Here is a 60,357-nt window from a genome sequence, read left to right as displayed (position 1 = left end):
AAAGATACCCCACATCCAAAGACAAAGGAGAAGCCGTAATGAGATGGTAGGAGGGGCACAATCACGATAAAATCAAATCCCATAACTGCTGAGTGGGTGACTCTCAAACTGGAGAACACTTATACCACAGAAGCCCACCCACTGGAGTAAAGGTTCTGAGCCCCACGTCAGGCTTCCCAACCTGGGGGTCCGGCAATGGGAGGAGGAATTCCTAGAGAATCAGACTTTGAAGGCTAGCGGGATTTGATTGCAGGACTTCGAGCGGACTGGGGGAAACAGAGACTCCACTCTTGGAGGGCACACACAAAGCAGTGTGTGCATCGGGACCCAGGGAAAGGAGCAGTGACCCCACAGGAGACTGAACCAGACCTACCTGCTAGTGTTGGAGGGTCTGCTGCAGAGGCGGGGGGTGGCTGTGTCTCACAGTGAGGACAAGGACACTGGCAGCAGAAGTTCTGGGAAGTACTCCTTGGCGTGAGCCCTCCCAGAGTCTGCCATTAGCCCCACCAAAGAGCCTGGGTAGGCTCCAGGGTTGGGTCGCCTCAGGCCAAACAACCAACAGGGAGGGAACCCAGCCCCACCCATTAGCAGACAAGTGGATTAAAGTTTTACTGAGCTCTGCCCAAAAGAGCAACAGCCGGCTCTACACACCACCAGTCCCTCCCATCAGGAAACTTGCTCAAGCCTCTTAGATAGCCTCATCCACCAGAGGGCAGACAGCAGAAGCAAGAAGAACTACAGGGGCTTCCCTGGTGGTGCAGTGGGTGAGAGTCCACCTGCCGATGCAGGGAACACGGGTTCGTGCCTCGGTCCGGGAAGATCCCACATGCTGCAGAGCGGCTGGGCCCGTGAGCCATGGCCGCTGAGCATGCGCGTCCAGAGCCTGTGCTCCGCAACGGGAGAGGCCACAGCAGTGAGAGGCTCGCGTACTACCAAAAAAAAAAAAAAAAAGAACTACAATCCTGCAGCCTGTGGAGAAAAACCCACATTTACAGAAAGATAGACAAGATGAAAAGGCAGAGGGCTATGTACCAGATGAAGGAACAAGATAAAACCCCAGAAAAACAACCAAATGAATGGAGACAGGCAACCTTCCAGAAAAAGAATTCAGAATAATGATAGTGAAGATGATCCAGGACCTCAGAAAAAGAATGCAGGCAAAGATCGAGAAGATGCAAGAAATGTTTAACAAAGACCTAGAAGAATTAAAGAACAAACAAACAGATGAGCAATACAATGACTGAAATGAAAGCTTCACTAGAAGGAATCAATAGCAGAAAAACTGAGGCAGAAGAACGGATAAGTGACCTGGAAGACAGAATGGTGGAATTCACTGCTGTGGAACAGAATAAAGAAAAAAGAATGAAAAGAAATGAAAACAGCCTAAGAGACCTCTGGGACAACATTAAACACAACAACATTCACATTATAGGGGTCACAGAAGGAGAAGAGAGAGAAAAAGGACCGGAGAAAATATTTGAAGAGATTATAGTCAAAAACTTCCCTAACATGGAAAAGGAAATAGCCGTCCAAGTCCAGGAAGTGCAGAGAGTCTCATACAGGATAAACCCAAGGAGAAACACGCTGAGACACATGGTAATCAAATTGGCAAAAATTAAAGACAAAGAAAAATTATTGAAAGCATCAAGGGAAAAATGACAACATACAAGGGAACTCCCATAAGGTTAACAGCTGATTTCTCAGCAGAAACTCTACAAGCCAGAAGGGAGTGGCATGACATACTTAAAGTGATAAAAGGGAAGAAACTACAACCAAGATTACTCTACCTGGCAAGGATCTCATTCAGATTCGATGGAGAAATCAAAAGCTTTACAGACAAGCAAAAGCTAAGAGAATTCAGCACCACCAAACCAGCTCTACAACAAATGCTAAAGGAACTTCTCTAACTGGGAAACACAAGAGAAGAAAAGGATCTACAACAACAAACCCAAAACAATTAAGAAAATGGTAATAGGAACATACCTGTTGATAATTATCTTAAACGTGAATGGATTAAATGCTCCAGCCAAAAGACACAGGCTTGCTGAATGAATACAAAAACAAGACCCATATATATGCTGTCTACAAGAGACCCACTTCAGAACTAGGGACACATACAGACTGAAAGTGAGGGGATGGAAAAAGATATTCCATGCAAAGGGAGATCAAAAGAAAGCTGGAGTAGCAATACTCATATCAGATAAAATAGACGTTAAAATAAAGAATGTTACAAGAGACAAGGAAAGACACTACATAATGATCAAGGGTTCCATCCAAGAAGAAGATATAACAATTATAAATACATATGCACTCAACATAGGAGCACCTCAATACATAAGGCAACTGCTAACAGCTATAAAAGAGGAAATCGACAGTAACACAATAACAGTGGGGGACTTTAACACCTCACTTACACCAGTGGACAGATCTTTCAAACAGAAAATTAATAAGGAAACACAAGCTTTAAATGACACAATAGACCAGATAGATTTCATTAATATTTATAGGACATTCCATCCAAAAACAGCAGATTACACTTTCTTCTCAAGTGCGCACGGAACATTCTCCAGGATAGATAATATCTTGTGTCACAAATCAAGCCTCAGTAAATTTAAGAAAATTGAAATCATATCAAGCATCTTTTCTGACCACAATGCTATGAGATTAGAAATGAATTACAGGGAAAACAACGTAAAAATCACAAACACATGGAGGCTAAACAATATGTTACTAAATAACCAAGAGATCACTGAAGAAATCAAAGAGGAAATCAAAAACTACCTAGAAACAAATGACAATGAAAACATGATGATCCAAAACCTATGGGATGCAGCAAAAGCAGTTCTAAGAGGGAAGTTTATAGCTATACAAGCCTACCTCAAGAAACAAGAAAAATCTCAAATAAACAATCTAACCTTACGAACAAACAAAACCCAAAGTTAGCAGAAGGAAAGAAATCATAAAGATCAGAGCAGAAATAAATGAAATAGAAACAAAAAAACAATAGCAAAGCTCAATAAAACTAAAAGCTGGTTCTTTGAGAAGATAAACAAAATTGATAAACCATTAGCCAGACTCATCAAGGAAAAGAGAGAGAGGACTCAAATCAATAAAATTAGAAATGAAAAAGGAGAAGTTACAACAAACACTGCAGAAATACAAAGCATCCTAAGAGACTACTACAAGCAACTCTATGCCAATAAAATGGACAACCTGAAAGAAATGGACAAGTTCTTAGAAAGGTATAACCTTCCAAGACTGAATCAGGAAGAGATAGAAAATATGAACAAACCAATCACAAGTAATGAAATTGAAACTGTGATTAAAAATCTTCCAACAGGGCTTCCCTGGTGGTACAGTGGTTGGGAGTCCACCTGCCGATGCAGGGGACATGGGCTCGTCCCCCGGTCCGGGAAGATCCCACATGCCAGTGGAGTGGCTGGGCCCGTGAGCCATGGCCACTGAGCCTGTGCGTCCGGAGCCTGTGCTCTGCAACGGTAGAGGCCACAGTGGTGAGAGGCCCGCATACCACAAAAAAAAAAAAAAAAAAAATTCCAACAAACAAAAGTTCAGGACCAGATGGCTTCACAGGTGAATTCTATTAAACATTTAGAGAAGAGTTAACACCCATCCTTCTCAAACTCTTCCAAAAAATTGCAGAGGAAGGAACATTCCCAAACTCATTCTATGAGGCCACCAACACGCTGATACCAAAACCAGACAAAGACACTACAAAAAAAGAAAATTACAGACCAATATCACTGATGAATATAGATGCAAAAATCCTCAACAAAATACTAGCAAACAGAATCCAACAACACATTAAAATGATCATACACCATAATCAAGTGGGATTTATCCCATGACCATTCTCACCACTATTATTCAACATAGTTTTGGAAGTCCTAGCCACAGCAATCAGAGAAGAAAAAGAAATAAAAGGAATACAAATTGGAAAAGAAGAAGTAAAGCTGTCACTCCTTGCAGACGACATGATACTATACGTAGAGAATCCTAAAGATGCCACCAGAAAACTACTAGAGCTAATCAATTGAATTTGGTAAGGTTGCAGGATACAGAATTAATGCACAGAAATCTCTCTCATTCCTATATACTAATGATGAAAAATTTGAAAGAAATTAAGGAAACACTCCCATTTACCATTGCAACAAAAAGAATAAAATACCTAGGAATAAACTTACCTAGGGAGACAAAAGACCTGTATGCAGAAAACTATAAGACACTGATGAAAGAAATTAAAGATGATACAAACAGAGAGATATACCATGTTCTTGGAGTGGAAGAATCAATATTGTGAAAATGACTATAGTACCCAAAGCAATCTACAGATTCAATGCAATCCTTATCTAATTACCAATGGCATTTTTTACAGAACTAGAACAAAAAAATCTTAAAATTTTTATGGAGACACAAAAGACCCTGAATAGCCAAAGCAGTCTTGAGGAAAAAAAACGGAGCTGGAGGAATCAGGCTCCCTGACTTCAGACTATACTACAAAGCTGCAGTCATCAAGACAATATGGTACTGGCACAAAAACAGAAATATAGATCAATGGAACAGGATAGAAAGCCCAGAGATAAACCCACACACCTATGGTCAACTAATCTATCACAAAGGAGGCAAGGATATACAATGGAGAAAAGACAGTCTCTTCAATAAGTGGTTCTGGGAAAACTGGACAGCTACATATAAAAGAATGAAATTAGAACACTCCCTAACACCATACACAAAAATAAACTCAAAATGGATTAGAGACCTAAATGTAAGACCGGACACTATAAAACTCTTAGAGGAAAACATAGGAAGAACACTCTTTGACATAAATCACAGCAAGATGTTTTATGATCCATCTCCTAGAGTAATGGAAATAAAAATAAACAAATGGGACCTAATGAAACTTAAAAGCTTTTGCACAGCAAAGGAAACTACAAACAAGACGAAAAGACACCCCTTAGAATGGGAGAAAAAATTTGCAAATGAATCAACAGACAGAAGATTAATCTCCAAAATACATAAACAGCTTATGCAGCTCAGTATTAAAAAAACAAACAACCCAATCCAAAAATGGGCAGAAGACCTAAACAGACATTTCTCCAAAGAAGACATACAGATGGCCAAGAAGCACATGAAAAGCTGCTCAACATCACTAATTATTAGAGAAATGCAAATCAAAACTACAATGAGGTATCACCTCTCACCAGTTAGAATGGGCATCATCAGAAAATCTACAAACAACAAACGCTGGAGAGGGTGTGGAGAAAAGGGAACCCTCTTGCACTGTTGGTGGGAATGTAAATTGATACAGCCACTATGGAGAACAGTATGGAGGTTCCTTAAAAAACTAAAAATAGAATTACCATATGACTCAGCAATCCCAATACTGGGCATATACCCAGAGAAAACCATAATTCAAAAAGACACATGCAGGGCTTCCCTGCTGGCGCAGTGGTTGAGAGTCCACCTGCCGTTGCAGGGAACACAAGTTCGTGCCCTGGTCCGGGAAGATCCCACATGCCGTGGAGTGGCTGGGCCCGTGAGCCATGGCTGCTGAGCCTGCGCGTCCGGAGCCTGTGCTCCACAACATGAGAGGCCACAACAGTGAGAGGCCCGCGTACCGCAAAAAAAAAAAAAAAAGACACATGCACCCCAATGTTCATTGCAGCACTATTTAAAATAGCCAGGACATGGAAGCAACCTAAATGCCCATTGACAGATGAATGGATAAAGAAGATGTGGTACATATATACAATGGAATATTACTTAGCCATAAAAAGGAACGAAATTGGATCATTTATAGAGACGTGGATGGATCTAGAGACTGTCATACAGAGTGAAGTAAGTCAGAAAGAGAAAAACAAATATCGTATATTAACACATGTATGTGGAACCTAGAAAAATGGTACAGATGAACTGGTTTGCAGGGCAGAAACTGAGACACAGATGTAGAGAACAAACGTATGGACACCAAGTGGGGGAAGTGGTGGGGGGGGTGGTGTGATGAATTGAGAGATTGGGATTGACATGTATATACTAATATGTATAAAATGGATAACTAATAAGAACCTGCTGTATAAAAAAATAAATAATATAAAATTTTAAAAAAGATGTAGTGTGTATGTGTGTGTATAAAAAATATTATATATACAATGAATAAACAAGATCCTACTGTATAGCACAGGAAACTATGTTCAGTATCCTGTGATTAAACCATAATGGAAAAGAATATGAAAAAGAATATATACATGTTTGTATAACTGAATCACTTTGCCATACAGCAGAAACTAACACAACATTATAAATCAACTGTACATTGAGGGGACTTCCCTCATGGTGCAGTGGTTAAGAATCCACCTTCCAATGCAGGGGACACAGGTTCGATCCCTGGTCAGGGAACTAAGATCTCACATGCCGCGGAGCAACTAAGCCTGCGTGCCCAACTACTGAGCCCACGCGCCCTGGAGTCCACGCACCACAACTAGAGAGAAGTGTGCGCACTACAACAAAAGATCCCACGTGCTGCAACTAAGACCCAATGCAGACAAAAAAAAAAAAAAAACCAAAAAACTATACTCCAATAAAAATTTTTTTAAAAATCAATTATATGTTGAGGAAAAGATTTTTTAAAACAAATTCTTTCCCAATATAGGAAGCTGGTTTAAAGGAATAATATTAATGTGGATATAAATACTTCTGTCAATGATGATTATATATTTTCTTGTATGGCTACTTGCCTCCATTTTTTAAAAAAAGTAAAAAGTGATCAACTAGGCAAGAAATTTAATGAAAATAGAGTTCCTTTTTTTGATGAAGACAGATCTTTAAAAATTATCTGAGCCCAAAGGAGGAGTTGTTCAAAAGAAAAATTGTCCCAAATCTGGTCGAGGACAGAATTTTTTTATTTTTGAATGATTTATTTCATAACCTTCTGGAAAGAAATTATGATTCCTGATTAAAATGCTCAGAAATTTTTCTGATACATTTAAGAGGATTAAGACTTATTCTGAAAAACTTAGTCACCCACTCACCCAACTGACATCAGTCAAGAGTCTTAGTGACTTTTTAATTGGACATGGTTTTTGTTTTAAATCTAGTCTCACAATGATTAATCACCCACCAAAAGTGAACTTCTAAACTGGGACTACCAGAAGCCCTTCCCCTTACAGCAAGATTGTAAAAAAACTTTAACTGCAGTCCTAACTAAATTGTCTGAAGTGTTCTTGTTAACAGTGAGGTCAATTGTATGCCACTTAGTTCCTCTGAAAAAATGCTAACTTGCTTGTAAAGGTGAGAACAACAAAATTCAGACAAAGTAACACACAATGCTTATTGACCAAGTTATTAGACATTCCTCAGACACATTACTGAGCAACTCTCTTCAAGACAAAGCTATTCAAAGAGTGATGTGTAGGGGAATGATTAAACTTCAAGTACCTCATATAATTAAAATGAAAGGCTGGACTTTGATTTTATTCTACTCTTGGACTTTGATTTAGTCAGGGACTGAAGAAGATATTTGGTTATCCTATAACCAGGAACAAGGGGTCAAAGATACAGAATTAAGGATTGTAAATAAGGGTCAATGACATAGAACGTTTCTAATGTTATAACTAAGATAAAAGTGATGGGGGCTTCCCTGGTGGCACAGTGGGTGGGAGTCCGCCTGCCGATGCAGGGGACACGGGTTCGTGCCCCGGTCTGGGAGGATCCCACATGCCGCGGAGCGGCTGGGCCTGTGAGCCGTGGCCGCTGGGCCTGCACGTCCGGAGCCTGTGCCCCTCAACGGGAGAGGCCACAACAGTGAGAGGCCCACATACTGCAAAAAAAAAAAAAAAAAGAAAGAAAAAAAGTGATGGCTACAGAATGTCCTTTCTTGGAGAAAGCACATACTTTGTACCATTGTTTCACACCAGTTTCTGCCCAAACTTCCAATACCTTGCAAATGTTTCTGAAATGCTTCCAGCAAAATCTATGTCTGTTGAAAATGCATCTGATCACTGAGATGATTTTATTTCAGTATAACGATGTCTTCCCTTTGGATACCCATCTTTTTTCTCAACCACCCTACCACAGATGGAGGCATCAAGTCAAGTGCTTAAGCACCAATAATTTTGGACTAAATTGCCACACCTTTTCAGAAAATCTCCTCACTAATTCTACTATATGTTTCCCTCCTCTGGGTTTAATATAAAAATTGGCCCTTAAAGGGCTTCCCTGGTGGCACAGTGGTTGAGAATCTGCCTGCCAATGCAGGGGACGCGGGTTCGAGCCCTGGTCTGGGAGGATCCCACATGCCGCGGAGCAACTGGGCCTGTGAGACACAACTACTGGGCCTGCATGTCTGGAGCCTGTGCTCCGCAACAAGAGAGGCCGCGACAGTGAGAGGCCCGCGCACCGCTATGAAGAGTGGCCCCCGCTTGCCACAACTGGAGAAAGGCCTCGCGCAGAAATGAAGACCCAACACAGCCATAAATAAATAAATTGATTAATTTAAAAAAATTGGGCCCTAGAGGAAACATTGGTTCCAAATGTACTATAATTTAACCCCTCCCCTGTTCTTGGATATTTAGATTTTTTTAACCTCCTTAAACAATGTTCCAGTGAACATCCTTGTACATGTATCTCTGCTGGGTTATCCTGTGTGTTATCATTTTCTTACATCACCACTTTTGGATTTCATTTCATTTTCTATGAAGTTTACTGAGAAGAGAATGTGCTGCTTTGGGGAACTTGGCAGAATTATCGTTCAAACTGAATGATTAAATTGGCTTCTGAGTGTAAGTGATGTTTGTGAAAACGAAGGAAAGAACAAACAGTAAGCCAAGGGCTTGTCTACCCACTTGGCATCAGCTGACAGTGAATGACCCACCCCAAGGAACAGAACAGCCTGACCTGGAAATATAGAGCAGTCTCCAGCACCTCGAAGCCTTTGCTGGCTGTCAGCTTTAGCAAACATCACATCTTTGAAGTGGGGAGGCAGGAGGTTGAGGAGCAGGACGATGCTTACCCTTAGGTCCCTGGAGCTTAGGGTAGGATCCTACCTGGCACTTGAACCCTGGGATCAGATTAAAGTGCCCTGAACTGAGAGGTCAAGACCTTGGACAGCTCAATGGGTGTTTCCCTACCTTGTCTTAGGAAAAGGTTTCCTCCCTTCATATTGGGTTTTACCTATTATTCATTTAGCAGAAAAGCTAACTGGTTAACCCCAGGTGAAAAACCCCCTGAGTTTAAAGGGCCTGGATTTTGTCATTACACAATTGACCCCTCGTGGTAATAATTTCTTAGATACGTTTCCTTTTTACTCCTCTTTGAAGCTTATATGGTTTGATAAGAAAAAGAGGTTCAAGGTCCAAGGCCCTATGGCTGGTCATAGCAAAAGTGAACTAGACTAGAATTTAGTTCTTCTGATACCATGGCATTCACTAATTCAGCAGTCACTGAGCATAAATAATGTATGTATTAGTTACAGTACAGACTAAGTTTCTGTAACAAAGAGATCTCAAACACAGTGCCTCAAATCATACCAAAGTTTACCTCTCTCACACATAACACTCCAGAGGTGGACAGCTCCAGGGCAGGTAGGCTGCTGTGCTCCATGAGGTCATCCAGGGAACCAGGCCCTTCTAACTTGTTGTCTGGGTCCACAGAATTTTCCTGTAAAGGGCCACATAGTAAGTATTTTAGGCTTTGCAGACAATACAGTCATTGCTACAACTGCCCATTTCTTCTAATGTAATGCAAAAGCAGCCATAAACATTACATAAGCAAATGAGCACCGCCATGTTCCAATAAAACTGTATTTACAAAAACAGGCTGCAGGTTAGATTTGGCCCATATGTTGTAATTTAATGACTCTTGCCTTTAGATGTTCTTTCTACCATTATACTCATGTTCCAGACAGAGGAAAGAAGGGATGGGTTGAAATTTCTCTTAGAAAAATAGGATCCATAGATAAAAATAGTGTGGCATAATCACACGATGGAATATTCTGAAAACAAGAATGAATGAGCCACAACTACACACAACATGGGTGAATACCACAATATAATGTTGAGCAAAGAAGGCAGACACAAAAGATTACATATTGATTGATTCCATTTACATAAAATATAAAAACAGGCAAACTAACCTATGGTATTAAAAGTCCGGATAGTGGTTGTCTTTGTGGGGGGTAGTAACCAGAAGTGGACACAAGAAGACTTCTGTGTTCTCGCAATGTTCTATTTCTTGATCTAGAGGGTGTATGTTCCCACACATGGGTGTGTTCACATGTAAAAATCCACTAAGCCAGATCTTAATATTTGTTTACTTTTCTGCATGTAGGTTACACTTCAATTTAAAAGTTTACATAATTGCAAAAAAAAAAAAAAAGGAGAGAGAGAGTAATTCAGAAGTAGTATACTACTCTCATCTCTTGTCCAAAACTTAGTCAAAGGACCACCCAAAACTGCAAGCGATCTGGGAAATACAGTCTCTAGCTGGGTGGCCATATGACGCTCAAATTCAGAGGGTTCTTTTATGAAAAGGAGGGAGGGAAGAATGTATTCTAGGGGACAATTAGCAGGCTCTGTTACAGTCTGCGTAGCCATCAATGGTCCATGACGGTTATCAAATCCTGCTGGGCATGACCTGTGGCAATCCCCTGACAATAAAGTTTCCTGGTTAGCCCACTGGCTGCCCCGCTACTGTTCTATGGGAATGTCGTCCTTCTCTGTAGTTCTCCGTGTTGTCTGAATTTACTCTCTTGCAGGTTATTTGTCCATTATACTTAATAGCCACATCTTTTTGTCCTTCTTCCCTTTTTCCTTTTTGTCTGCTTGGAACTTGGACATCATGGCAGGGGCTGCATTAGCCTTCTTGGGACCATGAGGGAATTCTCAGAAATCAGCACTGATTTCTTTGAGCTTTTGACATCAGTAACTGTCTACTTCTGAACTTCTTTAAAAAAAAAAAAAAATTATTTATTTATTTATTTAGCCTGCACCAGGTCTTAGTTGTGGCATGCGGGATCTTCGCTGAGGCCTGTGGGATCTTTTTTTTTTTTTAGTTGCAGCATGCAGGCTTCTTAGTTGTGGCATGTGAACTCTTAGTTTCGCCATGCATGTGGGATCTAGTTCCCTGACAAGGGATCGTACCTGGGCCCCCTGCACTGGGAGTGTGGAGTCTTACCCACTGGGCCAGCAGGGAAGTCCCTACCTCTGAAATTCTTATATGAAAAAATACACCCTATGTATTTTAACCATTGAAATTGGGTCTTTGTTACCCAGAACCAATCACAAGTCTTAACTGATATGGAAGGTTTCCCTGACAGGATGATATTTAAACTGAGATTAGAAGGATTATGAGGTGGTAGATTTAGAATAGCAGGGGAAAGTCCAAAGCTCTTTCTACTCCATTCCACTACTAATTGCCCAGGGAGGGAGGCAAGGAACTTGAGAGGTCAAGAAAGGAGAGTCCAAGGTAGGATTGATTTGTCCAGAAGTGATATTTGAAGCTATGAGGAAGGGAGGGGTTGGTAATGTTCTCTCATCTCTGTTTCCTTCATGGCCCTTATCACACAGCAATCAATTACGTGATCCCTGGTGTGACCACCTGTGTGACTCCCATGAGACTGCAGTCTCCATGAAGTCAGGGACAATGACTGTGATTGTTCATCAGTAGCAGAATCCTGGCACAGAGCAGACACGGAGTAATAGTTATTGGATGAGCTATAGCAGAGAGAACTAAAGTAAGAGGAGGAAGAAAAGAGAAACAGGTAGAAGAGTGGAAAACCTGGGATGGGGCAGGCGCCTCTTGAAGGGGACACAATCCCCCTTAAGAGCCCAGTGACACTCCCCCAGGGCAGACTGGGAGGATTGTAGTCAAGGGGTCACTTTAGGGACCCACACTGGCATGGCTATCCAGCTCACAGCCTTTCTCTCTTGGCTACTCGATGGGTATGAGATTTGAGCTAGCATCCATAGTACTTCACCCTTGGCCATAACAACTGATCCAAAACGTGGGTATGTGACCCAGGCCAGCACAATTAGGGTCCTGTCCCAGGAACTGCCAAACTGGAGTTGAGAAGAGGGACTCCTTCCTCCTCTAGCTGTAAGGGTGTGAGCCTGGATTTCCTGCAGTCTGGTCCAGCTACCAGGAGATGGCCAGCCTGTGGGAATGAGCCTGATACCCAGAGAGAAGCAGGAAGAGACCTAGAGAGAAAGAGCAAAGGATCTTCAGACTCCTGGTTCCAGCTATCCGTAAGGACAGGTCCACTCTGCGCTTCCCAGTTATATGAGCCAATGAATTCCTTTCGAATTCCTTTTGTGCTTAAGAGAGTTAGAGTTCCTTTCTTCCGAAATCTATCAGCTGCCTTTCTCTCCAAAATGTACCCTGAATCTGACCACTTCTCCCCATCTTTGCTGTCATTATCCTGGTCCAAACCACCACTGTCAATTGCCTGGATGAATGCAATAGCCTCCCAATGTCTCCCATCTCCTCTCTCGCTCCCTTACAAACCATTCCCCACCCAGCAGGCCAAGTGATCTTGGATAAATATCAGTCAGAGATCATGTCACCTCCAGTGGCTTCTCTCTACATCCATACTCCTTATTCTGTTTTACTGCACGTTCTGTTTCTGTCTAGCCTCCAACTTTATCCCATGCCACCTCCCCATATCACTGTGCTTCAGCTACGTTGCCCTTTTTTTTTTGTTTCTCAAACTAATTAAGCTCATTATTTCTTCAGTGCCTTTTCACTTGCCGCCCCAGGTCTTTGCATAGTTAATTCTTTGTCATTCAGTTTTAGTAAAGTAATATAGTAATCACAGCCCCCCATCTATTTCTGCATCATTTCGTTGTTTAAATTATTCACAGAAATTGTCAGTAGCTGAAATTATCTTATGTTTTACTTACTTTTTTGTTGCCTGTCTGTCCCCTAGAGTATGAGCTTCAGGAGACCAGGGTCCTTGCCTGTCTTGTTTACCTTGTGTCCACACAGCTAGGGTTCAAGTAATATTTATTGAATGAATGAGTTGCGAAACGATGAGAAGCTGGAGTCCATTCTGGCCCTAGGTTCCCTGTTGCATCTCCTTTTCTCTGTCGTTCACACCGTTGACGAATATTAACTCGTAGAGGAGCTTGCACCTGTCATGTGACTTCATTCAACCTGCTTCCTCATTTGGGAAATGGGAACCCTACTCCTTACTGAGCCAACTCCAAGGGATGCTGGAGATGCAAGGAGCCTGGGGGGCGGGGGTAGAAAAGCCCACTGATGATCAGAATTGAATACATGTGGCCTGGTTGGGGGAGCACCTCACTCCTGCTTCCCCACCAAACCCTTCCCACTCAACGCTGTTCAACCTGGCCCGCTTCCTTCTCTCTGGGTCACTCACACAGCCTCATGTGCCTTGCCTTCCCCACCCCTGACTCTCCAAAGGTCTTATTTTATAGCATCTTGTGAGGAATTCAGAGAAGGCCATGACCCTCACTGGGAGAAAGCAGAGGCTGTAAAAGGCCAGGCTTGGCTCCCTGCTCCGTGGTTAAACATTGATAATACCAGGAAATAGAGGCCTGGAGTGGGCACACCACACAGCCCCCTGCAATGACGGGACCTTCAGATGGAGGGTCCTCCCCAGCCCATTCCCCTGGGCTGGCAAGAGGGTCTGGATGTTTTCTTTTTACTTGAGGCCGATAGACAAGAAGGCAAGCACTGGGCTCCTGGTTCTTGCTGATTGTGAAAGTCAGGTGGAGCCTGTTTGCCATCTGAGACCTCTCATTCAAGAGGTCAGTCACCCCCAAGTGACAGAGAAGTCTCCAGGCGTGTGCTAAATGCAGAGCTACCAGATGGGCCTGGCTGCCCCAGGCTCTGCAGCGCTCCCACTAGGTGAGAGCTGTGCGAAAGCTCAGGTGCAAAGACCATCGGTATTGCCCAGAAAGGAGGAAGAGGAACAGAGAAATCGGTGCTGCTCGCAACAGCAGATCAGACAAGTCCTCGGAACCCAGGACCCAGGGTGAGTGTCTTCAACCTTCCATGGGGATGGGTGGCCCAGGTTCTTTGTCAGGAATCACTGTCCAATGACAGATGGTTAAGCCCTGTTTAAAATGCAGGAATCTCCTGGAGGGGCCTAAGGAGACATGACAACTAAATGCAATATGATATCCTGGATGGGAACCTGGAGCAGCAAAAAGACATTCATGGAAAAATGAAATGCAAATAAATCATGAAGTTTAGTTAATAATTTTTAAAAAAAGCAGAGATATTAATACCATGCTCACTCTAGAAGAAAACTGGATAAGTGCTCTGAGAGAACTGTGTCCTTTGTTTCTGTGGCATCTAACACAGTCAGGGAGGGCTGACTTGTATCCATCTTACCATTTTGTTTGTTTCATTTGTTAGTATATTTTTATTATAACAATATTATACATGTTTAAAACACACATTCCACTGTGGACATCAGCCCACATGCAAATGTGTACACTTATCTGATTGGTTCCAGTATCGCACTATCTTGATTACTGTAGTTTTAAAGTGAGTTTTGAAGTTGGGAAGCATCAGTCCTCTGACTTTGTTCTTCTCCTTCAAGATTGTGTTGACTATTCTGGGTCTTTTACCTCTCCATATAAACTTTAAATCCAGTTTGTCAATATCCATAAAATAACTTGCTGGGATTTTGACTGGGGTTGCACTCTATCTATAGATCAAATTGGTAAGAACTGACATCTTGATTAGTTCCACTAATTAAACATCCAAAATTGGAATTGTCTCAAAAGGTATAAATACAATATATACATACTTTTTTAATTGAGGTATAGTTTATTTACAATATTATATGTTTCAGGTGTATAACATAGTGATTCATAATTTTTTAATGTTATACTCCATTTATAGTTATTATAAACTATTCCCTGTACTGTGCAGTATATCCTTGTAGCTTATTTATTTTATACATAGTAGTTTGTACCTCTTAATCCCCTACCCCGATATATTGCCTCTCCCCCTTCCCTCTTCCCACTGGTAACCACTAGTTTGTTCTCTATATCTTTGAGTCCGTTTCTTTTTTGTTATATTCACTATTTCTTTTCTGTTTTATTTTTTAGATTCCACATATAAGTGATATCATACAGTATTTGTCTTTCTTATGACTTATTTCACTTATTTGTCTTTCTTGTGACTTATTTCACTTAGCATAATACCCTTCAAGTCCATCCATGTTGATGCAAATGGCAAAATTTCATTTTTTTATGGCTGAGTAGTATTCCATTATATATATATATATATATATATATATATATATATATATATATATATATACCATATCTTCTTTATCCATTCATCAGTTGAGGGACACTTAGGTTGCCTCCATATCTTGGCTATTGTAAATAATGCTGCTGTGAATATTGGGTTGCATCTATCTTTTCTTTTTGAAAAATAAATAAATAAATTTATTTATTTATTAAATTATGGCTGCGTTGGGTCTTCGTTGCTGCGCTCGGGCTTTCTCTAGTTGCGGCGAGTGGGGGCTGCTCTTCGTTGCGGTGCATGGGCTTCTCATTGCGGTGGCTTCTCTTGTTGCGGAGCATGGGCTTTAGGTGCGCGGGTTTCAGTAGTTGTGGCACGTGGGCTCAGTAGTTGTGGCTTGCGGGCTCTAGAGTGCAGTAGTTGTGGCACGTGGGCTTAGTTGCTCCGTGGCATGTGGGATCTTCCCCGACCAGGGCTCGTACCCGTGTCCTCTGCATTGGCAGGCGGATTCTTTACCACTGCGTCACCAGGGAAGTCCCTGCATCTATCTTTTCGAATTTGTGTTTTCGTTTTCTTTGGATAGTATATACATACGTTTAAAATACATACAAATACACAAAATATATATTTAGAATACACATACAAAGTACATACATTTAAAAAATGTAATTACATGTATTGCTTTCACGAAGGCAGTATGTGCTCACAAGAAATGTATACAATACAGAAGTGTTCAAAGTGGATGTCCCATGGGTCTAGGCCCCATCCCACTTCCCCAAAGGGAGTTGGTGTTTGGTGTCTTGACCTCCATGCTCTTTTCTCTGTGGGTATTCAGGGGGGCTCTGCATATGCAACAGGGGCCTGTGGCCAATGTTACTCATTGATCCAGGTACTCCTGCATCGGAGACTGGACAGAAGCTCACAGCCCTTCTTAGCAAGTGCTCTGGACAGTTGGGGCTGGAACACAAGATCACATCGATTCGCCACTCCTGTAACTTTGTCTTTCCATTATTCAGTATATATATTATATCCTTCAAATGAGTAAGTAGGTAGTAGGCATCTGAGTCCCTGAAAGTCTAAAAAAAAGTCTTTCTTTCCCCCTGACTTCCATCTCTATCTTGATACATGAATGATCATTCATATAGGAAAAACTCAGCTCAATATTATATTTGTGTCAAAATATTTTCCCTCAAAACCTGTAGATGTTTCAGTTTTCTCAGAGCTGGAGAGGTGGAGAAAACTCTTTTTATTAGTACCTTGTTCTTCTGTTTGGCTGTTTTCCATCCATTTGTTTTCGGATGTTCCTGGCTGAGCCTCCAAAGGCTGTTTTGGAGTGGAAGGCAGTGTCAGAGCGGGGGGACTTGAGATGGCCTCTGGCCTCTCTTGTTCTCTCTTTGCCTCATTGTCTTTTTAGCCCTATGACATGATTTCATGATTGGTCTGTTCAAAACCCTTCTCCTGTTTTATTTCTTTACTTGGATCTCCATTTCTGTTACCTTTTTCTTCTCCCCACCCCCAGTGATAATTACCCTAATGTGTTGAATGTGTCTTTTTAAAAACGTGTTTTTGTAAAATGTGTGTTGTTGTTTTGTGTGCATATGTGAATTTTCATAAACGGTGTGGCATGCCCCCTTATGATCCTCAGGCATACTTTCTTTGAGATATAAATGCACTCAGGAGTAGAACTGCTGGGTCATGTGTACACTTACTTTGACTAATTTGTTCCCTAGACGGCTGCCCCAGTCTACACGCCCTGGCAGTGCCTAAGGCTATAGCCCCAGAGCCCCGCCAACACACGGCATTATCTACCTTCCAAACTATGCCAATCTAACAGATGTCAAGTGGTGTTTCATTTTGTTTTAATTTTCATTCTTGTTATTACCAAAGAGTTTATTTTCATATTCTTGCTAGCCTTTTGGGTTTCCTATTTTGTAAACTGCCTGTTTATATCCTTTACACATTTATTAGGATTCTAGTCTTTTTCTTCTTAATTTGCGAGAATTCTTTGTATATTCTAGATATCAGTTTCTTCTTGGAGAATGGGAGTCCCCTGCAAGAGTCCCACAGCCCATCAGTGGCTCAGTCCTCCTCACTCCCAGGTCTTCCCCACACATGATGAGTTTTCACAAAGATTTGAGTGACTCCCACTTCTATGGTCTCTGCTTCTCCAGGCCCCACGTGTTGCGGGAGTTCCAGCTGTTTTGGTCCTGAGGAGAGCTGGGTTTGGGCAGGGAGGGGAGAGTAAACTGGGGTGGAATAACCAGTTATGCTCTCTGCTTTGTCTCCAGCAGGCTTTGGGGCTTTGCAAAGAGCCAGAACCTAGGAGGCCAGGAGAGCACCTGGGGGCGAAGGGGCCTAAGGAATTTGTTGTCAGAAACATATCCCAACCAGGAGCAGTGGCATGGGCTACAATGAGGAGCTTACTGGAGCCCCACCTGGCACCGAGGTGCCTCAGGAGCTGCTGGAAGAAATGCTCTGGTATTTTCGTGTAGAAGATGGTAAGTGGTGGGTGGACCCAACACAAAGAGAGGAATCTGGTTGAAGCCCCCTTCATGGTCCCCTCCTCTGCAGCAGACTGCACGTTTCCTCTAAGCCAGGGACTGAGGCTGAGGGGGTCTCACTACCCAGAGGGGTCTGGCTAAACTGCACCCTCCTCTTCTCAGGGCTGGCCACTCATTTACTCATCCATCCCGTCATTCACAAATATTTATTAAGTTCCTTCTGTGCACCAGGCACTGTTCTCAGCACTGGGGTTACAGAAGGGAAAAGACAAAAATCTCTGCCCTCATGGAGCATACCTTCTAGTGAAAGAGACAGAAAATCAACAAATGACTAAAATGCATGGTGTGCTGGTGATGCATAATACGGAGAAAAATTAAGTGGAGAAAGGGAATAGCAGGTGTGCTGCAGGGAACATAATGTGGTCAAGGAAGGCCTCCCTAAGAAGGTGGTGTTTGAGTAAAGCTTGCAGGAGGTGAAGGAATTAGCCATGCAGATTATGGGGGGGAAGAACATTCCTGGTAGAGGGAACAGCAAACGCAAAAGCTCTGAAGCTAGATCCTGCCTCACTTGGGTACAGTGTGGACCAATCTTGATTCTCCAAATTCAGATTAGCCACTTCACATATTGTCTGTGGGCAATGTGTTGAATCCAATTTAACTGCCACCCCTTCTTTCTTTCCTCCCTCCCTCCTTCCCTCCCTCCCTCCCTTCCTTCCTTTTCCCCTTGTACTGCACTTGGCTAGCTCCTAGCAGAACTCTGAAGACTGTGAAGTTTATCTTCACCCACACTCCTCCTTTGCCCACTATTATTACCCAGCTGCAGTGCTGTCTCCCCCAGGTAGATGAGAGCTTCTTCAGAGCAGAGATCTTATCTCCCTCTCCCCGCCCAACACTGGACTGGGAGTTCCCGCAGGGCAGGGGGCTCATTTTCAGCTTAGAGTCTCTCTACGATACCTGGCCCACAGCACAGGAAGGTTGATGCTGTGAGCTGGTCTGTTAGGGGCCTGAAGGGCACCCAGCCTCTCCTCAAGGTTCTGTCCTGTGTGTCCCTCCCCAGCAACTCCTTGGAATAGTTCCATGTTTGTCCTGGTGGCCGTGGTGGTCGTGATAAGCATTGTCTTCTTGAGAAGGAACACCCAGGCAAAAAGGTGAGGAGCTGGTCTGGGGGTGGTCTCTGGAGGGGGTGGGCCCTGCCCTCCCAAAGGAAACCTAGAGAGGGGTCATCTAGGGGCCTTGGCTGTCCACCCTTTGGGACAGCAAAATGCATCCTTTAGGGTCCTTTGAGAACCCAAAGCTGCTGAAAAACTGGCAACTGTCCCTGATGACCACTCCTTGGCCCTGGCCAGCAAACAGGGCGCAGGCTGGTGGTGTATCTCAGAAGTCAGGATCTCTGGCTCTGGAGTCACACAAGCTGGGTTCAAATTCCAGTTCTGCCACTCAGTAGCTGAGCAAGACACTCAATATCTCCAAGCCAGCTGCTGCTTCTATAAATGGCAGTAATAACGGATTCCCTCCTCCTAGGATTGTGGCGAGTGCACAGTGGGGGCTTTTGCAGTTAGGGCTGTTCTTAAAGGGGAAAGCCTTATGCTGCTCCAAGGCCAAATGCAGGGCACGGAAAGGGACCTAAGATCCGTCGGTGCTCCTGGGGTAATTTTGACATCTTTATAACAACAGTACTCCTTAACCCTGGATACACAACCAAATCACCTGAGGAGGAACATTAAAAACACAGAAATCTGTACCTCGCCTTGGAGATTCTGACACAAAGGGTGGGACCTGGGCATCGGCATTTTGTTAAACTCTCTGGATGATTCCAGGGCTAACTTCTGAGAGCTCCTTGAAGGCAGGGACCACATTTGACTCAATTTTGTTTCCCCAAGCAACTGGCACAAAGTCTGGCTCTAGAAGTTATTCAATAAATGCTTGGTTCACTCATTCCCATTCATTCAACAGTTACTATAGCCCTAGTAACTAGCAGTAACTTTGAAACAATAATAATGAGAATCTCTCCCTCAGATCTGTATCATGTTTTACAATTTTAAAGGCACCTTCACATTCTCTCACTTGATCAAGACAGCCCTGTAAGGTGGGGTTGGCACAAATTACCTATTCCCACTGTACAGAATAAGGTCACTGAGGATCCATGGAAGGGTTGGCCTAACCTCCATGCTCTTCCTTCTGTGCTATATTTTATGTCATCTATGAATCCTCCTCACAGTTCTGCTGTAAAGCCAGAAAGAAATAACCCAGTGCCCCTTACTCACATTGCTAACTAGTCGTTATGAACTGCTATGGCCCAGTCATCATTCATTCCACAGAATAAGCTGAGCACCTGCCCTGCGCTAAGCTCCGCACTGAGAGGGGGGGCTGCAGGGCTGGGCAAGATAGATTCAGCCCTGGTCTTATGGAGTTTACAGTTTGGTGGGGAGATAATTGTAGTTTAGAGTGACAGGTGGCGACTGTGGGACATACAGAGTATTGTGGGAGCACAGAGATGGGATCTGGGGCCTGCGGGGCAAAAAGAGAGCGAGGGTGGGCTATGGAAGCCTTCCAGACCAAGGGACAGCATACACCAAGCTCGAGGCGGGAGGAGGAGGGCCCGTGAGGCTGCAGTGTGGAGTGTGGGGAGGGCAGGGGGAGGAGGAGGCCAAGAGGCAGCAGAGCCCAGAGTGAACAGGCCCTGGGGGCCATCCTAAGGAGTTCAGGTTCTAGCCCATGGGCATTGGGGAGCCAAAGAAGAGCTCTGCACAGGGACATGAACGGCTTATGTTTTAGCAAGATCAGTCTGGATGCAGGATATAAAAAGACCCAGAGGGTATAGCCTCTAAGAAGGTGACCTTTCCTCTCTCACCCTGTCAGGAAGCATCCCCCTCGACAAGGTCACTTCAGAGACAAGGCAGGTGTCCTCAGAAGCAGCAGACACTGAGATACTCCCCTATGGCCCAAGCAGATTGGGCGGTCGGCTCTAACCACAGCCGGGTCCCTCTACTATGGCCAGGAAACCTAGAGGTGGATACTTTGAGTAGAACCACCTCAGAGGGGAGACATTTGGGAAGGTTATTGGAAGGAAGACTGGATCTTGAATGCCAGGTTAAGGAAGTGGGAGTGGGGAGCCACTGAAGGCGCTTGAGCTGGGGAGTGGTGTGTACGCACAGGGACTTTAGAATCGTGATTTGGCGTGTGTAGGCCAGTTTGGAGAAGTGAGCACCTAGCTGCAGGAAGATTAGTTAGGAATTTCCTGATTAGCTTGTCTAGAGATGGGGTGGAGTGAGGGTGGGGATGGGGTGTGGGGTGACAAGGACCTGCACTAAGTAGGACGACAGCCCTGCAATGAGAAAATGCGGTTTGGTGAAAAGAACACGGGACTCAGGGTCAGGAAACTTAAACGCACGTCCCAGGCATGTGCTCCTTTGGCCCTCTGAGCCCCCTTACATCGCCTGTAAGGGGAGCAATAGTAGTTGAGCTCACAGGTGGCGCTGAGGGTTTGGTAAGGTGACACACAGACAAGTGTAAGATGTTTCTCTGCCAAACACCACGGCACCTTCTCGGCTTCTCCCGCAACTGTTCCCAGAACTGGGCACTGGATTTCTACCACAAACTCACTAACCCACCTGGGAGACCCAGTCCTGCCCCAAACACTCGGTATCCCAACTCAGGGAACTCACATTCCATAGTGTTTTCTCTCCTCCCAGAAATCAAAAGAGGCTGTCACCAGAAAAACAAACTCCAGAAGTCCTGCACTTGGCCGAGGCCAGAAACAAAGATGACAACAACCTGACCATCCTAAGAGAGACTTTGCTCTCAGAAAAGCCAAAGTTGGCCCAGGTGGAAGTGGACGTAAAAGACAGTGATGTGCCGCCAGTCATTCTTCCGGACCCCCAAGAATCTGAGAGCTAGTTAGGGTGCAGGGCAGTGCCCCCGTGGTGTTAGCAGACAGTGAGTGAACTGCAATCAAACTAAAACCCTGTTAGGAAAAAAACGAACAAAACCTTTTTATTAAAATGCTTCTGGATGTGGGCAGTTGGAATTGCATAGTCTGTTCAAATGGCAGTGGTCCACACACAAGCGGCTTGAAACAAAAGTGCAAAATCCAGAGCCAGCCTGTGGGTCAGGAAGCCTGGCCAGGACTCCTCACGTGGCCTTGAGGAGTTCACAGCCTCCCTCTGACCTCGGCTTCTCCGTCTGCAGAAGGTGGCTGAAGCCTGGGCAAGAGCTATTGTTTTCAATCCAAGCTCCTGGAAGGGCTGAGTGAGGAAGGGGCAGGATTCTGGACTCAGAATCCCCTCCCCCTCCCTTCCCCCACCACAGGCCACTCCTCTGCCTGCTGGTCTGCTGAGGGTCCGTGAAAGACTTCCTTTGGGCCAGAGGCCCTGTGGTAAAGAGAGCTAGAAAACTAAGAAACTCCTTGCCTCTGAGACCCTTCTCTTGCTAACCGTGGGATCCCAAAGGAGTGTCGCGATCCCGTGTCTGAGCCACCGTGTTGCAGTATAAGCTGTGGTGGCAAAGCCAAATAATTTATGCAAAAATTTGCTTTATGAACCAAAAATTCCTTAGGTGGTATCTTACAAAAGTGGACTTTGAACACGCAGACCCATTGCCAAGGGTACTAGGTCCTGCCGCACCAGGCTACAAACAGAAAACTGTGCTTCTCCCTACCGGATGTCTGATACAGCCAGTTGTGGGCTCCCTGGAGTCCTGGGTGATTGTCACTGGAGAGAATGACTTTGTTCTGCAGTTTTGATCAGTAAACTTGACAAGGCAGGTCCTGAGGGCCTGCGGACAGAGTCCTTGATTTAAGGTTGTAAAATACGGGGGCCCTGCCTCCTGGTGGAAACACACAGGAGGCTCCCTACACTGGCCTACCCGCGGCCCTCTCCCTCTGCCCTCATTGAGAGGCAAAGGACTGGAAATAGGCCTTCCCGGGACACCTTTGCTTCTCACAGGCTGTCCCGTAGGATTATTGCAACTAGATTTTACTTGGATAAACTGTGAGGTTTGTTGCCTGGGGGTTCTGTGAAGTCAGAAGGCAAGGGGAGGGCCAGGCTCTGGCCCTGCAAAACCTGCAGCTGCCCTGCCCTTCCCGTCCACCAGGAGGTGCTGAGACCTCAGGGCAGGATGCTCTCAGGCCCACACTTATGCAGTGCCTCCTGAAGCTGTCCACCCAGAGCTGTCCACCAGGGGCCACATCAGGCCTGGCTGTAGATGGAGCAGGAGGGGGTGATGGCGCCACGATGGATGCTGCAATTTCCTTCCACTTCGGGCTGACCCCAGGTCTCTGCGTTGTCACAGTGGCTGTTTCCTTCAGGGTGAGGGATGCAGTGGTTCCCATGGAAACCAAGGTCTGGAGGGAATGGGAGCAGAATTTCTGCCTGTCCCTGTTGCTCCTACAGTGAACTGGGTGTCAGGGACACTGCCTGGTGCTGGAGGAGGGGTCAGCTGTCCACCAGAGGGTGAGGGCTGCTGTTCCACCAGAAGGAAAGCCGGTGGTGAGAAGCCAGCTCCTGCCCTGCAGACTGCCCAGCGCTGAGCCTGGAATCCTGAGCAGGGGCCCTCAGAAGATCTTGAAGCCCTTCAACAGTGTCAGGGTGGGTGCCTTGCGCTTGCTCTGAGCCCGGGATGACTTTACAGTGACCAGCTTGGCCTGGGCCACGGCAGGAATCTCCTTCAGGCTAGCAGTAGAAAGTGTGTTGAAGGCGCAGCTGGCCAGCCCGTGCCGGGCCGTGAGTGGGGACTGGTAATGCAGGGCCCTCTCCTCGGAGATGAAGAGGGGCCTGGCCAGGGAGTTCTTCTCCATCTCCCGCCGTGCCTCCCGTACTGCCTCGTGGAAGACGTGCTGCACGTGCTCGAAGTCCAGGCAGGCAGAGACCTCGAAAAACAGGCACCCGAACCTGCCCGCCAAGGCCACGCCCTCTGCCTGAGTGACCTGCCTGGCGGGGAAGCAGGGTGAGGCGGGGTCAGGAGCACGCATCCAAGTCAGGCAGGCCCAGGCCTACACCTGGATCCTCACTTACTAGCTCGGTGACCATCTTCATCTCTCTGAGGCTCAGTTTTCTCATCAGTAAAATGGGATAATGAGAGCTGCCTCTCAGGGTTGTTAAGATTAAGAAGACGATTTGTGTCAAGTGCCTAGCACAGTCCCTGCTTAATAAGTGGCGGCTGATGTCACCGAAGCCAGAATTTCAGAACGAGGCCGAGGGGAAGGGAGAAGCTGGCCCAAAGTCCCTGGCTAGACCCTGCCTGTGGCCAGAGGAAGATGGGTATTCCCAGCCCCACATCTCCTTGACTCCCTTGGTCAGGAAATGAGCCACCCTCAGCCCTGGCATGTGGGATCAGCTCTGGGGAAAGGCAGTGGTCTGGTTGGAAGGATGTGAGACCACAGTGTCCACAGAGGCCTGGTGGGCCGAGGTCCTGACTCAGGACGCCTGTGGTCGGCAGAGGTCTCAGGGCTCGTGGCAGGGAGTTTTGTCTGCTTGCCCAGGAGAGAGGCAGGAGAGAGCAAGGGTGACAGCACGAGAGAGGGAGCAGCACCTATTTCCAGCTTCATCCTGTACCACCTCCCATGATGATGGGATCGAGTATTTGTAACTAGGAAGGTCCTGAAAGCCATGGGAATCAGGGTGAGGAAAAATACTGGCCCTTGGATAGGTCAGATGTCCAGAAGAGGCAGGGGACAGGCGGGGGGGAGGGGTCCCTGAGGACTGGAGGCCAAGGTTTCAATGGCTAAATCTCACTGCTGAGCTGCCTCACCTGCCATTCCTGAGGACAGTGGCACAGCCTGGGAGCTGAGAGGGGACACCAGGGTGGGTATGGTGGGAAAAGGTTTCTGAGCCAAGGTTAATTTGGCAGGAGCAAAGGCTGGAAGTGGGCTAGCTCAACAGACAGAGGGAATGACTGGGACAAAAGCGTCAGGGACAGAGCACCTGATCCATTCCCCAACCAGGGTTGGTGTCCTGACTGTCAGCTCACAGATTCCTGAGGAACTCCTTTTGAAAGAATACTTGGTATTATGTGCCTTTGTGATGAACTTGAATCTGAAACTTTGTCATTGTGGGGCTTGAATAATGAGCTTTCGGAAACAAGAACCCCACACGTGCGTGTGTGTGCGTGAATGGGTGAGCCGGGCATATAACATTATTACCCTTTTTCTTATTTTGGCGTAGCCTAGCGAAAATGTTATCAGTGGTTATCACCGCTCTAACCCACATTTTACCCTTTAGCTGCAAGACACTCATGGGAGACATTGACCAATGCTCAGCTAAAAATTACATTGTCTGTGCCCATCAAATCCTGACCTACCAACCTCGGGACTTGACCAAAGAAGGAAGTGGGGACAAATCTCATGACTCCTTAGGGAAACGATGCTGCTTTGCTCTTTGCCCCCAAACCACTTTTGGACAATCCCATTGGTAAATATTGGGACCAAAACAGTGGCCTAGTTTTTTTCCTCATATTTAAAACTGGTTTATTCACAATCCAGTCTTCTGATCCCTATTCTAGGCTCTGCGGGATCTGTGATTCCTCAAAGACTACCTTTTGGCTTTAAGATCACACAACTTTGCTCATTCCCTGAGATGGAATTTGTCTGGGTCTGAGGGTCTGCCCACCTTTGAAGGCTCCTACCGTGAGCACCCTTCATGAGACCACACCCCATTTCCCCACTGCCCATCAGCCCCGATCTATATTAAGTGTTCCCTCCTTCCTAACATCAGTCAGTGGGCCTTTGGGGCCTGGGGAAGCAGGAGTGACCAGCCCTGAGAAGGAAGGGACGGGAGGAAGGCTGGTGGGGGGTGCCCTACCTCGCAGGTGGACTGGCCACACAGGACGGATGTGCTGGAGAGGGCCAGTGGGGTCACCCATCAGGTGGAGGCATCACAGTCTCAAACGCCTCAGGGGCCAGGCGGGCAACTTGGGTGTGTGGGGAGGGTGGAGGTAAGCCACGGGGAGTGTGAGGCCTGTGTTCAGCTGGAGGGGGCACGCCCCACCTCAAAGCATTCCAATTCCGGCTCTTTTAAAACACTGTGCCAGCCAAGCAAAATACGGCTGCAGCACTCAGCGGTCATCTGTCCTCTGGCCCAGTCTGTGGTCTCCGATTCAACTCCAACTCTTTCTAAGAGAACCTGCCCTCAGCACAGCCAACTGCGGGAATGAGCCTGGGGACCACGCTTGGGCGAGGCGAAAGCTGGTTGGACCAGGGAAGACACCTGACCCAGGTGGCCAATTAGAGCCTCTCTCCCCAGAATTGGAATTGGGCACTGGATGACCAGCCAGCTGTGGGGAGTGGAAACAGAAGGTCATATAGTCTCAGGAAAGCAAGGGTGAGGCTGAGAGAGACCTCAGAGCCTCAGGAGGATGGGAGGAGTGGCCTCTCTTCCGACTTTCAGGGTCCAGCTCCTGTGCAGCCCAGATGCTCTTCCCTTCCTGCCCTTGGCTGCCTGGAAGCCCTGCCCACCGTATCCTTACAACACACCCCCTTCTATCTACATCCAAGGGGATTACTCTTCTTAGCAGCCAAATAATCTCTGAAGATGACACCGCTTTTACGAGAAAGGAGAAGGCGAGCTCTAGGGTGTGGGACAAAATGCCGCACTCACCTGTACTGGGCCATGTCCAGCTTGTTGCCCAGCAGCAGAGCAGGGTAGCTGCGCTGTGTCTCCTTCTCATGCAGAGCGAGCAGCTCCAGGTAGCTGCTGCTGCCCTCGAAGCTCTGGCGGCTGTCGACGCTGTACACCACCAGGAAGGCGTGGGCCCAGTTCAGGTAGCGCTCACAGTTCCTGGGGGTGTCCTGGGGCAAAGGAGGGCAGCCTCTGTCAGGGGCAGAGGAGGCCAGGGTACAGGCCTTCACCTGAGCTGTCTCATCCCACTTCCCCGCTCCCTGCATCTCTGTATATTGTTCCCAGCAGGGCCCTTTTCAAAGGGGCACTTGAGTGTGGATTTGGCTTGTTGTGAAAGGAGACATTGTTTCTGAGCCTCACTCCCACCACCCAGCCACAGACTTGGAGACCTTGGCCTCTGGGGCACAGAGCCAAGACTCTGGCATGGCCCCTACAGAGACCTGGCTGTGCCTGGGCACTGCTGGTTTGGGGTCAGGTTCACGGTGCCCCTTTGGCTTCTGAGAAGAACTGGCATCCAGCCTTGGCGGGGGTGGTGAGGACACAGGGAGATGTATGTACTGGGCGGCGGGGCAAGGTTGGGCCAGGGGAGCCTCTGTGTAAACACGTGTGTGCACCTGTCTCCATGCGTACACAGACGTCAAGCCCCAGAGCACAGAATCTCAGAGCTGACACCAACAATCATCAGGTCTCCCCAGGCCCCTTCCTATCCCTTCTCATTTGGCACATCAATAGATTCAGGCCCAGAGAGGTCAGCACCTCAATCAGGGACGCATGGCAAATTGGAGCTTAAAAGGTTTACAGAGTCCCATCTGAGGTCCACACTCTGGAAGCAGGACTTCCCAAGAGGCTGCACTGACTCTCAGCTCTTCATGGGTCATGGGGGTAATGTTACCAGGTCTGCAGTGTCCATGACCCTCAGGTGGACAGGCTGGTGGTCCACGGTCTCCTCAGAGCTGTAGGTATCCTCTGCAACACAGACGGTCAGCCCAGTCAGAGGCAGGGCAGGCCACTTGATGGTAGGCTGGGTCTGAGTCCCAGCTTCCCTTTGCTGGATCCCTGTGCACCCCCGGGGGACTTGCTCTGGGGCTGGCTGAGCCAGGACCACTGGAAAGACCCTGGTTCTCACCCACATGGAGGACACGGGCAGACCCTCCCACCAAGGAGATGCTGCTCCACCTGTCAGGCCCAGAGCACCCGAGGGCACTCATAGAACATGCCACAGGGTACGGGATTGTGTTCTGGGTCCACCCACCACACCGGTAGGATGGAGTGTGTGTGGCTCACGGGCCCGGTGAGCAGCAGAGGCCTCAGGAGCTGCACTGCCAGCCCCTCCCACCTGAACCCCAAGCTTCTCCACCCCCTTCTCTCCAACCACAGTACCTGGCCCACAGGAAGACCCCAAGAACAATCAGGACAACCCTCTGGCCCCCGGTGGGGAAGGGACAAGAAAGGAGAAGCACACAACATGATTAAGGCAGGGGCCGGGGGCAGGGGGCGGGGAGGTGGGTCAGACCCTGTTTAGAAGACCCGAGAAGGAGGGGCAGGGGATGGGAGAGGGAAGGATTGGGAGTTTGGGATTAGCAGAGGTGAACGATTATATACAGGATGGATAAACAACAAGGTCCTACTGTATAGCACAGAGAACTATATTCAATATCCTGTAATAAATCATAATGGAAAAGAATATTTTTAAAAATGTCTCTGTGGGCTTCCCCGGTGGTGCAGTGGTTGAGAGTCTGCCTGCCGATGCAGGGGACACAGGTTCGTGCCCATGTCCAGGAAGATCCCACATGCCGCGGAGCGGCTGGGCCCGTGAGCCATGGCCGCTGAGCCTGTGCGTCTGGAGCCTGTGCGCCGCAACGGGAGAGGCCACAACAGTGAGAGGCCCGCGTACCGCAAAAAAAAAAAAAAAAAAGTCTCTGTGTATAACTGAGTCACTTTGCTGTACAGCAGAAACTGGCACAACGTTGTAAATCAACTATATTTCAATAAAGAAAAAGAGGTCCCAAGAAGGTTTTACAAGTAATCCTTGTCAAAATAATAGCAGAGGAATCTAGGATGGTTGAAAGTTTTAGGTTGGAGATGGGAATCAAACCCAACTTCAGCTACTTTTTAGCTGTGTGCCTTGGTCAAGTCATTTCAGCATTCTGAGACTCTGTTTCCTCATTTTAAAATAGGGATGATGTGATAACACTGGCTAACAGTTTTCAGGTTTTTACTCTGTGCCAGGCGCTGTGCTAAATGCTTGTCCCTGCACCATTCACAGGGCTGCATGAGGACTGGATGGGCCGCTAGGCATGGGGCCTGGCCCTCCACAAATGCCCGGTAAAGGACAGTGGGGACATAGTGCTCCAAAGTTTCCAGGGCAGGTTCACATTCCTAGGTGATTTTTTTTTTTTTTTACTTTTTATTTTGAAATAATTTTAGACTCATGTAGAAGTTGCAAAATAGTACAGAGAGTTCCTGTGTACTCTTCCCCCCCCCCCAATGTTAGCACCTTACATAACCATAGTACCATGGTCAAAACCAGGAAATTGACATTGGTACCATACTATGAACTACACCACTGACCTTATTTGGATTTCATAAGTTTTTACAAATTGTTTTCTCTAAGTTCTCATGACCTCAAACCTGAGAAAGTATCAAGTGGCCAGGCCTGCAAAGAGGACCTCACTGTCACAATCATTCTCCCTACCCCCAACTTTCCCCTGTGCCACTGGCCCACACATGTGAGTGTACTTGGCCCTCACCTTTCCCTGGGGGTGGTGGTGCCCCTGTGCCCCAAGTGACCCCAAAGAAGAACCCTCTGGGCAGAACTGGAGCCCTCTCTGCCTGTTGGTAGCAGCCACTGTGAGAAGCGTACCCCCCAGCTGTGGCGGAATTCTCTCTGAGGGCCATTGGCAGCTAAGCCAGGCCTGGACACACGCCAGGTCCACTAGCAGCCGGCAGGAGTCATAGACAGCTCCCATCCCCAGCCTGCTGTGGGGACTTGGATAAATAGCCGTTCTTGTTCAAAGACAAAAAAAAAAAAAAATCTCATGGAAAATATGCCCCAAATGTTTAACTATATTTGGTACAAGAAGAGCTGCCCCTGGATACCTATATCTCCTTCAGATTTTTCTTTATTTTCCTGCCAGAGTTGTCTGATGCATGCCTTTTAGGTGCTTCCCAGCTTCTGTGCCCAAACAGGCACCATGCTGTGCCCAGCCCAAGGAAATATATTAGCCCAACCTTGGTCTCCTACAGTCCCTTAAATGCAACAGCCTTTTGAGGTCGCTGTTAGCTCTTCCATAGAGAGATGACAGGAAGGTGAGGCCCAGAAAAGAAGAGAACTCTCCCACAGCCACACAGCACCCTATCAGAAGGAACTTGAACTTGGGGCTCTACAGTGGGACCCCCTCACTCCCTCTGCTCAGTGGACAAGCCAATTCTCCAGCTCTATCTGTGCAGAATACAGGGAAAGAGCAGAAGCGCCCCACCCAGCTGAGGCCGTGGAACATGCATGGGCAAAGTGGAGAAGGCTCAGAGGTCATGAAATCATCTTATCCAGCTCCCTCCCCCTTTGCAAGTGAGGTGACTCCAGGGGCTGGGGGTGTAGTGGGGGCTCCTTTCCAAGTCACAGTAATGTCCTGCCTCCCCATCACAAAGTCCCTGCCCTCTGGTCATTCTAGAGTCCTTTACTAAATACGGGTTTCATAACTGCTAGTTCTAAATAACATTCTTAGGACTTAAATGCTGAGAAAAGATCCCTTTCCCGAAGTATTTTTCTCTCATTTACAGCAATAATTTTTAAAATGTCACTAAAGGAGCTCTGGTCAGAGTGTGTATGGGATGATGCTTCAGAAATGGTGCCTGTACCCTTGTTGGAGCAGGATGAGGAGAAGAGCAGTGAGAAGCTTGTCATTCTGCCCTGGGAAAACCAGGTGAGATGCCCCCAATCCCTCTGTGAGAGGAGGGCGTCCTCCTGGATACCCCTGCTCGCTTCCTGGAGTGCTCAGCACAGGTGAAGCCCTTTCACAGGCACTGACTCTCTTGGCTCCTACCAACTCTAACAGTCACAACCTATAACAAGGCACAGCTCACACACAGAGCACAGTCTATTAGTCCTATCTTCCAGATGGGGAAACCAAGGCTCAGAGAGCCCAGTGCCACACAGACTTCTTACTTCAGGTCCTCGATAGCATAAGGCCACCCTTAGTGGAGGGCAACTGGAGTGGTGTCTCATCTTCCTTTGTACCTGAGGTTCTCCATGATCTTAGGCAAACCACTGAGCCCTCTCTGCCTCAGTTTCTTTACCTGTAAAATGGGGATAATAATAGGAGCTCTTCTTTAAAGGGTAATCCTAAAACCAAAATTCAAATCCCATGTTTAACAGCATCTGTGTTGTGCCTAGCAGTGCACTCCAAGTTGGAGATAGGAATGAACATCACAGGTGTCCACCTTCAAGAGGCCCCTTTGAGCTCAAGCTCTTGGAAGGTGTTTGAAAAGGGGGGAAAGGGTGGGGCTTCCCTGGTGGCGCAGTGGTTGAGAGTCCGCCTGCCGATGCAGGGGACACGGCTTCGTGCCCCGGTCCGGGAAGATCCCACATGCCGCGGAGCGGCTGGGCCCGTGAGCCATGGCCGCTGAGCCTGCGCATCCGGAGCCTGTGCTCCGCAACGGGAGAGGCCACAACAGCGAGAGGCCCGCGTACAGAAAAAAAGAAAAGGGGAAAGGGTGGTTTTACATCTCCACATGGCTAACTCTTCCTTGGATGCTCAGACCTTTCTCCACAGAAGGAAAGGCTCTGGTCCGAGAGTCCCCCCTGTTGCTGGAACCAGCCATGGGATAGTGGTGGGAATGTTCAGACAGTGGACAGGACCCCCAAGGAGCAGCACTGGCCTCCCAGAATGGCCGACAGGAGAGCGTCTGGCCATCTCTCCAGCTCAGAAGCTCTCAGGGTGTGGTACGAGACAAAAGGCTGAGGTGACTAACCACTGTGGAGCTGCCACACCCCCACCTCAGACCGTCTGACCACGCATTCCCCTACCAGTTCAGAACTCCAAAATTGCTCAACCAGGAAGCTCAAACCACCACTGTAATAGGCACCTCTGGTGGGACCCTGCCTGAAGGGTATGGATGGGGGACAGGAAGAAGAGAGACTGGAGATAGGTTGCCAAATAAAATACAAGATAACCAGTTAAATTTGAATTTCAGATAAACAGCTAATACTTTTTAGTATAAGTATGTTCCATGCAATATTTGAGGTAGGCAGAATCTGTCTTTTGAGCCACTGTCCTTGAGAATCTCCGTTTTCCCTTCCCAGACATCCCTGCTGTGTGCCTTCCCTTCCCACCCACTCCCCCACCCCGCCCATCTGACTTCGTGCTCCTGTGTCTCACTCCCCTGGGCACTGACCTCTGCTAATCGATGGGCTCCCCTCAGACCTGCTGGTGACCCTGGCCCACAAAGCTCCTTGGGCCTGCTTCCTCCGCTGTAGCCGAGGGGCTGTGTCAAAGCACAGGCGGTCACACCAAACTTTGAGGAACAAACCCCTTAAGGACTGTCCGCAAGTTGCCTACCCTGCATTCCTGACTTAGCCAGGGGACCCCCTCTGCTTCCTGTGCTTGACCCCTGGGGTTCTGTGTAAGATCTCCGTGGAAGAGGGGATTCTGCTACGTAAGGAATAAATTCTAAAAACACTGGACCAAGTAGCCTTGACATCCCTTCCTGCTCTGACACTGGGATTCAACATCCCAGCCTGGACTGAGGGGCTGAGGGGCACCAGTGGGCTGAGGAGCCCTTTCCTTCAGGCGTGAAGGGCGCAATCCATCAGAGGTCTGCTGCCGGTGGTGCTGCACTGTGGAGGTTTCATTTGTGGGACCCCAGGGTCCTCCCGGAGCCCTGGGTTTCCTCAGAGGGCCTTCAGGGGTTCCACAAACGCCTTATTCAATTCTTATGAAGGGGGAAGATAATCTAAGACTGCAACCTCCGTTTCCAAAGAGCAAAGAGTATCCAGACACCCCATTTTTCTAGTGGAAAGTTTACCATAAAGAAATGCTATAAATGTGAGCTTTAAGTTACAGTTATATTAATAAAATTCTGCTTTTATGTATTTAGATATTGGGCTTCCATGTAAGAGGTTATTTGAGGAAAAGGTCCTGCTGCTAAAATTAATTTTCAGAAACAGTGATCTAATTAACTTGGGCGAATCTCAGCCACCACAGATGGGAAGCCATTTGAGGAGAAAGAAGGAAGGAGAAGTGACGACGCATTCAATGTCTCTGTGGGTCAAGTATTACGCTACGTCTTTTACATGTGTTACTTCATTAATCCTCACAGTAATTCTCTGAGATAGGTATTTTTATGCGCATTTCACAGATGAGGAAACAGAAGCTCAGAGAGCTTAGGTGACTGCTTCAAAAGTGCACAGCCGATAAGTGACAAAGCCAGGATTCAAACTCAGCTCTGACACCAGGGCATCCCTTTTTCCAATACACCATCATGATACAGCTACCAAACAAGACTAGTTTTCTTGTGTGGTTAAAAAACTGGTTTAGAAGCCAGTATTACTAGGGAATTTCCCAAATGTCTTGTCCAGCTTTTGTGGAAAAGTACACGGAATAACCATCTGGAAGAAAAACACTTAATGGATGTGCATATTCTGCAATGCTCGATTTTTTTTTTTTTAAGTTTCATCATACTTCATATTTTAGGGCAAAGCAACTTCTCTCAGTTCTCTTAATTGGGCTAACCCCCAAGTTGTCTGGGGTGAGCTGAGGAAGGGTACATTTTTGGAACTTAAAACATTTTGTCACATGGGCTGAGTCACATGGGCTGAGTCATCAGCTGGCTCCTCCCCTCGGCCCCCAGATGTGTCGTCCTGGTCAGGCCTGGGCCCACCACGGCATATGTGTGTTTGCAGGGGAGATCCAAGTGGGCACGGCAGGAGGGACGGGGGGAGTGGGCCCTTACCCAAGTTGGGGTCATATTCGCTGATGAACCTCCTGGTCAGAAACTTCACCGTCAGGGCTGCAAGAAGGAGAAAGAAGTTGGCTCAGTCTCCCCATCGTGTCTGGCTGCTGGGCCCTGGAGCCTGCCCCTCTCATTTTAGGGAGGACTTATCTAGCCTCTGTGACCCCTCTGCTCTCTAGAGAGCGGGGGAACTGGTTTGAGAGGCTCAGAGGAAAGCAGAAATATGGGGAACCATGTCCTTTCCGGTTGCATTCTGGGATGTTTTATTTTGGAGGGGGATGGCGGCGAGAAAACAAATGAGAGGCAAGCCTAAGGGGCGTTTGTGAAGACCCTAACTAAGGGGTCTGGACCCAGGCAAGCAGTTACCTTAGGGCCAACTTGCTGAGACTCTAAGTGAAGAGAGACCTCCCCCACCCTTGACAAGGCACAAAGACTCTGAAGTGTGGAGGCATTTATCCCAGCTTTGGCTACAAGCCAAAGAGAGAGTAAGAGCTGAGTTATCAGTGGGTGATCTCTGGGAGGGATATGAACCCCCGAATCCCAAGTAAACACACTCTAGTCCTCAGTCCTCGAGTCTTGGCTCTAAGGCCTCCACACTCATCATGGGAGGGTCACAGAACATAAAACCTGGGGAAGTTCTCCCCAGGTGGAATGCATTAACAAGATTGATTTTGTTCAGAATTTAACCACATAAAGCTGAGGGCCAGCCCACTACTATACTGAACTCTTAAAAAGTAATGCAGTATTTTAAAGAAAATCCTTAAAATTCTTTCCCAGGATTCCTAACAGTGTCAGTTTGCAAACTAATACCCAGGGAATACGTATTTTAAAATTTAAATTCTTTCATTCATGTAGTCACTGGCTAAACTGTACCAGTGACAGAGCCACAGATAACAATTTGATTTTCAAAGGGAAGAGGGCAAATCTTTTCTCTAGGAAAGCATGATCCAGAGTCCCATCTCTGAGCCAGGGCGCTGGCTTCAAAAGTGGAGAGTAGGCGCCCGGTGAGTCTCACAGCTGAGTCCATGATGGCCATTCACTAATGGCTGCAGCTGGAAAACAGCCAGTGGAGAAGCCCCCTCTGCCTTCCCCCTTCAGCTGCCTGGGACTGGGAATGGTGGAGAGAGCGGTGAACCCTTTTTCTGGATCTTTGCCTATGGTGACACCCCCCACCCCCACCCCCTGGGCTCCAGCTGGGCTCCAGCTGCCAAAGGTGGTGAAGGCAGAGTTCAGTGTTGATAGAAATGGCCTGAGTGTAAATCCAAGCGCTTTGTTCATTAAGGACAGGTCGGAGGCACCTGAGACCATAGTCCAATGTGTTTCCGTAAAGTCAAGAGAGGGGTTTGACTTGAAACAAATACATTTGATAAGAATTCACACTTTGTTGCAGAATCCCAGAGAATTGGGGTGGGGAGTGGGTAGCGGCCTCTCCCTGGGAAATCCCAAAAGCCAGCGACTCTTACCACCTCCCTTCAGGGGCCTGGGGCCCCTTCTCCCCTGGCCTAAATCAAGGAGCAGCAAGGCTGCGACTGAGCTCCGTAGGGGCCCTGGGCTGGGGATCAGCGCCTAACAGGTCCCTTTGGTGCCAGTCACCAGGGCTGACTGCTGGCCAGGAAGAGGAGATGGAGGGCGGTGAACGGCAAGGGGGAGACCAGCAGAGGACTGGGAGACACAGAGACAGAGGGGAGACAGCTGGGGTCACAGACAAGGAGGACACAGACACAGTAGGGAGACACAGAGGGAAAGACAGGCCAGGAAGAGAAGACAGCTAGCTGAGCGCTGGAGGAGCTGAAAACAAGCTGAGGGAGAACCAAGCAAGAAAAGCTGAGGCAAAGAAGGTATATACCATCACGGCGTCTCATCCAACCCACCTGGGCGCAAGAAGCCCCGAAAGCCAGTGGAAGAGCCTGCCCGCAAGCCCACAGCGCCCCGTTCCCTCCACCGCTCCCTGTCTCTCGCGTCCCCGCCTGACCCCTTCCCTCCCTCCCGCACCCCACTCACCGGACTTGCCCACCCCGCGGCGCCCCAGGATGGCCAAGTTGACCTCGAGGGGTGCGCTCTGCTGCTGCCCGCTGCCCGCGCGGGGCTTCCCGAACACCGAGGACATGGCGACGCTGCGGAGAGGGAGACGGGTGCTGGCCTAAGGGCCCCGAGCAGCGTGCCTGCCCGTAGGGGCCCTCGGGAGCGAGTGGCGGCCTCTGGCACTCGCGGCCCCGGCGGCGTCGGCCTCCCGGGCCCCGCGCCTAGCAGGCAGCCTTCCCGCGGCCAGGCCCGACCGTGCGGGGAGGAGGGGCCGCGGGAGCCCGGCGGGCGGGGCCGCCCGAGCGCCGCCAAACTCCTTGTAAGGGCTGCGGAGACCCCTGCGAGCGGAAAGGATCTCCGGCCGGCCGCGCCCCCCAGGGCCTTGCTGGACCTCGAGGGCCGGGCGGCGCTGTCACCCTTCGGAGCGACCCCAAGACCCGGCGGGAAAGGACAAGTACTGGAGAGAGGGAGGCCAGGGATAGGGGCACTGAGGGGAGGGATGTTTCCAGCCTTGTCTGAACCTCCACTCAGTCACTTCCCATCCGCAAGAAGATCCACCCCTCCTTTTGTTTTACCCAGCTGGCCCCGCCTCCTCCTCCGGGAAGCCTGCCGGGTTCAACTCCGAGCCTGGTCCTTTCTCTGGATCACAAGCCAGCTCCGCCTTGGCACACAACTTCCCCGACCACATTACTCTGCCCTTCGGTGTGGGGACTCTCAGGCATCACTGCAGAACCCGTAAAGAATCCTAGCTTCTGGGAACGGGGTGGGGGAGGGGCGGGGGGCTGGGGGGGAGCTGGGGGGAAACGACTTTACTAAGATTTCATGGCCAATCTGGGTCCAGCTTCAAGAAACCAAACCCATTCTGGATTACTGTTTTCTCCCTGATTGGGAGCTAATGAGTCCCATGTGTTTGTGGCCTAGTGTGTAAATGGGGCATTTTATTCTAAAACCTGGCACTCCCTCTTGCCTATGATTCTGGGATTAGTGGATGAGCCTGGCAGGGTCACCTGTCATTCCCCTTGAAACCCGGGGTAAATCTGGTCATGCTGGAAACAGGGCAAAGGGCTGACATGAGGAATCTGGACATTTAGGATCTAGTGCCAGCTCTTTCACTGGGTGACCTTAGGCAAGTCATCTCACCTCTTTGGGCTTTGGTGTCCCCATCTATACTACTAAAGGAAGGGGAAAATAAATCCAATTCAAGCCTAATGGAGAGTGACAAAATAAACCCTGGGTTCTATGTCTGAGTACTTTCTAGAACCCTGTGGGACCTCTCTTTTGGAATACACTCCAGGCTTGAGTGGAGAAAGATATGGGAGTCTCAGAGACTTCTCACTGCAGCCCTTCCCCTTCCAACCCCAAACCCCTAACCTCCCATAGCTAATCTACCCACCCATGTGCAAAAGAAACCAGGAAAACCCAGGTCAGCAGGCGGAGGGTCTGGAGTCAGAGCCTGATGGTAATAACTTCTCCTCAACCAAGAGAGAAAATTATTTTCCAGGACAGGACATGAATACCGATTCAGCCTAATAGTGTTTCTGGGAGATCATGGTAAACCAGCTGTGTTATTAAGACTCTAAGGTGTTGGGAGGAATTTGTTTAGATTACACCCACAGGCGAGAATCGCTCACAGAGCTAATGGCCAAGGGTTTTCCTTTGAGTTGTAGAAGGAGAAAAAGTGGGAGCCAAGTTCTAGCCACATCCCTGGGCTGGCCCTAGTCCTGGGAGGACAGACTGGTTCTGGGTGGGGCTATGGGGAGACTCAGTCTCACTGGAGGACTGCTGGAGAGAGGGCAGGCTGTGGACCCCCAGAGGCCCAACTGGGAGTAAACCTGGGCTCTGCTACTTCCCTACTTATGTGATTCTGGGGGAGTTACGTTCCTTATCTTTAAGACTCAGACCAACCAGTAGATGGGAGCTGCAAGGAGGCAGGTTCTAGCTCAGTGTGAGTGTGAACTCTAATCACCTGAGCTGCCCATAGTTAGAAGGGATTACTTTCTTTGGAAGAAGTGAGCTCCCTGGCTCTGAAGGTAATCAAGGGAGTGACACTAAAAGGAGGTGTTGTAAGGAGACACCACAATGATTTGCAAGATGGGATGAGATGACCATGACCTTAACTCACTTCTATTTAAAAGATTTGAATTCTTTGCCAGCTGGTTACTCAGGCCCTCAGCTGTGACCGCTAAGTGCCCAAAGTCTGCCCCTCCTACGAGGCTTGGGAGGAAAACAGTGCCCATCTCACAGTTGCAACCACTCCCATTCCCCATCCTCAGCCTCCTCATCTGTGGGCTGCTTGTCCAGCACTCAGAAGTGCCCTTTGTGGACCAGAAAGGCTCTTGGAATCAGTCACTTACTGCCAGACTGTGGAATAAGCTACTTTGTCCATCTGGGCCTCAGTTCCTCATTTTATTACTCCCTGTACATTTTTTCTCACACATCACTGTGTTCTCAACCACTACCAACAGTTCCAAAATCTATCCAAAAACACAGTCAAAGGACTTCCCTGGTGGTCCAGTGGTTGAGATCCTGTGCTTCCACTGTGGGGGCACGGGTTCAATCCCTGTTCTGGGAACTAGGGTCCCACATACTGCGTGGCGAGTCCAAAACAAACAAAACAAACAAACAAACAAATACAGTCAAATAATTATGGAAATTTGATATAGGAAATTTGAAGTGCTGAGTCAGACCTAAAAGATTAAAATATAAAAATTTCAACATTTCCACCTATGTCATTCCCTGGGGGGTACAATTTATTGAAAGGAATAGTCATTGTTTTTATACACAAATACCATCACCAAATTATTGACCTGTCTTGGGGATTTTTTAAAAATCTATGAATAATGTTGAGCTGAAAGGACTCTGATTTAAAGGATTTAAAATACACGTGTTTCGAATTCCTACCAATGAGAAATCGTTGACTCTCAGGTGCCCTTCTTGGTCTATTTTTCAAAGACCCCAAACTCATTCAGAATTCCCAGAGCTGCAATATAATTAAATATCTATTAGACTAAGCCAATATGATAATAATCTCCTTGAATTATTCACAATGCTTAATGCACTTCTCTGTTTTTGTTTTTTGGGGTTTTTTTTTGCGGTATGCGGGCCTCTCACTGTTGTGGCCTCTCCCGTTGCAGAGCACAGGCTCCGGACATGCAGGCTCAGCGGCCATGGCTCACGGGCCCAGCCGCTCCACGGCATGTGGGATCTTCCTGGACCGGGGCACGAACCCGTGTCCCCTGCATCGGCAGGCGGACTCTCAACCACTGTGCCACCAGGGAAGCCCCACTTCTCTGTTTTTTATTCATCCGTTCCTTATTATCATCCTAAGAGGTAGTTATCACACCCATTTCATAGTGGAAGAGTTACAGAGACACCTCGTCTTTAAAATAGGGATGATATTAAGTATTAGATGAGATAACATGAAAATATTCCACCTAGAGGTTGGCCCATAGCCCAAAACAGCAAATGATAGTTCCCTGCACTCCCCTGGACACGAATAGCTCACACTTCTCACCCAACTGCCAAGAAGCCACAACCGTTTAGTGACCAGGAATTTGGGCACTTTGGGTCAAGAGAGAGGTTATTCTGCTAGGGTCAGTATCCCAACCCTGCTTATCACCACCTCCCCACATTTGAGGCTCTTATAAGGGGCCCTGGGGCCCTCGAACTGCAGAGGATGTGGCCCCTCACCCAGCAGTGGGCTTGCAGCAGGTGCTCAATAGGTGGCTCTGGAGTGAGTGGGGCACATACAGGTCTAGACAGGTAGGACTAGATCCTGCCCTTGCCACCCACCCCTACTCTCACCCCCAGAAGCCATTCCACATAAAGCTAACCTTTTGGGACCCCTTTGTGATGTCACTGCATTCCCTGGAGGCACAATATGACAACCACTTCTGTGATTTTTCAATTATAAATTCAGATGTCAAAACTGAACAGAACCTTAGAAGTCAGATCCAAGCTCCACTTTACAGATGAAGAACTGAGGCCTGGGGATTTCCCTGGTGGTCCAGTGGTTAAGACTCCGCACTCTCAATGCAGGGGCCACAGGTTTGATCCCTGGTTGGAGAACTAAGATCCCGCATGCTGCATGCCATGGCCAAAAAAAAAAAGAACTGAGGCCTGGACAGGTTGGGTAGCCTTGCAAGCCAGTGGTAGTACCAGCATCAAAGCCCAGCAGGAATCCTGCCTCCTAGTCCAGTGCTCTTCTTCAGGTCCAGGCAAGCTCATCACTACCCTGTGTGCAGAAATACCACCATGGGTGGCAAAGGCCAGGGGTCACCCATCAGGCAGGAGGGCCAGGAGGTCACAGCTGGAGGGAACTTCGGTCTCATATGGTTCAACACCTTCATTTATAGTGGAGGGTCCTCCACCAGATTGCAGGCTCTCCTGGGTCAGGGGTTGTGTCTCCTCCATCAGACTGGGGATTCCTACTTAGGTTAGGGCTCAGAAGTCCACCAGATCTTAGGTTAGGGCTCAGTCCCACCAGATCTGTGCATGCGTGTGTCTTGGGGGGAGGGAAGTTCCCCTGCTCCCTTCCCAATCACTGCAGATAGAGAGATGTACAAGGTGGGGCGTGTGCTCTAGAAAGGCTCAGGGTCTAACACAGAGCCCCTTTCCTTGCCTCCACCCTCAAACTTGCTAAGTAGAGAGGGAGGTTGGTGTGGGGTCGGGCAGAGCCTGGGAACTCCGTGGGCTGCCCACAGCCATGACAGTTTCCTTGTCCTCTCCAAGTCCCAGAGGGACATTTGTTGTCCGGGTGGAGGAAACTCTCACCAGCTGCAGAAAACACCCCACTGGGGCCTTGGGCACAGGGCCAGAGTGCTGATCCTGGACTCAGCCTCAGAGTCATGACCCCCCACCTTGGTTGACCCCCTCTGCACTTCCTGGCTGCTGAGGGTGGGAGCCGGGTGTGTGCACTAGCCCTCCAACCCACTGAAATCAGGGATGGACTTGTGAAAAACTGGGACTGGGAGGGAACTTCCGCCAGTAGGGATTCGTGCTCCTTCCCACTCCTGCTCTCAGGAGAGGTGCAGGGAGTGGTTCTGTCTACCAGTTACTAGGTGCCAGGAACAGGCCATCTGGGGAGGGAACTGTGGCCCCCTGGGGGTCAGCCCCTTCCCCACCCGCCCCTTCGTTTGAGCCTGGCAGGAGGCAGCTGCTTCCCTTCCTGAAGAAAAGGCTGATGCAGGTGAGGAGAGGCAGCTGGGCTGGGTCCTGGGGTCAAGTGGACGGGGTTCAATCCATCCCACAACTTCATTCATAACCAAGGCAAAGCCCATTCCATGTCTAGGCATCCCTTTCCTCATCTGTGAAATGAGAACAGTCAGACACTCTCCCTATCCTTGAGACCACTAGCAAGGACAGAGTCAGGACTGGGCACGGCAGAGCCCACTTTCCTCCAAGGAGGGGCTGTCATGCTTTCAGCCAACGTCTAGCCTCAGGGAAGGAGAAAAGCTGGCAGAGGGCCTGGGATAGTATCCGTGGGGACTCCTGCCCACCCCCTCTATCTCTTCCTCCTCTTCCTGTCTGGTCTCTGGGGCAGAGTCTTGCATATTTCTGGCTGCTGCCTCCAGGCTTCTGGCTTCCCAGGCTCACACAAGTGGTCCCCACATCCCAGCCCTGCTCTAATGGGGTGAACTGGGTGGGAGTCCCCAGCAAGAAAGGCACACTTGTGTTGGGTCTGCAGATTCATACTTGAGGATCTGTGCATGCGTGTGTCTTGGGGGGAGGGAAGTTCCCCTGCTCCCTTCCCAAGTACAGCTTTATCGCTGTGAGCCACTGAGCTACCCCAGCCCTCCTGAAGAAGACCTGCTGCTGAACATCTCCTGAAAGGCAGATACATCCTACACAGGGCTGGGCCTCAGTTAACCCACCTGTAGAACAAGGTAGCAGGAGAAGATAATCACCAAGCTCCCTTCCGGCTGACATTTTGGAACCCGGAGTCTTAGGTGGTCACCCAGGAAAGTTCTGGGCAAGGTGGGCAGCAGGAGGCCTGGGGCTGTCTGCTTCCAGACCCTGGGCAATTCCCTGTCTGATCCTCTACTGTAAGTGAAGGGGGTGAACCATAGGAGACTGAAATTCCTTCCAACTGTGACCTCCTGGCACAAAGTGACTGCCTAGCATTTGTAGCACAGGGAGGAAGCAGAGCACAACGGTTAGAGACGCAGGCTCTGGGGTCAGACTGGCTGCACTCCAGTCCTAGCTTTGCTGCTCTCTGGCCATGTCATCTCGGGCATGTGAGTGAACCTCTTGGTGACTCAGTCTCCTCATCTGTGAATTTAATAATATCTGACTCATGCATGCTGTAAGCAATAAATGGATAATATCTATCAAACGAGGGGAAATAATAGTTATTTCTCACCTGGTTGCTGCGAGGATTATAGACGTTCAAGTGCTCACAAAATGCCTGACAGTGCAATTTAAGTGTTGAATATTATTTCAAGAAGCCTGTCTCCTTCCCATCCACAGACATATAGTCCCCTCAGCAGCCCCACTTTCCTTTTCCCAATATCTGAGCTATACAGCAATGGGCGAGTGGGGAGTAGCAAGAGGGGAACAGACACCAGCTTCCCACACCCATCCCAAGTCAGGGAATACTTCCACATTCAGGGACTTACTGAACGTTCACCTGTTACCCACGCATTTTTACAGAGAAGGAAATCGAGGCTCAAAAAGAGATTGGTCTAAGGGCTTCCGTGGTGGCACAGTGGTTAAGAATCCGCCTGCCAGTGCAGGAGACGCGGGTTCAAGCCCTGGTCCGGGGAGGTCCCACATGCTGCGGAGCAACTAAGCCCGTGTGCCACAACTACTGAGCCTGCACTCTAGAGCCCACGAGCCACAACTACTGAAGCCCGTGTGCCTAGAGCCCGTGCTCTGCAACAAGAGAAGACACCGCAATGAGAAGCCCGTGCACCGCAACAAAGAGTAGCCCCCCGCTCGCCGCAACTAGAGAAAAGCTCGTGCGCAACAACGAAGACCCGACGCAGCCACAAATTAATAAAATTAAATAACCATTAAAAAAAAAGAGAGCTTGGTCTAGCCCAGAGTCAGGGGCAGAGGCCCAAGCCAAAAGAAAACTTACTCTGGACCCCAGCCTGGCCCACTCTACGTGTTCCACCTCTGCCTCTCCCTCCGGCACCCGAGTACCCCTGCCCCACCAACCGAAGGCATGAGCTAGGTATTCATCCCGTCCTTGCTCTTTCCCAGCTGAATGACCTTGAACAAGTCATGTAAATTCTCTGAGCCTCATTCCGAACACTGTACAGACACTGTCGAAATACCGTGAAACAGGTGTTATTATTGGCCCCATTTCGAAGAAACAGAGGGTCAGAGTTAGGGTACCTGCACGAGGGCTTATAGCTGCTTTAGTGCAGGTTAAATGGGATATTTTGTAAACTGCCCTCATAGTGCCCTGAATGCACTAGGTGCCCAGTATATGGTCACCATTATTACTATTTTTCTTACGGAAGTGAGTGACCCGGCAGGTCTCCAGATGCCCTCCGGGCCCTTGGCCATCCAGCCCGCTGGCCACCACATCACATGAGCCGTACTATCTTTAGCCAGGAAGATATTTATATGCCCCGGGTAAGTTTTTGCTGGTACGGGGGAGCCCCGGAGTCGGTGACCGCTGCATCCAGGTCCCCGGAGGCGGCCTCCGCGCCTGGGCCCGCCATGCCGCAGGGCCCTGGGGCCCTGATGCAGGTGTGGGTGGGCAGCCAGCTCTTCCAGGCCGACCGGGCCCTGCTGGTGGAGCACTGTGGCTTCTTCCGCGGCCTCTTCCGCTCGGGCATGAGGGAGGCGCGCGCGGCCGAGGTGCGCCTGGGCGCTCTGAGCCCGGACGGCTTCTGCACCATGCTGCGGGTGCTGCGCGGCGAAAGGCCGGCGCTGGCGGCCCCCGACGAGCTATTGCAAGCCGTGGAGTGCGCCGCTTTCCTGCAGACGCCGGCGCTGGCACGCTTCCTGGAGCACAGCCTCACGTCGGACAACTGCGCGCTGCTGTGCGACGCTGCCGCCGCCTTCGGCCTGCACGACGTCTTCCACAGCGCCGCGCTCTTCATCCGCGACGGCGCCAACGAGCAAGCGGCCGAGCTGGCGCTACCCGAGGCTCGCGCCTACGTGGCGGCGCTGCGACCCAGCAGCTACGTGGCCGTCAGCACTCACGCGCCGGCGCCCGGCTTCTTGGAGGACGCATCGCGCACCGTGTGCTACCTGGACGAAGAAGAGGACGCGTGGCGCACGCTGGCCGCGCTGCCCCTGGAGGCCAGCACGCTGCTGGCCGGCGTGGCTACGCTGGGCAACAAGCTCTACATCGTGGGGGGCGTGCGGGGCCCCAACAAGGAAGTGGTGGAACTGGGCTTCTGCTACGACCCCGACGGCGGCACGTGGCGCGAGTTCCCCAGCCCCCACCAGCCGCGCTACGACACGGCGCTGGCCGGCTTTGACGGCCACCTTTATGCCATCGGGGGCGAATTCCAGAGGATGGCCATGAGCTCCGTGGAGCGCTACGACCCGGCCACGGGCTGCTGGAGCTTCGTGGCCAACCTGCCGCAGCCAGCTGCCGGCGTGCCCTGCGCCCAAGCCCGCGGCCGCCTCTTCGTGTGTCTGTGGCGGCCAGCCGACACCACGACTGTGGTGGAGTACACGGTGACGGCAGACGCGTGGCTGCCCATAGCCGAGCTGCGGCGCCCTCAGAGCTATGGCCACTGCATGGTGGCCCACCGCGATAGTCTCTACGTGGTGCGCAACGGACCTAAGGATGACTTTCTGCACTGTGCCATCGACTGCCTCAACCTGGCCACGGGCCAGTGGACAGCGCTGCCCGGCCAGTTCGTCAACAGCAAGGGCGCGCTTTTCACGGCCGTGGTGCGCGGCGACACCGTCTATACGGTCAACCGCATGTTTACGCTGCTCTATGCCATTGAGGGTGGTACCTGGCGGCTGCTCAGGGAGAAGGCTGGCTTCCCAAGGCCCGGCTCCTTGCAGACCGTTCTCCTCAGGCTGCCTCCCGGTGCCCGGGGGCAGGTGGCCTCCACGACGCCAGAACTGTGACCCCTGGGCTGGGCTTTAGGAGGGGATGCCCAGAGTCTTCTCTGAGCCATGGCTGAGTCTATTAGACTGGCCTTAGGAGCTGCTGGGAACTTCTCTCTCCCTGCCCCAGGTGAGACATCAGGGGCCTTGTGCCTTCTGCTTCTGGTGGTGTGAACATGTCCAAGCATCTCAGGAAGCAACGACTCTGGCATCTCAACCCTCAAATTACTTGGGCTGTCTTGAGAGCTGGTGGGTCACAATGTCAATGGAAGGGATGGGGGTAGGATTTCAATAATCCAGGCTTGTGTGTGAATGGGCCAGTAATTGAGCACCAGCTGGGAGTGGGTTAAGTGATGTTAATGAAACTGACAGGCAAGAATTAGGCACCTACTGTGTGCTCAGCAGGGTGCTGCACCTAATGTGACTGTAGTTGACAGACAGGGGTCCATAAAGCTTAGAGTCTTGCCAAGGGCAACAAAAGGTTTACACACATTTGTCTTGATCCACATAGGGCTAAAGGCAACAGGGCAAAAACAAACAAAAAAACCCAAACCCTGCAATATAATAAAGTCCTGAAGAAATCAGGGCAAAGGGAAAATAGGGAGAGGAAAAATATGTTACTCCAGGCAGAAGGGTAGTAAACTGTATGAAGAAGACAGGCAGGATAATTAGCTGCTAAATGGGGAGATTCAGAAGAGGAGAGACCGGAAAAGCTGGAGCAGATGGAAAGAGTCTGTGAGCCCTGCCTTTAAGGCAGAGCAGCCGTAGATGGAGGCCTTTGGGGAGGCAGTGAGGCTGCACTGGCTTGTAGAGACAGAAACTGAGCTGAACCTGGAGTGAGACCTGTGAGGGAAAAATGGTTCCCCATACCCTCTAATGGGATGTGGGCCCGCAGGGGAGAACCCAGTTGGAAGTCCCTTATCCACTGCCCTTTTTGTCATCACTCCAGGGCAATAGACTATTAATTTCCATGACTTCAGGTTACTCAAGGTATGAGCCCAATTTTGGGCAGGTCTAACTGCCTCATCTTCCTCACCTCTATCCCTTCCTCTACATTCTACAGGTTAATTCTTTCCTCCTAGCCTCCACTCTTGCCATTCCCTGGACCTGGAACGCCGTTCCTCTTCCTCTCTGTTGGCTCTGTGCCTACCTTCTCTGTGCAGGGTTGGCTTTTCCCGACGATGGCTGTGTGCATTGCTCACTGCACCCGACTGACGTCCTTTTCCATGTGTGTATGTGCACCTGTGTGCAGCCGTGCACATATGTAGATAGCAAGAGCAGAGATCCTTTTGTGCTGTCAGCTGAGCTGGGACACTTTCCCACCTACAGGATAAAATGATGATGTCCTACAAAAGAACATGTCTACGCAACAGAAACAGACTCACAGACATAAAGAACAGACTTGTGGTTGCCAAGGGAGAGGAGGGGTCAGGGAGGGAAGGATTGGGAGTTTGAGATTAGTAGATGCAAACTATTATATGTAGGATGGATAAACAACAAGGTCCTACACTATACCACAGGGAACTATATTCAATATCCTGTGATAAACCATAATGGCAAAATATATGTATATGTATGAGTCACTTTGCTGTACAGCAGAAATTAACACAACACTGTAAATCAACTATACTTCAATAAAAAATTTTTTAAAAGAAAAACATGAGGTCCTGGGACTTCCCTGGTGGTGCAGTGGTTACAAATTCACCTGCCAACACAGGGGACATGGGTTCGATCCCTGGTCCAGGAAGATCCCACATGCCGTGGAGCAACTAAGCCCATGTGCCACAACTACTGAGCCCACGCACCGCAACTACTGAAGCCTGCACACTCTAGGGCCCACGCTTCACAACAAGAGAAGCCCCCACTCGCTGCAAAAGCCCATGCACAGCAACGGAGACCCAACGCAGCCAACAAATAAATAAAATAGTTTTAGAAACAAACAAAAAACATGAGGTCCTGAAAGACATCAGGCTGTAGAGATCACTAGTTAGGGACCTGCTGCTGGCCTCTGGTGCTGACCTCTGGTGTTAGATGAGGACTCTTATCTCGCCTCTAGAGTACCCTGACCCTGGTTTCTGGTCAGATGCCCAGCTCAGTCCTCCAGCCTTTTCAAGCCTCTGGGCAGACTTCTCCGAGTGGTCCTAAGTGGTCTCCATCCTCCAAGACCCAAGGGCCGTGGGAAATCCTGGCCTCATCACAAATGGAGAATGCAGCATCAGCCTGGCACCTCCTGGGCATGGAGCCTAGTGTCTGGGCTGCCCCTCATTGCCTCCTCCCCTGACCTATGTTCCTGTGCCAAGCCCTGGAGAATGCTGCCCTCAGAAGCCTGGGACCTTTTAGGCCTGGATTAATTTAATCTGATGAGTCACAATAATAAATCCTGACTTGGGCATCCTGTGAATGATGTGCAAAGTACTTTCACATCCATCTCCCCACTCCAGCCCTACCTCAGTCATGGGAGTTGGGTACCTTCTCCCAACTGATGAGATGTGTGAGGTTCAGAGGTCAAGTGACTGGCCCATGCCACAGAGCCCCTCACTTTTTTGTTCTATCAATATGTAATTTTATTCACATGTCAAAGATTTATCTAACTCATTAATAAGGGAACCAAAAGAATGGTAGGGCTGGTTCAAAGGCACATTTGAGAGACAAGAGATCTGTATATGTTGTTGGAAAACATATACTGAAATAAGTTTGCCAAGGTACAGGTAAAGCCGGTTGGTGTCTTACGGGGAATAAAAACATAACTTTTGTGGTTCTCTACTGGACTAAATTCCTTCTCATCTTCACATATATGCACATACATACTTGTACATGCAGCTACGTTAGCATGTAACTTTACAAAGTCAGGACCCTAATCAAGAGTAAATAGTAGAACGAAGGCACAGTCTCCTAGAGAATTAAATAACGCTTAGTGCTTCAACTCTGCCCCAGAATGACACTGAAAGGACATGCAGTCCTCCTTTTGCCTATTTTCAAGTTACGGATAATTTTTCTTAACAGCACAGACCGCTCTCCTCCTTGCTCACTCCTGATCAGTGCTAAGCGCACTTGCAGTCTTGAGATCCATTAGCTCATCTGCTCTCTCAACCCACAGAGCTTTGTTTGTCGGCTTTTAGAGCTGGCTGCGTGGACCAGCCCAGACAGGCCTGCTGGCTCCAGCGTTCGGTCGTCCTTAGGTCTAGACCAACCCTTCCTGAGACGCCTTTTATGTGTAATAAGCACACAGTGTTCACAGAGAGCGTTCCCACATTGGACTTATTTAAGCTTTGTAAGAATTTTAAGTGGTAGGCAGCTTGGCAACATCCCCACTCCCTTCTTAAAGATAAAGGAAAAAAAAAAACCCCGAACACCCAAAGGTCGTGGGTGACTAGAAGAGGCACAGGTAGGAAGTGGCAGAGCCCGGCTTTGAACCCAGGGCCATGTGCTGTTTTCTGTCGCTGCCTCTCTGCTTGACTGACATCCTGGGACGGACGGGGTAGTTCTGCCAGTCTCCTTTACACTCCCCTCCCTGTTACCCTTCTCTCTGTGCCTCTTCTCCTTGGGGTTCATCTGCCCCCCTGGATTCAGCCCCTTTCCCTCCTCCTCCTGAGATAGGAAAATTAACTGTCCTGGGTTCTCTTGCCTTAGGATCTAGCTGGTAGAGGAATGGCCCCCTTCACGAGGGTGTTAATGACTGAAGGCCCTGGCAGGTATCTGCACTTTGACAGATACTCCCTCCCTCTCACAGTGTGGGGAGGTTTTCACAATCCAGCCCACCTTACCCTCTGGCCTCACAGGTCAGGCTGCATTGTTTCTTCCTGTAGCCTGCCACCCTCAGCAAGGATGGTTACCATGTCTGGTTTGCAGGTGAGGAAATCAGCAGAAAGCTGAAATGAGTCACCCAAAGTCACACAGCCAGTCAAGTGGAAGAGCAAGGACCTGGGACCAGGACTTGGGATTCTCAGCCTCTCATACACTGGCATCCAGACTTGACCACAGCGTGAAGGTGTTTGGGGATGCGAGGCAGCTGCAGGAGGGCAAATTACAGAGATACTTAGAGGTTACTAAGCCCGGAAGGCTGGGTTTGAAATCTCTCTGTGCCTGCCCAGAGGGACACTCTAAGAAGTTTGTCCTTCCAGAGAGATCTACACACACACACACACACACACACACACACACACACACACACACACACAGGGCTTAATGCAGCAAGGAGCGTCTTCCTGAACCTCCATGACAGCCCTGCAGCCCCACTCTCTGGAGCTCTCTCCAGTCTTCTACAAACTTTCTCCTTCACCCTGACTCTGGATGCCCTGCACCCCAAGCTTTCCTCTCCCTGGGAATCATCCTGGTTTGCTTACATAGCCTGCCTGACAGAGGCAGAAGGAGACACCAGCCCTTCCCACACTCTACCCAGGGCCTGCTTCCCTGCTGGCCTCTCTTCGGCCTGCTCATGTGGGCAGAGGCAACCTGATGATACGCCAGCCAGACCCTGTTGCTTTCCTGCTCAGACCCCTGGGTGCTCCTCATCTCCCTTGAGTGAAAGCCCAAGTCCTTTCAGGATCCCCTGCCCATTTCCTCCCTGACTTTATCTATCACCACTCTCCCCCTGGCTTCATTGCTCTTCTTCAGGTACCCCGAGCACGCTCCCACCTCAGGGCCTTTGCACCGTGTCCCTCTGCCGGGCACACCTCCCTCCCTTAGCCGCCTGGCTCACTCCCCACCTCCTATGGGCCTTTGCCCAAATGTCACTTTCATTCTGAGGCCTTTCCTGACCACCCTACGTAAAATCTACCTCCCCCTTCTCTGCGTTCCCTACTCCTTTTCCTGTTTTCTTTCTCTCCATAGCATCTAGCATCATCTCCTATGCTCTATTTTTACTTGTTTAGTGTGTGTTTCCTTCTACTAAAGTTAAGCTCCATGAGGGCAGAGATTTGTGTCTGTTTGTTCACTGCTGTATCACCAGGACAGTGAACAGAACACAGTAGGGGCTTAATAAATTTTGAATGAATGAATGGTGCTCAATGGATGTCAAAAGAATAAATGAATTAATCATATGGTCAACCAATCAAAGGAAAAACCCATAGAGAGAGGTTGTCGGATTTCAGAGGAGAGGGGTATCATTTCTGGCAGGGGTTGGGGTGGGCGGGTGACTAGGGGAGACCTTCATGAGAGGGTGATGAGCTGTGGGGTGCACAGCACACCGTGGGAAGAGTGGGATCTCAGAACAGCATCAGCTCAGAGGCCGCTTCTCCGGCTCCAGTGGAGGGGAGGAATTGGAAGTGCTAATCATCCTATGAAGAATTGCTCCTCTTGGCGGTGGAATACACACAGGGCTGGTCTGTTTATTTTCCTTTGGCCCCAAACATCTGGGCCTCTTTTTCATCCTAATTGCTTTGCTTCAAGTTGCTGTCACTTCCCAGGAACAGTGGCAAGTTTAACTGCTGGTGGGAGACACAGCTGTCGGCAGACAGGTCACCTCTGAGCAGGCCCATTGTGGCCGTGGAATACGGGATGCCCATGGAGGGGCGTCTCCCGGGATTCATCCCAGCAGTGTCCTCTGAAACCCTCATGATTCTGCCCCAGCTGAAGTGGGGCGCCTCTCTCTCTGGCACCTCAGCAACTAACAAAAGGTAAAGGGGTCCTTTTGAAGGGCTGCAGGGTCTTGGAGCAGGATATAAGCATCTCATCTAACCCCTCTTTTTACAGGGAGGAAAGGTAAGTTGGCAGGGGGCGGGGCAAATAACTTGCCTGGAGACACACAGCAATGCAGTGGACCACTCTGAGCTAAGACCCACATCTGTAGAATCCTCTTCCCATCACACCATGCTGCATCTCTTGTGTTGCCTTCCAGGACAGCCATGAGTAAGATTCCCCAAAATGACCCATCAGGCCTTCCCTCCCCGATTCCAGACCTCCATCCTTACTTTTTCCAGTAAATATCACCCCTCTTGCGTCACATTAATTCAGCACTCTGCTTTCATTCAGCAGATAGAGACAAAGGACTTGGTCTCTAATGGTGGCATTTGGACACCTGGGCCCTTCACGTCACACACACACACACACACACACACACACACTCACAATTTTGACAACTCTAAGGGTAGCCTTATGACTTTGGCCCACTGTGCTTTTCTTTCCAGTAACATATTTTCATTCTCACTGGAGCCTTCATGGATGGGCCTAGCCCCACAGTCCTGATTAGCAGAGGGAATTGCAGGGGCTCAGAGAGGGGGCGAGCGTTGGTTTGGGGTGGAAACAAGGTGCTGAGGCTCTGCCTTCTGACCATGGGAAAGTCTCTTCACCTTTCTGATATTAAGGTGTCTCGACTCTAGACAGGGAGGGTAATTCCTGTCCCAGAGGATGGTTATGAGAGTCAAATATGACCTAGAGGCTAGCACAGGTTATGCTCCCCATCCATATTCCTTTCTCCTCCCTCCCCCTCCTCACCCCTTATTGAGACCCTTTCTGTGAGACAGGCATGGGTGGGATGAGCCAAACATGGCCCTGCAATCCACGCATTTATCACTCAGTGAAGAAGCAGAGGATGGCGGAACAGGTAAGCATCGGCTTTGGCATCAGGAGACCTGGGTTCGTATTCCGGCTCCATCACTTGCCAGCTGTGTCATCTTGGGCAAACTCGGTTTCTTTATAAAACGTTGAGGATGATAAGGCTTACCGTGCAGAGTTGTTGTGCAGGTAGATCACGGGAAGCCCCTGTAGCCCTCCCAGGAGGGAGGGAGGTTGGAGCCTGAGTGTGAAGAGCCTTGAACGCCAGGCTTAGAACGTGGGTCTGTTCTGTAGGAAAAGGGAGCCATAGCAAAGGTTTGAGGTGGAGACTATGGAAGACGGATATCGTGCTTCTCGAATTCCAATACCAGGCCCCTCGCCCGCCCTGCCTGCCCCTCTAGAGCCACTCTCCCCTCCCCCTGCCTCCCACCCCAGGAGGCTGCCCTGCTCTCTTGATTTTGGCTCCCCATGGGGGCACCTGAAGAAGACAAGGGGTAGGGAGGAGTGGGAGGTCCAGGGACTTCGTTAGTGGCTCCCTCCTTGCCGGGCTGCCTCACACTGACTTTTTTTCCTCCAGTGACCAGAGTCACAGCTCCTGTCAGGTCGCCCTTCCCGTGCAGCCCTCTCAGTCTCCAGGTTGTGGTGGCCACCTCTCCCCTCCCCCTGCAGGCCTGGGGGTGGTGAGAGCCCCACTCTTGCCAGCCCGGCACTATCCCTATAGTAGTAGCCTCCGTCTCTTTCCTCAAGTCTCCTCTAAGGACGTGATCTGACTTGCCATCTCTTTCCTGCCATGATCCGTGCCCTGTTCGCTCTGGCTCTCATCTCTCTGGGCATCTGTCACCGAGTGGCTTGGTTTGCTACAGCAAAGGATACAGGCTTACCTCGGGTTACTGCGCTTCGCTTTATCATGCTTCACAGATGTTGATTTTTTTCTACAAATTGAAAGTTAGTGGCAACCCTGCATTGGGCAAGTGTCACGCCATTTTTCCAACAGCACTTGCTTACTTTGTGTCTCTGTGTCCCATTCTGGTGATTCTCACAGTATTTCAAACGTTTTCATTATTATTATATTTATTAGGTAATCAGTGATCAGATGTTACTGTTATAATTGTTTGGGGGTGCCATGAACTGTGCTCGTATAAGACTGTGAACTCAATGGATAACATTAGTTTTTATGTTATTTTCCATAACATAACATTTTGTGGAAAAACCCAAACGGACGTTTTGGCCAACCCAGTAGAATACAATATAGTGTAAACATAACTTTTACACGCACTGGGAAACCAAAAAATTTGTGTGACTCACTTTATTGTGATATTTGCTTTATTGAAGTGGTCTGGAACCGAACCCGCAATATCTCTGAGATATGCCTGTTCTGGAAAATGTCCATCTCAGTATCTTGGCCTGATTACACAGTGATGGGAATCAGAGAAACGTCTTACCAGAAGGGGTGGTGCCTCAGTGACCGGAAGCTAGGGCCTTGCCTCCCAAGCCACTTGAATTTGAGGGGAAAAAAGTGACCTTTAGAAGCTCTTGGAGGAGTGGCTGGGAATGAAACCACCAAATGCATGAGCTCCAGGGAGCACAGCTTCTGCTGCCCCCTCCCAAGTGAGGGACCAGGCAGGTCTGCAGCCCTGGCCACTAGGCAGGGCCTGGTTCTCCACTGCCCTGGTCAGACCTGACCTTTACTAGGTTTAACCAAGAGGTCCTGAGGGGAACAGCAGGGAGCCCTAGAGACATTTATTCCAGGCCCAGCCCTGCCACCCATTTGCCGGGTGATGTCGCGCCCCATGCTCTACCTCTCTGAGCCCCACTTTGCATCTGTCACTGAAGATGATAGCCTCTGGTGCACACATTCGCTGTGTGGTCAAGTGAGGGGATGTGTGCACATGTTCACTGGTGGTCAAGTGAGGGGACGTGTCTGCAGGCCCGTGTTGAGGGGAACCCAGTGCTCCAGCTTCTAGCTCAGACTTTCTGGATTCTAACTCAGTTCTAGCACTTTCTGACCAGGTGACCTTGGGCAGTTCTTAACCTCTCTGAGCCTCAGGTGGCATCTGTCAATGAAGACTGTTGGGAGGTGAGCGAGCTAGTACACAGAAGGAGCTTAGGATAGTACCAGGCCCACAGCAAGTGTCAGTAAACCCCAGAAAACTTTCCACCCTCAGGCGAGGTCAGTGGGTTATCTTGCTAGTAGCAGTCATTCTGGCTTCAGATGGAGAAGGCAAATAATGTCTACATGGTGTGGTTGGGAACCTCAAAGAGGGCCTTTGGCCTTGAAAGCATCTTTCACCATTCTTCCTGGTTGGCCATTACCTCCAAAGTGTAACCCCGGGACCCTGCACTGTCTTAGGGTCATAGGCCTGGTGGGGTGGAAGGGCAGGCATGTGAGTCCTCTCGCCACTGAGACGGTGTCATCCCTGTGATCCTTGGGCCCCAGCCCCTGTACCCAAAGGCACTGAATGCTTGGGGAGCTCAAAATACTTCTCTTAGCTTCAGCAGCAGTGACCTACCTTGAACCCCGAGAACAACTATCACTCAGCCATTTCCTTGGCCACCTGCCCCCACGTAGCCTGGCACCGGGGTGGGCAGAGCAAAGCTGCTCATCACAGAGACAGGGCTGGTCACCTTCTTGACCAGCAGTGCCCACCCCTCTCCTCAGAGCTCAGCCTGGTCCACCACAGAGAGCATGGTCACCGCTGCCAGCCTGCTCAGGGACAGTGACCCATGCTTGTTTCTGTCCAGCCCTGCTGCCATCAAAAAGGGGCCATGTGCTCCCCAAAGGAGCACATCACAGGGGTCATGAGCCAACTTGGACCTCTGTCCCTTCCACAGAGCACTAGGGGCCTCGTGCAGATTAGCACCGGCACCCTCCCAGCAGCCACAAGGATGCCTTACTCTGGTCCCAGCCACGTGGTCCCTCCAGGCTCTGAGGGGCTGGGCACTCAGGAATGGGGACCGGCTGCCTTTGTGCCCTGAAACCACTGTGCTGATAGTGTCATCCCAAGTACCCAGAGCTTCCCTTAATACTTTCTGGTGAGTCTTTCACCTGGCAATTCAGTGAAACGTCTATGGAAGCCAGTTACCTTCGGCATGGCCACTCCCCAGAGGGCTAACTTTCATGGTTTCCCTCCTCCCCTACCTTCCTCCCTCTTCCTTCTGCAAACACTCAGAGCACCTCCTCTACCACAAGCTGCGCCAGGCATGGGGGCAGAGAGACAAGGCAAGTTCGGTCCCCACCCCCAGGGCTTCACATGGAATGATGGAGGTGCCCCGTCAGCAGTTACAGGACCACAAGGTGTCTCTGATGGATACAAGCCCCTTGGTGAGACCCAGGACCTCCAAGCCTCCTGGCTGCCCATGCCTCGGCCCATATTTCCCTCATCCTGCTTTACAGCCTTAGACTTTTCTCTAGATTCGAGGGGTGACAGGACACCCTCTGCCCCATTTGGTGTTGCCTTTACTCATATTCTCTCATTGCATCCAGCAGGGTGCTTTGGTTGTCAGCAAGAGAAACCAACTTTGGCTAAGTTAAGGAGAGCAGAATTCTAGTGGAAGGACGTTGGGTAGCTCTAGGCTCCCAAGGATGGTCAGAACACTGGCTGAGAAAGGACAGAATGAGTGTGCTCAAGGTTCCAAGGTGACACGCCAGAGTTGGCCTGGCCCTGTGCAGGTGACATGTGCCCACCCCCTGGTCAGGAGAGGACAGGGCACTTTGACAACAAGATGACCCACAGCTGGGGGAGGTAATTCCTCCAGGTTCACTGGGTATCATTTAAAAATAAGGGAGGGGCTAACCAAAAGTTTATCCAAGTTTGCTTTCTACATCAATAAACTCTGCCAAATACTCAACAAAAAAAAGGGAGAATGGCCCCTAGCTGGGTGGCCAGAAAACAGCAGTGCTCACTATGGTCTCCCTTCCATCCCCCGTGTTGGCACCACTGTGTCAACTCTGTAGCTCGCTGGTTGCAGCATCAAATCCAAACTCCTCAAGGCCCAGCCACGGCCCTCCAGGCACACTGAGGAGCTCACCAGTTCCCTCCCACCCCAGGTGGTCTCATGCCTGGGTGACAGCGGCCTGGAATGCCCTTCCTCTCCTTCTCCGTGCGAAGGACTCCTGCCCATCCTGCAAGACCCAGCTCAGTTGTGCCCCCTCCTGGACGACACCTCGTGCCAGCCTGAGGTTCATGTCAGCCTGGCTCAAGCTCCTGCGGGTGGGGGCTCACCTCTGCCTGGAGGCTGCCCTCCCTGCACCAGCATTGGTGGCTTAGGAGCTGTGTCTGTCCCCGTGGCGGAGCTCCTGATGCTCTCCCCGCCACCCCCCATCTCCTCCTTGTGCCGAGCACAGGGTCGGCGGAGGTTCATGACATTGCTTGGCTGCTGAGGGTTTCAGAGTCTGTGATTAAGCCATGCCCTGGGCTGGCCTGTCCTGGGTCCCTGGTTCCCCAGCCCCCTGGCTTCCATCCTTCCACTCTCACCCGGCACCCAGTGAATGTCTCTGTTCAGCCTGGAAACATTTTCTTGACGACAAAAAATAAATAAATAAATAAAATCATAGGTTAAAAATCTCGAGCAATAAAACAGCAGATGACGTTGCATGGGCAACTTCCCAGAGGACACAGAACACACGTCTCCTGAGAGGGTGGCCTTATAAGGACAGGTTCAGGAGGAGAATGGGCAGGAGGCAGAGCCACCCACCAGCAGAGGGGGAGGTTGGCATGGGGGTGGGTGCCCCACCGTTGGGCCGGGAGTGGAGCCAGCAGGCTAGGACCCAGCTCCACCGGAGGAGGGGGAAAAGTACCACCTCCAGAGGTCCTCGCTGGGCCAAAGCCCGCCTGTCCTTCTGCCTTCCCGGCTTCAGCAGCACAGGCTCTGACCTGCTGCCAGCCAGCTGCCACGCTGCCCTACACCGCCCAGCCGAGCACCAGGAAGCCGCCCACCCTAGGACAGGCCATTTCTCATTCTTCTTCCTACTTCCCTGCACTCGTGGCCCAGCAGGGCTTGGCACCCAGCTGGCACCCAGTAAAGCTGTATTGGCTGGAAGATTAGTAAGTGAGTGGTTGTTTGGTGGTAGTTTTAGCTCATCAGCTGGGCTGTAACGCCTGGAATACAGGGGCAGCACCTTCTCAGGGAGACCAGTGCACAGCTGAGCAGGTGCTTAACAAAGGATTTGGTGCTTGAGTGGGGCCTGCCTTTGAGTAGAGCTGAGCAATCAGTTCTTACCTCACTCAGGACCACTTTGTTCCCGGCATGAAGGCACACACCTCCACAACTGCTCCAGAGAATGCCTGTGACAGGGGCTTCACTCCTCCTGAGGACAGTGTGTGGGGGGGTATAAGAGAGAGAGGGAGTTTCTAGGAGATTCCTGGTTGTTTGAGGGTTCCTCTGAGCCCAGCATGTCTGGGAGCAAAGCCCTCACCCTTGGGGTCAGAGGGCGAGGGGAGGTGTGCACCAGGAGGCCCTGTCCTGAGGGAGGGGCTTCGGAAGCCTCCCCCAATCTCATAGGAAAGACTCTTTCCAGAGCTCCCAAAAGCTCCAAATCCTCCTTGAAGTGAGTCTACAAAGAGACAGAATGGATGGTGAAATAAGGTGAAAACTGGGAATGCCACCCCATCCCTTGGCAGGCTTTTTACTCAGCCAAACCTTATCATTTATGAGCCACTGTTCATGAGGTAAGCATTGCTGTCTCCCTGAATCCTCTTTTAAAAGGCAAAGCGTGTTTCTCTGCAGGGGCCGACAATCACCCCTCTAATCACCAGATAAGATAGGAGGACAGGGCAGGATGGGGAGCGGGCAGGGAGGGAGTGTGGAAGGAAGGGGGCTGAGAGGGGAGGAGGGTCCAGGAAGAGGAAGCTCCTGACACCTCCACGTGATCCTTGGAGGCCAGCTGTTACCTGAGGGTGAGTCCTCCTCCACTATCTCCAGAATGGAAGGGTCAGGGCCAAGAGGAGGCTCTGGCAGCCCCTCAGCTGGCACTGCTCCCGGTGCCAGGAGAATGTTGTCAGCTGCCGAAGGTTGACTCAAGTTGAAGCAAGAGCCCCAGAGGCTCCTGTTAGAGGTGAGAGAGGAGAAGAGCCAGCTGTGTTAGCTTGAGCCTGGTGAGGGCCCAGGCTCAGACCCTGACCCCTGGGTAAGGCCTGCTCCACTGTCATTCTGTTCCAAAATAGAAATGTCCTTTGTATAACGAGTAATGCAAAACACAACAAAACTCCCTTATGTGACTGCCTGAAATTCCACCATTAGTCACGTATTATTTTGGGTTAAGCATTGCCCCCTGTGCTGGACAGAATAATGGTCCCCCAAAGACATCCATGTCCTAATCCTTGGAGTTATTATCTACCTTACATGGTAAAAGGGACTTTGCAGATGAGATTAAGTTAAGGATTTTGAGATGGGCGATTATCCAGATGGGCCCAAAATAATCATAAAGATCCTTATAAGAAGGAGGCAGAAGGGTCAGCTAGTTAGAGGGCACACATTTCCCTGGGAAGGGAACACACAAAGAACTTGAGGTTTCAGCCTGAAATAGTTTCTGAGGGCCTCCCACACACACACCACACCCTCCCCATGAGGGAACATGGTTGGGACACAGAAGGGGAGACAGAGTATATGGGAACAGAAGTGAAAGCAAAGCCTCAGGGAGCACTTGCTTCATTCTGCATCCTTGGGCCAGGCCTTGGTCACCACCTGGTCCCCTGACTCCACCATCCGCCTGGCTTCCTCTCCAAGGGTCACATTGTTTAGACTCTGGCTTCTGGTAGCTGAGTGTGTCATCTGCTGCTGTTTCAAGGGGACACCAATGACCTTACTGTTAGCTGTAGAGATTATCTTTCTCCCAGAATCCTCTGCTCATAACACCTTCTTAAACCCTGCTGACCAAAGAGGCCGAGTCACTGGGGGAGAGGTTCTCCTAGGTTTTCTGAGTTTGATTATAAATGCTAGAGATTTGTTAACCATAATGATAATGAGAAGGATGACAGAGTAAAGGTAGTAGTGATTATAGAACAAAGCAGGGTATAAATATGTATCAATAATAGCTACTAGATGCCATGTCACAAGCTTCCTGTACGCTCTCCTGTTCAATCATCCTTACTGGGAAATTTTAGTGTCCATATTTTATGAATAAGAAACTGAGGCACAGAGAGGTTATGTGACTTGCAAAAGGTCACATAGATAGTTTGTAATAGGGCTGTAGTTTCAGCTCAAATCTGACTTCAGAGTCCATGCCTTTAACTACCACACTATTCTACCTCCTAAAAAATAATTTAAACTAACTGGGCCCATTGATGTCTCATTTTTAATCAAGCAATAGTTTTCTAGGGATGGGAAAGTTTGGGGCAGGTGGGAGAAGGATGGGGGAGTGATATGGAGGAAGGCCCTGTGACGTGGGGGAGAGGCCAGCCAACTGGTCGCCTCTAAACAAGGGGACCTAAGAAGGTGGCAGACTGAGGCCAGATTACCTTAATCAAAACATAAATAGCTTTAGATTTAACATTACATCTTAGAAATTGAATTTGAATTTTATTGTCTTTTCTAAGAGCAGTTTTATTTTTGACTAACAATGCCATCTCGCTGATTTCTAAAATAGTTTTATGTTGCCTGCAAGTTATTTAAAGCAAGTTTCAAGGCCCAAGAATATTTTTAATGTAATTTCAAGTTGGCAGGCATTGAGGCTTAATGGAAAGCACCCAGGGGCTGGATGGGCCTCAGGAAACCTGGGTTGGAGTCCCAAACTTGTTGTTTAGGCTTGTGTAGGCCTCCAGAATCCTCACTGCATGTTCAAACAAGATTTTATTTGCGTTTTTTACAGGCCTCAACTCCAGGTCCAGCCCTGTTTGTTGGGTGGAGGGGGCTGAGAGGTTTTGGTTCTGTGCTAATTGCTGCAGGTCATTGCTCAGGGCAGCTGAGAAGGGCAGAGGCATCAGCGTCTTGTCTTCTGACCTCTGCTTGCCTGAGTCATGGGCAGCTCCAGCAATTTGTCCCCTCAATCCCTGGGGACCTCCAGAAGCTAGGCCTGGAGTGACTGGAGACAACTTTGGTCCCAACCTGCCCAATCCCCAAATGAGGAAAGACTGACATAGGACCACAGATTGTGAGAGCAGAAGCCAGATCTCTGGCTCTGATATCAGACACACTGGCCATGGGTCCATTAAACTGAATAAAAATCCCCAGAGATACTGGCCTAAAAACAGACACATAGATGAATGGAACAGAATAGAGAAACCAGAAATAAACCCACACATATGTGTGGTCAATTAATTTACAACCAAGGAGCCAAGAATATACAATGGGGAAAAGACAGCCAGTCTCTTCAATAAATGGTGTTGGGAAAACTGGACAGTCACATGCAAAAGAATAAAACTCAACCACTATCTCACACCACACACAAAAATTAACTCAAGGGAATTAAAGACTTGAATGTTAGACATGAAACCATGAAAATCCTAGAAGAAAAAATAGGCAGTAAGCTCCCTGACATCGGTTCTGGTGATGATTTTTTGAATCTGACACCCAAAGCAAATGCAACAAAAGCAAAAGTAAACAAGTGGGACTACATCAAACTAAAAAGCTTCTGCACAGTAAAGGAAACTATCAACAAAGTGAAAAGGCAACCTACATAGTGAGAGAAAATATTTGCAAATCATATATCTGATAAGGGGCTAATATCCAAAATATATAAAGAACTCATACAACTCAACATCAAAAAAACATACAATATGGTTAAAAAATGGGCAGATCTGAAAGGACATTTTTCCCAAATAAGACATACAGGTGGCCAACATGTACATGAAAAGATGCTCAGTATCACTAATCATCAGGGAAATGCAAATCAAAACCACAATGAGATACCATCTCACACCTGTCAGAATGACTATTATCAAAATGACAAGGAATAGCAAGTGCTGGTGAGGGTGTGGAGAAAAGGGAACCCTTGAGAACTGTTACTGGGAATGTATATTGGTGCAGTCACTATGGAAAACAGTGTGGCGGTTCCTCAAAAAATTAAAAATAGAACTACCATATGATCTGGCAATTCCACTTCTGGATACTATCTAAAGAAAACAAAAACACTAACTTGCAAAGGTATCTGCATCCCCATGTTCATTGCTCTACTATCTACAAGAGCCAAGATATGGAAACAACCTAAGTGTCCATTGATGAATGCATGGATAAAGAAACTGTGGTGTAAATATACAATGGAATATTATTCATTGTAAAAAAAGAATGAGATCTTGCCATTTATGACAACATGGATGGGCCTTGAGGGTATTATGCTAAGTGAAATAAGTAAGACAGAGTAAGACAAATACTGTATGATCTCTCATATGTGGGATATTAAAAAACAAAGAAACAAATAAAAACAAGCTCATAGATACAAAGAACTGATTAGTGGTTGCCAGAGGTGGGGGATGGAAGGGGGGGAAATGGGTGAAGGGGGTCAACAATAACAACCAAAAAATCAATTAAAAAAAGAAAAAGAATCTCCAGAGAGCTTGTTATAATAACAAAACAGATTC

At 49.1% G+C, this 60,357-nt stretch overlaps 3 protein-coding genes and 1 long non-coding RNA gene across 4 annotated transcripts; 2 read left to right on the top strand and 2 right to left on the bottom strand.

Moving 5' to 3' along the window:
* Nucleotides 1-9,653: 9,653 nt before the first annotated feature.
* Nucleotides 9,654-12,939, bottom strand: LOC307181732. The gene is made up of 3 exons (XR_013827014.1): nucleotides 12,912-12,939; nucleotides 10,148-10,250; nucleotides 9,654-9,672 (listed from the first exon to the last, which is right to left on the bottom strand). It is a non-coding gene; the product is annotated as an uncharacterized lncRNA (long non-coding RNA).
* A 4,531-nt stretch (nucleotides 12,940-17,470) lies between these two features.
* SLC51B (SLC51 subunit beta) lies at nucleotides 17,471-21,635 on the top strand (the record flags this gene model as incomplete). The annotated part of the gene is made up of 3 exons (XM_079912502.1): nucleotides 17,471-17,735; nucleotides 18,796-18,886; nucleotides 21,431-21,635. Exons 1-3 carry the CDS (start codon nucleotides 17,639-17,641, stop codon nucleotides 21,633-21,635), a joined length of 393 nt encoding a protein of 130 aa, XP_079768628.1. The 5' UTR covers nucleotides 17,471-17,638.
* A 70-nt stretch (nucleotides 21,636-21,705) lies between these two features.
* Nucleotides 21,706-35,760, bottom strand: RASL12 (RAS like family 12). The gene is made up of 5 exons (XM_079912501.1): nucleotides 35,303-35,760; nucleotides 33,302-33,358; nucleotides 27,243-27,316; nucleotides 26,330-26,520; nucleotides 21,706-23,665 (listed from the first exon to the last, which is right to left on the bottom strand). Exons 1-5 carry the CDS (start codon nucleotides 35,406-35,408, stop codon nucleotides 23,290-23,292), a joined length of 804 nt encoding a protein of 267 aa, XP_079768627.1. The 5' UTR covers nucleotides 35,409-35,760; the 3' UTR covers nucleotides 21,706-23,289.
* Nucleotides 35,761-42,842: 7,082 nt separating this feature from the next.
* Nucleotides 42,843-44,616, top strand: KBTBD13 (kelch repeat and BTB domain containing 13). The gene has a single exon (XM_079914130.1). The coding sequence runs from the start codon at nucleotides 42,863-42,865 to the stop codon at nucleotides 44,369-44,371; it is 1,509 nt and encodes a 502-aa protein (XP_079770256.1). The 5' UTR covers nucleotides 42,843-42,862; the 3' UTR covers nucleotides 44,372-44,616.
* The last annotated feature ends 15,741 nt before the right edge of the window (nucleotides 44,617-60,357 follow it).

This window comes from Stenella coeruleoalba, assembly GCF_951394435.1.
Source record: "Stenella coeruleoalba genome assembly, chromosome: 2".
NCBI classification, from domain to species: Eukaryota; Metazoa; Chordata; class Mammalia; order Artiodactyla; family Delphinidae; genus Stenella; species Stenella coeruleoalba.
Note: the sequence above shows the minus strand (reverse complement) of the source record. Positions and strands in the feature narration are given on the sequence as shown.

Excerpts from the sequence above, each read along its gene's own strand:
- KBTBD13 (XM_079914130.1), top strand. The coding sequence starts at position 42,863 with ATGAGCCGTACTATCTTTAGCCAGGAAGATATTTATATGCCCCGGGTA.
- RASL12 (XM_079912501.1), bottom strand. The coding sequence starts at position 35,408 with ATGTCCTCGGTGTTCGGGAAGCCCCGCGCGGGCAGCGGGCAGCAGCAG. Across the intron at positions 33,359-35,302 it reads CCGCGGGGTGGGCAAGTCCG|CCCTGACGGTGAAGTTTCTG; the intron begins GTGAGTGGGGTG and ends TCCTTCTTGCAG. Across the intron at positions 27,317-33,301 it reads CGAATATGACCCCAACTTGG|AGGATACCTACAGCTCTGAG; the intron begins GTAAGGGCCCAC and ends TCTGTGTTGCAG.